Source organism: Lygodium microphyllum, chromosome 2 (assembly GCF_053477565.2).
Source record: "Lygodium microphyllum isolate KBCC chromosome 2, Lygodium_microphyllum_v1.1.10, whole genome shotgun sequence".
Lineage (NCBI taxonomy): Eukaryota > Viridiplantae > Streptophyta > Polypodiopsida > Schizaeales > Lygodiaceae > Lygodium > Lygodium microphyllum.
In genome coordinates, this window is record NC_141136.1 from 9,926,854 (window position 1) to 9,998,942 (window position 72,089).

A 72,089-nucleotide genomic window follows, 5' to 3' on the forward strand; every position below is an offset into this window, starting at 1 on the left:
CCCTCTCCCTCTCCCTCTCTTTCTCCCTTTCCCTATTATGTTTAATGTTTTTTCCCTCTCCCTCTCCCTCTCTCATTTCCTCTCCCTCCCCCTCTCTTTCTCTCTCCCTCCCTCTCCCTCTCCCTCTCTTTCTCTCTTTCCCTATTATGTTTAATGTTTTCCTCTCCCTCTCTCTCCCTCTCCCTCTCCCTCCCCCTCTCCCTCTCTCATTTCCTCTCCCTCCCCTTCTCCCTCTCCCTCCCTCTTCCTCTCCCTCTCTCTCCCATTTCCTCCCTCTCGCTCTCTCATTTCCTCTCCCTCCCTCTCCCTCTCTTTCTCTCTCATTTCCTCTCCCTCTCTCAATACATACGAATTATACCAAAAACAAGTAAGAGAGAGAGAGAAAACACAAAAGCAAAGCAAGAATGCAGAATGCACTCACCATAAAGGCTCGAAGAAGGGTTTGGCGGCTCCTCTTCTTGACGGCAGCTCCTCTTCGCCCTCCATACACCTCCTCCTCTTCTTCACGCCCGGTGCCGGCGGCAGTGAGAGCCTTCTTTCTCCCTCTTTCTCTCTTTCTCTCCCTCTCAAATGCAAGACATTCGCTCTCCCTCTCACTCTCCCTTTCGCTCTCTCTTTCGTGAATGCGCGCAAAATAACGTGCTCGAGTTTCGGCCCACGTTTTTTTAATATGAGTACCGTCGCTATTTGCATCGCTACTTGCGTCGCTATTAGCGACGCCGCTATTTCTCATCGCTAATCATCATCGCTATACCCTCATATCCTTGTAGTGACAGCCATTAATTAGTGTGTCCTAGACAAGGGCAAGAAGTGTAAAGGTCCAAAGCTCGGGGGATACCCTCAGATTTCTTGTTAAATTGGGTAGGACTTGTCTATTTGGGAACACCAATCAGGTGCGCCATGAAAACAGGCCCTAGAGACCCGATTAGAAGGTTGGAAGAGGATATATTTGGTTGCGAGGTGAGTAAGACACACAGAAAATATTCTTCTCTTTCTCACATTTGGTATCAGAGCACGCGGGTTTCCAAAAAAAGATTTGGGAGTTTTTGTTATGACCACACACGTGAAATTGTATGGTAGTCACGAGAGTGCACAAGAGTGGGCAACGTGAAGGCATCTCTGCAACACACCACAGAAGACAGTGCAATGCCTCTTTCTGACAGCACCCACCACAAGGCCCAGCGGTAGCCCAAAATCATGCCAATAGCACCACCAAGGCCAAGGCACACTCCATCACACAAGAGAGCTCTCTCTCTTTTACTTGAGAGAATGACTATCTCCCTTTCACTTTTTATCCTTAGTAAATTCCTTGTGGCACTCTGCATGTGAGATAGAATCTCGTTTTTACCAAGATTGTGAGCCCTCCATCCCCTTGCAAAAAAAGGGTGTTTTTCTCCTCTTTCTGAGCACATTTTCTTAGATCTATAACTTCTTGGTACGATATCCAAATTGCAAACCAATTTCACGTGCTTCGAGAATGATTTGAAGACAAGCTTCTGAAGTATTATCATTGCCAATTGAGCTTGGAGACACTTTTAAAATTTCGCGCCAAAGTGACCTCTTGAGACGAGCAAAAATTGGGATTTTTGGGCTCCAATTCAAGTGCTGTCGATTCTTGTGGTTTTCTTGCATCGATGAGTATCGAATTTCAGCATATTTTACTTCTAGTTTTCACTGGCGAGGACATTTCAATTTGCTTTTGTGGTGCCAGATACGCTTTATCTCTACCTTTTTGGGCTTAAAATTCACTACTTTGAGTGCGTCTATGTATGCTTGAGAGTGTGGATTCTATGTGTTTATGCATGGTTTCAAAGAGGATTTGTTGACCTATTCAGCTTTGCACTTTTGTTCGAAATGTACAAAGATGCTTGCTTTTGACATGTATGCTTCATGTGGATAGTACTTGTGCGAAAACATAGCAGTTTTCTAAAAGTACATTGTATTTACGCTTGTCTTGCTTTTGTTGGTTTGAATTATCAATCTAAAAAAAAAAACAAAAAAACATCAATTAATCAATCATGTCAGGCACTGAAGATATGCCTTTGAATGACATTGATGTAGAGGAAGAACCTCTTATGCATGATGACGAATTGCCCTCTTCATCTAATGATGTGTATAATCATCTTTCTAGTTTGGAAGGCACTATGTAAGTTTGCTTGAACAAATGCAAATTTTAACTCAAAATGCTTTGGATAAAGGCAAGAGACCTTTAGATGAGAGTTTACCTAATGCATGTATGCATGACACACAAGTTATACATGACTCCTCCTTAGTCGTTCCTCCATTGCCAAAAGCTAAGTGGCAGCTTAAAGACCTTAAGCCAGCACAGTGGCACAAAGGACTGCAAATGCGGTGAAACAGTGGCTCTCTAAATGGGAGCAATGTTTTAAGTTATGTCATATTTATGAGGATGCTTTAAAGATACAGCAAGCTACATATAATCTCATGGATGCCGCTCACCGTTGGTGGCGAAAAATTGAGCAGGATCATGTAGAGCCATCTACTTGGATTGCATTTAAGACATTGTTTTATAATAATTTTGTCCCTCCAGATGAGCGGACAAGGGCTCTAGATGCATGGTTCTTCATAGCTCAGAAGAGCTACTCTGTCCAAGAATATGTGGACAAGTGTAGAGAGATTCTATTAAAGGTCCCTGAACATATTCCTGACTTTTTGCAAGTGCATAAATTTGTCATGGGCTTAAAAGAAACCTTAAGGCCAATTGTCAGGAAGGAGATATGTAAAACCTTGAATGAGGCAGTGGAGCTTGCATTAGTCCTTGAAGATGGGAAGGCCCAAAGATTTCCTTGGACTAGAGGTGCATGCCCTATCTTTACTCCTGCAGTTGCAACTAGTGCTCCTCGTGCGAAGGACACTAGAGAAGTGCATATGATCAAGACTGTGACAGGTACCAAGAGGAAGGTATTTGCTATGGCTGAGAGATCCTACAATAAATCCATGCTCACTCCACAGCAAAGGGAGAAAGCAATGAAAGAAGGACTCTGTTACGAATGCCTGGGGCAGCATAAATTTAAGGCTTGTCCCAAGAAGGCAAGATTTAGTACTCAAATGGTGCTTAATCCAATGCAGGATGTGGATAAGGTGAGAGATGACCTACATGAGTCACCTCCACATGACTCTGGTTATCATGAACAGATCCTAGCTATCACAGTAACAAAGAAAGTACCAATTATGCCAGATGCAATGTTATCACCTAAGGCACAAAAGGGATACCAGTTTGCTGACACTGAGCTCATTGTAATGAAAGACATAGTGGCAGGATGTCCTGTGCATATTTTATTTGATACAGGCTCTTCACATAATGTTATTAGCTCTAATCTCGTCAAGAAGTTGAAGCTCAAGAGTACTCCTTCAGAATATAATTATTCGGTAGAGCTAGCTGATGGGATGGGTACAAAGACATGGGATCAGCGAGTTGTTGACCTCCCTGTAGTACAGATCCAGTCCTATGAGGACAGATTGGATTTTGAAATTACACGGCTTGCAAGATTTGACCTAGTGTTGAGCAAGCAGTGGCACGCAAAGAAGAGACCTATCATTGACTTCTCTTCTCATATTTATCGATTTGAGCACAAGGGCCGATGATTGTTGATTTGCAGAGAACTAGATCTCCAAGAAGCAAAGATTCTCTCGATGACCAAGGCGCTCAAGATTGACTGAATGTGCAGCATAGGATTGAGCTCGTCCTAGGAGCTAATCCTGTTGTTGCTAGACCCCCGTTCAGGATGAGTCTACAGGAGGAGAATGAAGTTCGTAAGGTGGTGGATGAGTACTTAAGACTAGACCTAGCTTTTCACCCTTTGCAGCCCCTATTTTACTTGTAAAAAAGGAAAGATGGTTCTTTTTGAATGTGTGTAGACTACAGGGCTTTAAATAGAATAACTGTCAAGCATAGATATCCTATGCCTCATATTGATGATCTCTTGGATGCTCTAGGTGGTGCTTCTATCTTTAGTAAGATTGATTTAAAAAGTGGTTATCACCAGATTAGAGTAAGAGATGAAGATATTTCTAAAACTACTTTTAGAACAAGATTTGGTCAATATGAGTATTTGATTATGCCTTTCGGTTTAACAAATGCTCTTGTTACTTTTATGATGTTAATGAATGATTTACTAAGACCATACATGGGCAAGTTTGTTGTAGATTTTATTGACGATGTGCTTGTGTATAGTAAGAGTATCCATGAACATGAGTCAAATTTGGTGACAGTCTTTGAAACCTTGTGGGAAGCAAAACTGTATGCTAACCCAGACAAGACGATTCTATGTTTAGAAGAGATAGAATATTTAGGTCATATTGTATCTGCCAATGGGATCAAGATGGACCCCAAGAGGGTTGTTGTGATACTTAGCTAGCCGACACCCCAAAATGAAACAGCTCTTCGTTCCTTTTTGGGATTTTCAAGATTCTATAGGAGATTTATACATGCATACTCGTATATAGTTGCTCCTATGATATATTTATTGCAAGATATGGTGCCCTATGTGTGGACATCAAAGCAACAAGAAAGTTTTGAGGTTATGAAACAAGCAGTTTCTACTGCCCCTGTTCTCAAGATAGTTGATCCTGAGAAACCATTTGTTTTAGAAACAGATGCAAGTAGCATCGCGATAGGTGCACTCCCGGCAGGCATGTAGCTTTTGAAAGCAAGAAGCTTTCCCCAAGCCAAACAGAATTGGCCAGTTCATGAACACGAGCTTTATGCTATTGTTCATTGCCTTAAAATTTGGCGACACTATTTATAAGGTGCAGATTTTAAAGTTTATACAGATCATCATACCGTTAAGTATTTTTGTAGTCAACCAGATCTTTGAGGGCACCAAGCTCGATAGGCTAAAATGATGCAAGAATTTCATATGGAAATTCTATACAAGAAGGGTAAGGATAATGTTTTTTGCTGATGCATTATCTTGTATAATGTATCAAATGAGCTTTACAATTTTAGAAAGCTCATTGCTTCAAGAAATAAAGGAAGCACAGTTATAGGACTCTTAAATGGCAAAAATCTATCAAGCCATAGAACGAGACTCTTTGATTAGGGATGGACCAAATACTTATGTTTCATTACCTACTGTTATTTCTGATAAGGAAAGTTCATTTAAGAACTTTTCAATTGAGAATGGGTTTCTTAAACGAGAAGGCAAGATCTGTGTTCCTAATGCACAAGAACTATGAAAGAAAATTTTGTTTGATAACCATGATGTGCCTTGTGCAGGACATCATGGTATTGATAAGACTATACAGCTTGTTAGAAGGACGTTTTGGTGGCCAAAGTTGGCCAAGGATGTCTGCCAATATGTCCAACAATGCTTTCAATGTCAAGTTAATAAAGCAAAAAGGGTGAAGCCACCATGTCTATTAATGCCATTACAAATTCCAAAATCTAATTGGAAAAGTATTTCCATGGATTTCATTGTCGGCTTACCTAGAACAACCCAAATACAAAAAGACACTATCCTAGTGATAGTGGATCGCTTCAGTAAAATGGCTCATTTTATAGCCACTCGTGAAAGTGTGGAAGCTCCACAAGTCGCAGATTTGTTTATTGATCATGTGTTTAGGTTGCATGGTCTACCTACATCCATTGTGTCTGATAGGGATGTCAGGTTTACTGGTCATTTTTGGCATCATCTCTTTGGTCGTTTAAAAGTATCTTTAAACATGTCAAGTGATGATCACCCAGAAACAGATGGTCAAACAAAAAGAGTCAATCGGATACTAGAAGACATGCTGAGAGCATATGTATTTGATAAACAAACAGATTGGGATATGCATTTGTCTTCATTAGAATTTGCGTATAACAACAGACCTCATAAGGCAACAAGTTTGTGTCCTTTTCAAATAAATTATGGAATGAATCTAAGTTTTCCTAGTACAGTAAGGTCAAATGAGAAATGCCCAACTGTGGGCAGAATTTCTTACTGACATACAGGCTAATATTAAAATTTCTCAAGCCAAGTTACAGCGAGTTGTTGATAGGACTAAGCATTTTGCAGATAAGAAAAGGTCAAGTAGGATCTTTGAATTAGGAGAAAAAAAATTTCTCCAAGTACCAGCCAAGTCGTCTAGTTTATCGACTGGCAAATGTCCAAAGTCATCTCCAAGATATTGTGGATCGTGGAAAATTATTCCAAAAGCTAAGTGATATAGCTTACTGATTTGAACTTCCTCCTGGATGCCGTGTTCATCCAGTGTTTCATGTTAGCGAATTAAGAAAGTATATCTCACGTGATAATAATCTAATTGATGGTATGGTACCTTTGCAGGAATAGGATTCAGTTGTTGACTATGGACCAAACAAGATACTAGATCAGAGAGAGAAATGGTTGCGTAATCGTACTCTCCACGAGTATCTAGTTGCTTGGAAGGGTCTACCAGTTACTGATGCTACATGGGAATCAGAAATTCTGATTCGACGACACTTCCCATCACTAATCATTGAGGACAATGATTTTTGAAAGGGGGATAGAATTTCAGACATAATAACCTTTGGCCGGGTAAGTAGCCCAAGACGGCCATTAATTAGTGTGTCCCGGACAAGGGCAAGAAGTGCCAAGGTCCAAAGCTTGGGGAATACCCTCATATTTCTTGCTAAATTGGGTAGGACTTGTCTATTTGGGAACACCAGTTGGGTGCACCATGAAAACAAGCCCTAGAGACCTGATTAGAAGGTGGGAAGAGGGTATGTCTGGTTGGGAGGTGAGTAAGACACACAGAAAATCTTCTTCTCTTTCTCACAGCTTATTAAGGGACCACATCATAGGAAAGAGAGACACTATAGGGCCACAAATGGATTTGAAGGAGGTAGGCAAGATGGAGGCACTTTGGCCAAAGTCAAGCGCACTGATGGTCACTTGCAACTAATTCATGGTCCTTAGGTCTTATCCACTAAAGAAGAGTGCATTGTGAAGAAAATTATCAAGTCTGTTTGCACCCCGGCAGGTATGATACATTCCCTCAGGTCTTGTTTCTCTAAAGACGACAAGTTATCAAGGCTGAAATCTCATGGTTAGCATAAGATATGTTAGGTTTGACATTGGTTGCAAGTAGCCTCAATATTTCTCTATTTAGTATCTACTCCGTGTTCATAATGCTTCTCCATTTGTGAGAGTTTGTACTACGATCGTGGGATGCCTCACTCCAAAAATATACGATGCGATTTATAGGTTGTTGAATTTAGTACAATGGATCTCATAAAAGGAGTTCAAGACATCCCCTATTGAATACGCAAGGCAGGAAGCGATGGAGATAGTCTGTCTCTTTGAGAAGTGCCTGCCCAAGAGCATGCTCATGATACCTCCTAGTGCATCTCCTAGATGAAGTGTAGATTGCAAGATCCATCCACATGTGATGTGATGGATTTTTGAAAATAGATTTCTAGAAAAGATGGATGGATTTGTGCAAACGTTTATCCTGTCGGGTCATTGTAAACAGGTGCATGACCTATTTTTTAATTTTTTTCATGACAGAAATAGGCACAAATGTTGATTCACTCTTATATGTGATATTGAATAGCTAATCTTTTATCCAAATCTGGGACAACCTTGATGGTGGTATGTTGTGCCGTCAGCTCCTTGAATTGCGCGAGTGTATGATGAAAGCAATGTTTCCAATGTAGACGAGGAGAGTATGCGGGTGGAGGGGTACTCAATATTGCGAAGGGTGGAGGGTGAAGAGAGGCTTGAAGTGTGCAAAGGAGAGAGGTACCAGCAAATTTTTTGTCACAACTACTTTGACTTGTAAGAAAATCATGCATATATGTATCATATCAATTGAAGGAAAAAAATTAACTTTTTGAAGCACCTCAAGCTAGGAGTGCAAAGAAACAACTACCACTTTTATGGCTTTCTTTGTAATGACGTTTTTAAAATAAATAAAAATCATAAAATAGGATCATTAATTTTTTTATCATTTTTATTAATCTAGATCTCTTCAAGCTTATAAATGCTAAATAACTCATGTAAAAGTTATTATCGTATTAGGGAAACCTTGTCAAATCTTGTTTTAGCTGCTTCTGTGGCTTTAAGCCAATTTTGTTGCTCCCTGACAAGACTAGTGTTAACATGATTTTGAACTTATGTTGTGCTTCAAGAAACAATGTTTTACTTGGAGTTTGTATGCTAGTAATTAGATATTTATGTGATTGGAAAAATAACTTAACATGATGTTGCACTTTAAGTTTGGTTAGGAAGTTAGATCAACTTGATACTTCACTCCAACTTGATACAATGCATGCTATTTTTGTGCACATGAGGGACACTACGTTGACGTCTTCTTAACATTTCAAGAAAAGTTGATGGCATGAATAAAGTTTTCTATAAATATTGATACTTTTATAACTAACTTGATAGAAAATGTCAAATTCTCTAGTAATGCAAATAGTTTTGATCTACTCAATGTAGTACAATTTGCACTCTCACAAATTGAGATTACTCTTATCCAAGTTTTTGATGACTTGGGGCTTAGATTCATAGCATTCATCAAAATATTTGTTGCTATGACCATTGATAGTGTTGGAAAATGGAGTGTTAGGACTAGAATAGAGAAAGTAAAAGCGATACCATGTTGGAGAATTCCTCTAATATAATATTAGAGAATAGAATGCAAGAATGAACACTATACAAGAATGCTATTTCTCTAGTCTTCTATCCACTACTAGTTTATTGCTAATGTAGCTACCACTAAGTGGTTTCTATATAAGTATAAGATAGTGGTAGGTGAGAGTTATCACATGTGGTAGGTGTCCACTTTTAGTTTCTAATGAAGGAAGTAATTGAGCCTATCAAGACTTATCTTTACGATAGGTAAAATACTATCCAATAGATAGTTGCATTGCCATATATTGATGCACATGCAAATGGTCATAATAACACATATTTTGATAAATCCTCTAGCAATGCAAACAATAGCCATGGTTAACGATTTCCTTGTCTTATCTCACCCTAGAATGGTAGAGGCCTCAAGTGAGTGTAGGAAAATGTTTGAGATAAGGGCTTCCTTGCCTCAATTTCCATACATATATATATATATATATATATATATATATATATATATATATATATATATATATATATATATATATATATATATATATATATATATATATATATATATTCCTTACCATATATACACATTCTCTTCCACATAGAAAGAAAAAGAAAGTCATGGCTTCACAAGGTTTTTATCTTCTTTATTTGCTATCATTATTTCTTGTAGAAAAAGCTTGAGAGAGGGAGAGAGAGAGAGAGAGAGAGAGAGAGAGAGAGAGAGAGAGAGAGAGAAAGAGAGAAACAATAGAAGATCTTTCATATATTTTTGCTTTCTTTGTTGGAAGATATTTTGTATATGTGGTGTGTGTGTTTGTGTGAATGAGAGAGAGAGAGAGAGAGAGAGAGATTTGATGTGTAAAAGTGGTTGATTTTTTGTTTTCATGTATCTTAAATTCCATACTATTTGGGCAAGAATCCATGTGTGGAGAGACCATGCAAATCATGAGATGTTTGAATTTAACCTATTCATCAAGCCTACATTGGTATAACAAAGTAACAAGAGTTAAAGATATCTAGTTACATAAGTAGCTCAATCCATCTTGTCCGACCATCAAAAATTTTCTTCTAGATCGAATCAATCACACGTATCATTCGCTAGTTGGTGATGGTGCATCAAGCATGGTTGAAGTAATGAGAGTGGCAAATGAAAGATTTCCAAATGAGGTATGTGTTAGCAAAATATTTGTGGAAAGTGAAAGAAGCTCTCTCATTATATATGCATGCTATGTTAGAGAGTATGCATATTAACTTTCACCATCCTATTACTATTCATTGGTTAGGACTTAGTGTGCAAGATCCTGAGCAGCCCTTGATACTTATTGTTTATCATTGGAATAACTCAAATCTCCAACACTACAAAGATGTGGCTTCCTCTAGAGAGATCCAAGTGTCAAGTCTCCCAAACACTTTAGTAGCCTAACGAAGAATGATGAGTACTACATACAAATTCTAGAGAATTTGAATTGGTAGCAAGAAAAGGGCCTCCACATTAAACTTTTGGAGGAGTACTGCCAAGGGTTCACTAATATATATATATACAAGCATATCACCTAGGTCTAAAAGAAGGAAATTTTCAAAATATTTTTGCTCGTTTTTTTACTACGTACAATGAATGTGCATGATATATTGTATGTACATGTTGTACACCCCTTAAGACATTGAACTTTTTATTCCCTCACGGGTCACGCTCGTTAAAGCAACTTTTTGAATGCAAAATAGCCAATGCCACCTACATTCACAAAGAATTTGGAAACGATGTCTCTTGACAAAACATTTGCCACATTGTGGGTCAGCTTACTACATGGCCTCGTAGATATTTTTTGCACAACTTCTCTTTAAACATCATCCTTACTATTAGTTAAGAGGAGGTCGGGGGCTGTTGCCATGTGGTAGCCCCCGACCTCCCCTTGACTTATCATAGGGGTGCCATGTGTCCGGCACCCCCTCGCCACGAATCTCGCGTCGACCTGCACCCCCGCCTCCTTGAGTTGCGTCCTCCTCAATCGACAACCTGACGACCATCCTCGAGCTGCGTGGCGACCTGACGACCCTCCTCGGCCGACGACTCTCCACCTCGAGTTGCGCAGCAGCCAGCTCTATATAAAGAGCTACTCCGACGATCATCTGCCCACGCTGCTGCTCCGATTATCATCTGCCCGCGCTGCTGCTCCGACGATCAATGTGAGTGGGTAGATTCCGGATGAAATTGATGACTGCTCAAGCTTAGAGTCTCTCTAAGTCACAATTTAGTTCATCCCATCTGCACACCACTTGCCTGTGCTACTATCTGGAAAGTGTTCAATAAGTATCTTTGTAAGTCACAGTTTAGCTGCACACTATTCTGTGCTACTGTCTGGAATTAGTGGTCTACAACTATTTTGCTGTGTGCAGGGACCTCTCCTTTAATAACATTGAGGGGCTTTTGTATATTGCATACCCTTTATCAAGATCCAAGTGCAAAAGTTCTTCATTATTATTGTCTCTCATTGAGTTTTTGATCTATGGATGAATACATCATTCCTCGCATGGCATTCTTAGCATTATCAGCCTTCCATGTTCTTCTTAATGATTAAGGGTTGTGTGTGTATGCATGTATGTGTGTATGGTGAGTTTTTGCATGCACACATATGTGTATAATGTCATCCAATTTATTATTTTAAAAAGAGAAAACTCAATGCTTTTGAATAATGAGGTACAAGGTTGTTTGGACAAAATTAAAAATGCAAATTGTTTGAACTAATGGAACATACAAAATTCACTCAAAAAGGGTTGGTTTGGTTTGTAAAGAAATGTGTGCAGAGAAACATAGAAAACACTTCTGCAAAGAAATGTGTGTGTGTGTGTGTGTGTGTGTGTGTGTGTGTGTGTGTGTGTGTGTGTGTGTGTGTGTGTGTGTGTGTGTGTGTGTGTGTGTGTGTGTGTGTGTGTGTGTGTGTGTGTGTGTGTGTGTGTGTGTGTGTGTGTGTGTGTGTGTGTGTGTGTGTGTGTGTGTGTGTGTGTGTGGTTAAGGGTTGTGTGTGTATGCATGTATGTGTGTATGGTGAGTTTTTGCATACACACATAGGTGTATAATGTCATCCAATTTATTCTTTTAAAAAGAGAAAACTCAATGCTTTTGAATAATGAGGTACAAGGTTATTTTGACAAAATTAAAAATGCAAATTGTTTGAATTAATGGAACATACAAAATTCACTCAAAAAGGGTTGGTTTGGTTTGTAAAGAAATGTGTGTAGAGAAACATAGAAAACACTTCTGCAAAGATGTGTGTGTGTGTGTGTGTGTGTGTGTGTGTGTGTGTGCAAGTGCGTGCGTGTGTGTTGTGTGCATGCCATTGTGAAGAATGAGAGAGGGGGATGTGTGTAGGCATGTTAATAATTAATGTGCATTATTACATTGCCAATGTTTATGATGCACTTAAATATGTTTGACGTTACTCTCTAACATGATTTTCATTTTTCCATGCAGTTTTTGTACTTTTGCTTTCGTCATCAACTCTACTCTTTCATCATCGTCAATACTTCTCAGGTGCATCTCTCTCTCTCTCTCTCTCTCTCTCTCTCTCTCTCTCTCTCTCTCTCTCTCTCTCTCTCTCTCTCTCTCTCTCTCTCTCTCTCTCTCTCTCTCTCTCTCTCTCTCTCTCTCTCATAAAGTTAATTAGAAAGTTGAAATTGTAGCACTTTGATCATGTGTCTCATTTAAGCATTCATGTAGGCATCTCTCTCTCTCTCTCTCTCTCTCTCTCTCTCTCTCTCTCTCTCTCTCTCTCTCTCTCTCTCTCTCTCTCTCTCTCTCTCTCTCTCTCATAAAGTTAATTAGAAAGTTGAAATTGTAGCACTTTGATCATGTGTCTCATTTAAGCATTCATGTAGGCATCTCTCTCTCTCTCTCTCTCTCTCTCTCTCTCTCTCTCTCTCTCTCTCTCTCTCTCTCTCTCTCTCTCTCTCTCTCTCTCTCTCTCTCTCTCTCTCTCTCAAAGTTATAAAAGTTAAAATTGCAATATTTTAATTTATTGGATGTTTACTTTTTTAATGTATGCATGTCATGTCTTTTGATATGAAAGTGTGTTAATATTATTTCTTAATGTGTTTATGCGTGTTATTAATTAATGTGTTACGTGTGTCATTAATTAATGTGTGTATGTGTTTTAGTAAAAATGTATGATAACATTATTATGTTTGTGTTAATAGTATATATTCATATGTATATATGTGCTAATAATTAATGTGTATTATGCATTTGAAAACGAATGTGTGTTATTAAATAATGTGTATTATGCGTGTTATTAATGTATGCATGTCATGTCTTTTGATATGAAAGTGTGTTAATATTATTTCTTAATGTGTTTATGCGTGTTATTAATTAATGTGTTATGTGTGTAATTACATTGTTAAGGTGTATTACGTGTTTTAAGTGTGTTATTAATTAATGTGTGTTATGTGTTTTAGTATAAATGTGTGATAATATTATTATGTTTGTGTTAATAGTATGTATTCATATGTATATATGTTCTAAATATTAATGTGTATTATGCATTTAAAAATGAATGTGTGTTATTAAATAATGTGTTTATGCGTGTTATTAATTAATATGTTATGTGTGTCATTAATTAATGTGTATGTGTTTTAGTATAAATGTGTGATAACATTATTATGTTTGTGTTAATAGTATGTATTCATATGTATATATGTGCTAATAATTAATGTGTATTATGCATTTGAAAATGAATGTGTGTTATTAAATAATGTGTATTATGCGTGTTATTAATGTATGCATGTCATCTCTTTTGATATGAAAGTGTGTTAATAAAATTTCTTAATGTATTTATGCGTATTATTAATTAATGTGTTATGTGTGTCATTACATTGTTAAGGTGTATTACGTGTTTTAAGTGTGTTATTAATTAATGTGTGTATGTATTTTAGTATAAATGTGTGATAACATTATTATGTTTGTATTAATAGTATGTATTCATATGTATATATGTGCTAATAATTAATGTGTATTATGCATTTAAAAATGAATGTGTGTTAAGTGTGTTATGAAGAGGATGTGTGATAATATCTCTCTCTTTGTGTGTGTGTGTGTGTGTGTGTGTGTGTGTGTGTGTGTGTGTGTGTGTGTGTGTGTGTGTGTGTGATCTCTTAATACTTTGTGTAACCATGGCAGTATGGAGCATGCTGAAACATCTGATGCAAGAAATAATGTCCATGTACCAGACATTGTTTTGTGTACTCCCAATGCATGAATGAATGTGTGTAAAGTCAAAGACATGGCTAGGAGGAAGTTAGTACGGCGTGCCCTCAAACATGTCAAAGGACACAACACTTCCGTCGTATCCCTAAAGCTCATGCATCGATTGAATGCAATTAAGAAGCAAATCAAGAGTTTAAACAAACATCAAAGAGCTTCGAACTCCTTCTGTCAAAACTTTGGTGATCGCCTTCAAAGGATCGAAAAAATCTTGGCAAAAAAATATGAAGGAGGCTTGGCTGATGGGATAATTTTGTAAGACAAGATAGAAGAAATAAAGGGCTATATGGGAGAAATCTATGAGTTGGTTCACAAGCACTAGCCACGGTGTGCTTTGGAAGACCATGCAGAAAAGCTGCGAGACCTTGCTAAGAGCAATGATCGTATAGAGGATCGAGTGTGTGAATTACTAGCTCAAAAGAATTCAAGCGTGCTTGCACCTGAGAGCATTTGCCTCGATGTGCATGTCACATCTCTAAGAGTTTGCCTCAATAGGTTCTCTACAATGTTGAACCTATTGAATCATCGCATGAGTTCATTATCCAACGCATAGTTCTCTTAGCATATCGAAGGATTTCAATAACTTTTTGTCGGATCCTCCGATAGATATGTCATTCTACAATTGGTACCCTTTGCAAGGTTTGTCACTATTGCATGGCTAAGTTGTGGCACGGTGAAACTAAAACAATGCATACAACTTCGATTGGAAAGCATTGTTGTAGAGAAGGGAAAGTAATTTTACCACCTCTACAACAGCCACCACAACCTCTATGTAATTTGCTTGATGGCACACATCCACAAAGTAGAGAGTTCAAAAAAAATATACATGCTTATAATAGCGCATTGGATTTTGTTTCAATGGGTGCAAAAATTGATGAGCTTTTGCCTCAAAATGGAAATGGTTATACTTTTCGAGTTCATGGATCAATATATCACCGAATAGGTTCCCTATTGCCAAGTGAGGATGGACAATGAATACCAAAGTTTGCACAACTTTATATTTATGACACTGATCATGAGTTATTGAATCACATGGGGGTTTTACCTGGGCTTTTGCCAGACTTACTACAAGAGCTTCAACAAATGATGCATGATCACAATGCTTACGCACATGCCTTTATAGCAGTTGGTGCAAGCTTGCAACGCAATCCATCAATAGAAATAAGAATGTCCATTTTTCAAAATCGATCCACCTCTAGACGATATTCAGTTCCCACTGCAAGTGGGGTTGCTGCGATCATGCCTGAACAAGGTGATGATGATACACTTGATCATCGTAGCATTCAAGTTCGCACACGACAAGGCCATTTGATTTATATTTCTAACTTACACAAGGCATATATGCCATTGTTATATGTTCTTCTTTTTCCAAATGGAGAGGATGGATGGCATACTAAAGTTCCATATGCATTTATGGATGCTCATATTAATGCCAATAATCTTGCAAATAAAGATTGTGTCACTCAAATGCAGTATTACGCTTTTCAACTTCAGATTCGAGATGATACTAATGGATGTCTTTTGCGTGGTGGTCGCTTGCTACAATAATACATTGTCAATGCTTATTGTAGCATTGAACAATGTAGATTGGCTTGGTGTCGTCGTAATCAAGCAACATTGCGAGTTGAAATGTATAGGGGATTGTGTCACTCAAATGCAGTATTACACTTTTCAACTTCAGATTTGAGATGATACTAATGCATGTCTTTTGTGTGGTGGTCGCTTGCTACAACAATACATTGTCGATACTTATTGTAGCATTGAACAATGTAGATTGGCTTGGTGTTGTCGTAATCAAGCAACATTGCGAGTTGAAATGTATAGGGGATTGGTTGATATGGTCAATGGTTCAGATGCAGTTGATACTAATATCGTTGGGATTGGTGTGGGCAGGAGAATAGTATTGCCATCTAACTTTGTAGGTGGACCAAGGTTCATGTACCAATTATATCAAGATGCTATGGCAATTGTGCGTAGCAAAGAAAAACCTGATTTGTTTATCACCATGACATGCAATCCTAAGTGGTCTGAAATTACAGATGCTTTGTTGCCTGGTCAAATTGCACATGATCGACCAGATTTAACTGCTAGATTTTTTCATTTGAAACATAAGGACATGATGCAGTCGTTAGTGAAAAAGGAGCTGTTTGGTAAAGTTGCTGGATATGTGTCCGTCATAGAACTCCAAAAGAGAGGCTTGCCTCATTCACATTCGCTCTTGATATTAGAACCACGCTTTAAGCCACTAGAAGCACATCATTATGATAGACTGGTGTGCGCTGAGCTACCTGATAAGGAAAGGTTTTCGGATTTGTATCAAATTATTACTAAATGTAACATACATGGCCGGTGTGGTGAGTTCAATCCAAAAAGTGCTTGCATGGTGGATGAAAAGTGTATAAAGGATTTGGTTTGAGTTCCAAGTATAGTGCTCACATAAATGTTGAGGTTTGCTCGACAATTGCAACTATCTAATATTTGTATAAATATGTATATAAGGGCCATGATCGAGCAACCATTCAGTTTACAAGTACGCGTGGTTCCGAATCCAATGATATTGACACAGAAAATATTGATGCACAAAATATTGATGAGATTGAGAGGTACTTAGATGCACGATATATTTCAGCTTCTGAAGCATGTTGGCGAATATTTGAATTCAAACTTCATGATGAGAAACCCGATATTCAACGATTGCAAATACATTTACCTGGAGAGAATACTGTTTCCTTTCGTGACTCTGATAACATTTGTGATGGGGTGCAAAATGAAAATGCTAAAAAAAAAACTCTCACAGAATGGTTTACATGCAATCATTTGCACCCTGACGCTAACACGGTTCTCTATCAAGACTTTCCAATATTTTGGGTTTGGAATGCACGCAAAAAATGTGGACAAAGAGAAAGCAAGGAAACAAATGTGGTCGAATATACTTTGTTTCACCTACGTGTGGAGAAAAATACTATTTGCACCTACTACTCACTGTATGCAAGGGGTGCACATCCTTTGAGGCATTGCGTACAGTTGATAGTGTGGTATATTCAACTTTTAAGGAGGCTTGCATTGCAAAAGGAATGTTGGAAACAAATAATGAATGGCGTGAAGCTGCATTGATGCAAACCGGTGCTCAATTAAGAAATTTGTTTGCATCCATCTTGGTATTTTGTTCGCCTGCTCGACCTGGGGCTCTATGGGAAGAGTTCTTAGGTCCGCTGACAAAGCATATAAAACATCGACTCTCCTTGCAAAATAGGTGAAATGTTGATATGCAAGATGAGGCCAATAATCATGCATTGATGCATATTCAAAAACTTTTAGATCAACATGGACGCAATTTGGCAGAGTATCATGGATTGCCTGAGGTGAAATGCAAGAGTACACAAATCCTTTGATCCTTGATGAACAACTATATGATAAGGTAGAACAAGAGAATACCTTCTTAACAATGCAAGCTTTGTTGAATGATGGACAAAGAAATTATTTTATGGTAATAATGAATGCTATTGATAGTGGTTTGGGTAAACCATTTTTCTTAGATGGCCCAGGCGGTTCTAGAAAAACATTCCTATACAAATGTTTGCTTGCAAAGCTTTGCAGTCAAGGTCGCATTGCAATAGCTACAGCATCCTCTAGTATTGTTGCATTGCTTTTGCCACATGGTCGTACTGCCCATTCAAAGTTCAAAATTCTATTGCAAGCAGATAATAATTCTACATGCAATATACCTGTTCAAAGTCACCTTGCAGCACTGTTAAAAGAGGAAAGTCTTATTTTGTGGGATGAAGCTCCTATGTTGCATCGTAATACCTTTGAGGCACTGGACAGAACTTTAAAGGATATAATGCAATGTGATATGCCATTTGGTGGTAAAGTTATTCTACTAGGTGGAGATTTTAGGCAAATATTACATGTTGTACCAAAGGGTAGTGTCGGTGCTGCTATATGTTGTTCCAATTTATGGCAATATTTCAATGTTTTGAAACTTACATAGAATATGCGGGTCGCATCAGATCAGGATTAGTTTGTTGCATGGTTGCAAGACATTAGAGATGGAAAAGATTTGACACATACTAATAATATATTGCAAATTCCACCTGCATTGTTGTTAAAGGGAGGATCTATGCAAGACTTGATCAATTTTGTCTATTGTGAAATGAATTGTGTAATTGATTACAAAACATTCTTTAGTGGACGTGCCATTCTTGCACCTCGAAACAATGATGTGGAAATGATAAACAATCATGCATTGCAGCTGATGTCAGGAGAGGTTAAACAATACTACAGTGCTAATTCTGTGGATAGAACCGAGGAGAACTCATTCCTCTATTCTGTGGAATATCTAAATTCCCTTGACCTCGGTGGAGGTATTCCTCCTCATATCTTGCTGCTCAAAGTAAATGCTCCAATAATATTGCTCAGGAACTTGAATCCTTCTAAAGGTTTATGCAATAGTACTAGGCTGGTATGCAAGGCTTTCAATAACAAGGTCATTGATGTAGAGATAATTACAGGGACCAATATTGGTGACAGAGTTTTTATCCCGAGGCTAACTTTCATCCCAACTACTCCTTTCTCAATGAAACGCTTGCAATTCCCAGTCCGTTTGGCATTTGCAATGACAATCAACAAATCTCAAGGCCAAATGTTATCATGTTTGGGGATATATCTAAAAACCCTAGTCTTTACTCATGGTCAACTCTATGTTGCTTTCTCAAGAGAAAAGTCTCCGGATAGATTGAAAGTCTTGATTAATGAAAAAGAGGACATGGTAAATGGTACCATCAATATTGCATATAATGAAGTTTTACAGAAAGTATTATAACCTCTATTTTTTCAAAAGTGTAATCTTTGTTCTCTCATATTATATTTGCATAATATTTTTATTTCAATACAATCAAAGCCTTTTTTTCTTCTTTGTTCACATATCTATAAAATGTAGTGTTGTACTTTCTTATGCTCTTTTTCAGTAGTGAGTTCTTCGTTGATGAAAAGCAAGTTTGACTTATTTTCTCTGATTTAATACTTTAATGTTTTAATCATCTCTCATGTATGGATAGATATTCATGATTTTATGTGGAGTTAAACGTATGTTTGTTTTACTATATGAGAACATTGTGTTTAAATTATTTCTACCATAAAAAGTTATTTGAACTTTCTATCATAACTGTAATGTTTTTTTTCTCATATTATATTTGCATAAAATTTTTGGTATAATATCATCAAAGTTTATTTATTCTTTTTTAATCATATATTTTCAGAAAATGAACTATTTTACCGTCTCCTGTTCTTTTTAAGTATTAAGGTTTTCAAAGAAAAGTAAGCTCAACTTTTTTCCTTTAACAAAAAATGAAATGTTTTAATCTCTCATGCTCTTTTGAAATATTATATTCCTTGAATAAAACCATGTTTGACTTATTTTCTATGAAATTTTGTTTGCATTTATACAAAAATAAGTTTTGAGAAATTATCATGTATAAAATTATTTTATACAATATGCATTATAAACTCTTTTTCTCTTCTAAATTGGTCTTCTAATTTCAATATTGTAAAGTTATTTTTTTCCTTTTTTAAAAAATTGATCAATATTACTAATTTTTATGTTTTCTAAATTTTATTAATAGATGGCCCAAATAGTATTCGAATATTATCGTGCCTCTCCTTATCAAATGAGACTTCAAGAAGCATTGCGAACTATTGCTACGGATGATATTATCCATGGAACTTTGGCTAGGTTAATCGAAAGATTACCCAATGATGGATTTACTAATGGAAACACTCCTTTATATATAGAAATTTTATATTTTGGATGGATCTAATGCTACTATGTTGGACAAACAGATGTTGAGAACTTCATATCTCGGTCCCACACTAGACACATACCGAATGACTGGAGTAAATGGGAGTTTCAAGATTTATCATGTTTTGTAACTTTGCATCAGTTTCATCCAAATTCCGCCGACTACTCTACTAATGTTAAAGCCAATAATATCACGTCCCCAGGTAATACTTCCTTACCATTTTCATTAATGTTTTGCTTTATAAATTTAATATTGTTATTTTTAAAGTCTTTTTTTTTCGTTTTTAGATGTTGCAGCACAATCTGGGGCGGAGCGTGTCGCAGCTTCACCCACATATGTTCCCTGTGCTAGATCCACTGTTGTTAATTCATCTAAGAAGAGAAAGCTTTCTTTTCGATAGTTGATTTTTGACAGTACAACTATCTTTTTGAAAACATTATATACTTTATTTTCCATTTACTTGTTGTTATAGTTGAAATTTTTTCAGTGATATTTAAAAATCACTTTTGCTTCAGTTATCTTTTCTAATTATTATGGTTGAGATAATCAATGTTATTGTATTAAATTGTTAGATTTTATAATGAAGTTTAAAAATTGCAAGACTATTTGATTCATTACTAAGTGGAAGAATGTGTGAACAAATTAAAACATTTGTGCTTCACATCCGCGCCGGAGGCGCAGAGCGCCTAGTGGTAGACTAATGTATCTATTTACTAGGTTTCAAAACTAGCGCAGTGTGAGAGAGAACAGATTGTACAGGCTAGTGAGATTAATGTGGATGGAGTGGCATGAGAGTTGATGGGTATAATTAATCGATGGCTACTTATTGTGGTTATATATCGTACTAATCAGAGAGCCATACTTAGTGGTGTTGTGGGTATAGTATCTCGCTATCCTGCAGTCAATACCAGTGATTAGCAATCAGTAGTATAGTCATGCCGTATTGTAGGAGCTACCTCAGCGAAATCCAACGGTCGTGCAGTCGGCGCAGGATAATCGGAGGAGGGAGCCGGCTGCGGGCTAGAGCCCTGTACGACATATGGAGCTTCTGGGTTGTTGAGGCTGTGCGAGTGGTGCAAGACTGTATGTAATCGGATGTGACCGAAGGGAAGCGGTCATACAGAGAAGGAAAGCGAAGGGAGCGAGTTGACGGTGGAGGCCGAAGACTGGTCACTGCAGAGTAATCGGAGTGGTCCACAGAGAAGGAAAGCGAAGGGAGCGAGGTGATGGAGGTAGGAGGCAATCGTCTGTACAGAGAGGGAGAGGTCTTTATAGCCTGTTAGTGGGTGGGAAAGGAGGAGGAAACGTGCCTCTCGTGGGCAGCCAACGCCCCCATGCAAATTCCCAATCATTGAGCAAGGGTACAAAGTGGGCACTTAGGGCGCGTACACACTACCTCGGACGGCTGGGGCAGCATGCAATCCATCCTATCTTATGTTTACACGCTAGACAGCAAGAAACTTTACATATCAGCGGGAATGGCTTAGTGGTATTAAGGCTTTGATGCACACTAGTTTGTTGGCTCGCATGGACGATTTTCTCGACAGGGGCGATACCCCGCGTAAAAGTGTCGAGCATCTATGAGTATCATGCCCTGTACAAACGTGACACGTTGTCAATGGACACTCTTTTTTTCGCAAAATGGTTGTCCACATCATGGTGTGTAATCAACCTTAGCTCACTTATGAATGGCAGCTGGTTCCAAGTCCCCCCTTTTTTTTGGTCATGTTAACTAAGGTTATTTGGTTGGCTGTTATGCCCTCCCTCAACAGAGATCAAAATTTGATCCTTCTTTTTCTATGGTCTCACTAAGGACCTAGTGGGATTTGGATGAGGAAGGTCATATACGTTTTTCATGTTGCCTTCACAAGATTGTTGGAAGGTTGACAAGTTAATGTATCAAATTACTTTGAGTCATATGTGAGCTACTTGTTACGGGTTCAAGTACCAATCATTTCACCCTTCTATACTTATGCTATGAAGCTTTGTATATATGCACTAGCTATGTATGTATTTCATTTGCATAGTGAATGTGTGTGTGTGTGTGTATTTCATTTGCATAGTGAGTGAGTGTAAGGATGTGTGTATGTGAGTGTGTAAGGATGTGTGCAAATATGTGTGTATGCTATATATTTAATTCATTTGTAGAGGCTTGAATTTTTAAGAGTTTGATTTGAGAAGAAGCTTAGCATGATCTATCACAAACATTAGGTTTTTTGAACATCATCCTCATAAGCATAGTCTTCGTTTGGTCCTCCACTTGGAAGATCAATATCAAGGATATGTGTGACAGGAGAAGCTAGCATTGTAGAAGAGGCAGTGTTTATAGCTAAAGTATATTATACAAATGTTAAGTGATGATATCTATGTGCAAGAAAAATGTTAAGTTAAAGGATGATATCAAAAGAGATGATATATCAATATAACAACTAGCATGGGAGGGAATATTTCGTACCTTGCAAGAAGGAAGTCTATGTAAGTCTTCTTATACAACTCCAAGCATGTATTTCATCTACTTCGTGAATACCCACCCTTTGCTCGTACTTATTGGGATCCAAGACCAAGTGGGTGGTAGCTACGGACCACCCATGCATCTAGGCTTACACCCGTAGTACACACACCAAGTCAACCTACCACAACGAGGAGTCTTTGTTTGTCAAGTTTAACAAGAGGGTATTCTTTTTCGAGTGCCTTATCGGCAGGTTGCCGAAGGTGGGACCTAATAAAGCGAATGATCACCATGTCACACCATATCGAGGGACAATTGCTAGCCCTATGTACATATTTATTACCTTGAAAGGGGAGCTTCTTGCTTTTATCATATGTTTTGAAAATAGTGTGGCCACTCTCACATGAGATTTCCACATTCAAGAATGTAGTATTCAAGGAGATAAAATGGCTAGTTTCACAAAAATAAAGTGAGTTTTCTAAAAAGTCAAATTCTAGCTTTAGCCCTTTGTAGATAGTAAAGATGGAGTTCGGGTTACGTCCAAGAAAAATGGATGGATTAGGCACATTGACCATAAGCAAGTCAACATAGTAACTAAACGTATGTGTGAAGCATTTGAGGACATCATACCACCCCATGGAAGCTAAATTTTTGCAGAAGTTATTTTTGAAAAATGCTAAGAAGAGGTTGCACCACAATGGCGAACAACTAAAACCCATGGGGACCCCTTTTCCTTATCTTTTGATAATTCCTTCTAGTGTGGTAAAAGTGTTGTTTATAATCGAAGTGTTAAGATATAGACACTCCTCAAGAGAGAGGGATAGGTCCTTATCAGACATTACATTAGTCCATATCCCATTATCTTTGCGTATTGAGAGAAAGCCCTTTTCTTTTTGTTCGGTGGAAGGCCCATTTTATGAAAGTATTTATAACAGTGACGACGCCCCATTATGTGGGATATTCTCATAGCATTTCTTTATGTCGTAGCAAAGAATGCACCAAATATTTTGTTTGATAGATTTACAAACACTTGTTGACTGGAATCAGTAACCCAAAAAGATTGGATGTTAAACTTAGTGAGTAACGTATTTTTCTATTTACTTCTTCACAAATCCTCATTAGTTCAATTTTGCATGAGGAGAGTACTATGGCTACAATAGTAGCATTTTGTGAATATATACAACTTGATGCATTGGTGATCCATTTGAAATCCCCCTTGTGAGCCTTATATATTCCCATTAAGAAGGGCAATCTATCCCGATGTTGTAAACACCTCAAGTTAAGATAGTGAAGAGATGTTAATAGTAATCCACTAATCTTATGTGTCTCGAAGTCACATTGATAAAAGTCAAATCTGTCAAATACAATGGATTTAATCAGTACTTTGCAAAAGAATGAAGCTGTATAATTGGGAAATTTGTCTATCCTTGCAATATACACGCACACATACACATATAGAGAGAAGAGAGAGATAAAGAAAGGAGAGACAAGAGAGAGAGGAGAGAAAAATGACAAGCTTATGAGACTGAACAAATAGACATGCACATATAAATTATATACACACACATATACATGGTTAGCTTCTTTGTGACTCAACCACATGCAAACCTTCTTGCCATATAAAACATGCATTAGGATGCAAAGTCCCCTAACTATTATTGACATTGGTCGGTCCTTCGAACCCTAGTATGAAGCATTGAAAGAATATCAACATGGAGCATCAGGAGAATTTAGACGTGGAGCACCTAATATATATAATGCTAGTCTTATCACTAGTTGCATGCTAGTTTCTATCTCTCATAATGATCATTTTATACCTAAGTTTTCTCCCTTATATTAGTTCTCTCTTGCTCTTTCTCTCTATTGTTTTTTCTTAGTCTCTTTGTCGCCCTCTTACCGCATGACGTGTACCTTAGGATGTCAAGTGCCCTACTTGTTACTAATGCCATGGCAAAACACATGCCTAATGGGTAGCCTAGTGTTTAGTTATGCAAATGGTAAATACCAACACTCTAGTAAGGCCGGGTACACACTACCTTGGACGGCCGGGGTGGCATGCAATCCGTCCGTTATGACCTTTACACACTAACTTGCGGATCTTGTTACACAAAACAATGGATGGCCTAGTGGTAACAATCTGTCCGTTATGACCTTTACACACTAACTTGCGGATCTTGTTATACAAAACAATGGATGGCCTAGTGGTAATAATGCCTTAGACCATCACCCATTGGTGGAGGTTCAATTGTTGTGAGGTGTAACATATTTTTTTAATGAATAGAATTTGTCATCCTAGTGTGCTGGGCGTGGACGAGATTCAGGACGGGGGAGATCCCCCACCCAAAAGTGTCCGGTGTTCGTGAATTTTGCAGCCTCATGTAACGCGACACATCATCAGCGAAAGTTCTCTTTTTTCGGAAACCACCGACCACATCGCGGTGTGTAACCGGTCTAAGTCCATCACATAATTTCAAGCTACAAAAATGGTCTTAAATGCAGACTCGTTTGGCCAATATAAAGCGGGTTGTACTCAACGGGAGGGAGAAATGCTTTCCGCGGCCCCTTGCTTGTATAGTCTGGGAAGAGAGACGTGGACGCAAGGGCCTATGCTTATGTAAGGGTGGCCATCAGCCACTCTACTCGAGCGAGGAACGAGTTTTAGGTGGAGCCGAAGAGAACAACACGTTTCTTCTATAAAGTCTTAGGAATCAAGGGCAGATGGTAAAAGTAGAAGTAGATCGCATAGGTTGCAGGTATTGGTACTTCTCTTCAAGAAGTCTCCATAGCCAACTGCAAGAAGCCACGAGAAGTGCAGGAGGTAAGAAGTAGCAGCGCACTACCGCTCTTGTTTAACCTGCCATCACCATGGCTGGAGAGAGTGTCAAGGTCCTCAACACATGCATGAGTATGTTTGGCATGAGGGTTCTGATTGCCCTCAAGGAGAAAGGTGTGGAGTACGAGTACCATGAAGAGGACCTGTTTAACAAGAGCCAGCTCCTCTTGCAGTCCAATCCCATTCACAAAAAGATCCCTGTGCTCATCCATGGTGGCAAGTGCATATCTGAGTCTCTCATCATTGTGTACTACATTGATGAAGCCTGGCCTTCCAAGGGCACCGCCTTCCTCCCCAAGGACCCCTACGACCGGGCGGTTGCGCGCTTCTGGGCTGATTATATTGACAAGAAAGTGAGGATTCTCTGCCTTTCTCCGAGCTTTGGTTCCCTTTGATGCTTTTGCTTGTACGATGTCAGAGACATGTAGCAACACGTCCCATCCACTGTATGCAAGTCTGCCCTCCTCAGCTACAGCCTCAACCTGCAGTCGCATATGTGTGCATGTAGTCACGTGGTTTAGCGCTTCTGCAGATCTTCTTCTTTGCCCACAGTTGTAAGGCCCTTTCATATAGGTTTAGTGAAAGAAACTATGGTTGAAATTGTACGGCAAATACTTGCACGCAAGTATTTGTTGAAGGAAAGCTGCTGTTTACTCTCGGTCTGATGCACTCAGCTGGTCTGGTTCTTTACCTGCAGCAGCATGATCCTTTCATACACTCACCTGCCCCTTTTTTGCATACAGTGCATGGTGTTTTGGATTCCCTTGTTGCTTGTTCCGACTGGCTGGTCTCGTCTGTGGTTGTATTGTGTTGACATCTGAGCTTGTTCCTTCTATGCAGTTCTTTGATGCAGGTTCTCGCATCATTCGAAGCCCTGAGGGTGAGATTCAGGAGCAGGCCAAGAAGGACATGGGTGAGGCGCTGGCAACATTGGAAGGTGCTCTGCGTGATGTCTTTGGCGGCGGCCGCCCTTACTTCGGTGGGGATGTGCTGGGTCTGGTGGACATCGCCCTTGCGCCATTCATTTGCTGGTTCAAGGCCTATGAGACCATAGGGGAATGTAAGCTAGTGGATGAGAAGCAGTTGCCCCACCTGAGCAGATGGGTAGAGAAGGTGAGCGAGCACCCGAGCGTGAAGGAGGCGATGTCGCTGGCACCTCCTGACAAGGTTGCAGAATTTGCGAGCATGTATAGGAAACGATCTTTGGGTGCATGAGCCCCCTCTTATGCCCCGCACTCTCTCTCTCTCTCTGTCTCTCATGAACTCTTCTAAATATCCATGTACACTCCTTGTGTACCAATGGGGTTTGTTAACAGTGATCAGCAGATGTACTGCCTTTTGTAAGTGGGTGGATATAATCGAATGCGACTTTGGTTTTGCTGGTGAAACTAGCTTTGTTTCTTTTCATTGCGAATGGTTTGCCATGCGCCTCTGCATTTGTGACTCATATGCCTTTCTGAAATTCAAATCTGGGCTACACAGGCACAGTAACCTGTCTGGTAGTACTCTTTCCGGTTGTTTTTGATTTGCGTTCGTTGATCAACCTGCCGATTTCGCTTGAAGGGCTAGAGACTAATGCGTAGAAATGTTTGGAAGGTTGTCAGGATTTGTATCACATAAAAGGCATCTACATAGGCAAAAGGAGTAATGGCTGTCCCATATCTGGATGGTTATTCTAAAAGAGAGTGTAAAGTTGCGCGTGCTAGCAATAAGAATCTCCCCGCAGAGGCTGAAAAGAAATGAAATCCACATGGCGTGGAGTTTTTCTGTCCCTTGTCATTTTAACCAAAGGTGTAGAGTTTATTAGTAACAAACCTAATGAGTGGATGATAGAGAACCTTCCTATGGTGCAATTTGGGAATTTTTTGTGTGTGTGCACGTGCGCGTGCCTATGTCTTGCCAATTGATAATTTATATACTTTGCAAAGGGTTAAAAAGGTAATACCTTGGCCTAAAAGACCACATTGTAAGTTGAGAGTACCTTAAAAAACAAATACTATAGTCGAAAAGATATATTGAGTTTTCTTTATTGATGTCTCTCTCATAACACCTTTGCATAAAAAACTATATTGTAGATTGAGAGAAAATAAAATGCCAAATGCAATAGTCCAAAAGAGATTTTAACATGAGCGGGCAAAAACTATGTGATACTATCAAGCTACACCTAAAAGTTTGTATTATCATTACTAGCGTTCCTGGTGCGCTTCGCGCCCAAGAAATGCTATCCTGCTTCGAAGTGGGGTGCGAGGAAAGTGAAGCTGCCATGCGATACTTCACGCACAAGGAATGCAATCCCGCTTTGACGTGGGGTGCGATGAAAGTGATAGCATGGCAGCTTCACTTCCCTGTCGCACAGTGGATAATGCTATCACAAAAACATCACATGCTTTACTCTCCTCTACTCACAACCCCTCTATCTCTCATCCCATTTACACCTCCCCCCTTTGTATCCACACTCACTCACTCATCACTCACTCTATCACTCACTCTCTCTCTCTCTCTCTCTCTCTCTTACACGTATGAAAGGCCAAATATGCATTTGCATCAAAGAGTACATAGACTCATATATACATGCAATGACCATGCACCAAACTTATAGACTTGTATCTATACTTGCTCTGCACAACAATTAGAAACAACTTGTATCCTTGGATGTTACAATGAGAAATAACATTCCTACGGTGAAACGAACCACAAATAAAAGATATATGAGCCACACCACAAATTTAAGTTTGTCCAAGCATTGCATGCAAACTCTTAGTATTAATAACCCACATAGGTGAAGCAAAGCCGGAAACCAAAGTTTCTTCTAGAGACTGCACCAATAACCTTGCACCACAATTTCAAGTATCAACAAACCACAAAGTTTCACTCCTTGATTGTGCTTATGCATCTACATCCAAATGTTACAAAAAAATTTCCATTTCCCATAGGGTCTAACCAAAACGAAGCTTTCTTTTCTTTGAGAAATAACTCGGAATTTTTCCACTCTCCAATATAGCATGGCCATGCGAAGCAAGTCCGATCGCCACTCTTCATCTTGTTGATGGTACAAGGGACATAATAGTATTTCCACTCTCCAATATAGCATGGCCAGGCTAGGCAAGTCCGATCGCCACTCTTCGTCTTGTTGATGGTACATGGGACTTAACATTAAAACAACAATACTTGCTATGTGCAATAGCTAGAAGTAGCTCTACATGATCATTCGATGTTACAATCAGAAATAACATTGCTACGCTGAAATGAACCACAAAGTGTAAGCATATCCAAGCATCAAATACAGATAGGTGAAGCAAAGCCTCAAACCAAATCTTGCTCCAGAGCCGAAAACTTTGTACCATAAATCCAAGTATCAACAAACCACGAAGTACCACTTCTTGATTACACCTATGATAAATAGATATAGATACATCTACATCCAAACGCTACAAAGATGCTGAAGCTTTCCATCGGGCCTAACCAAAATGAAGCTTTCTTTTCTTTGAGGAATCACTGGGAAAAATTCCACTCTCCAACAACAACAAGCTCAGGAGAAGCAAGTCCCATTGCCACTTTTCGTCCCAGTGATGGTATAGGGGACATGATAGCCTTTCCTCTTTTTCTTGCGCCTAAAATTTTAAAAGCTCACAATGTAAATATGAACACATCCAACAATTGACAAATATCACTTAACATTGGAATAACAATACCTGGCTTAACACTTGCAAACCACTTGGCAGGCATTGTTACAGCTTGATGTAGCGTCACAAAATAACTGAGGCCCTTAAATTCATACGCCGACCACCCCCACTGTATTCTATCAGTGTGAGATCGCTGAAACCTCTTATCTTGCTCAGCTTCACCTACATGCACTCGAAAGCACTGAGTATACCCACAATGCACCACCTCAATAAAGATTGGAAGTAAAATCTCTATGTTGACATCATCATACAAACGCTCAATGACCCTTGCAAGCGTTCTTCTTATAATATCATGCGTTGTCACTGCGCGCAAGTTACACTGCAGTTCCTTCTGATACTCAGAAGCTGGATAATAACCCCAGCTTGGAGTAGGCATCTGCAAAAGTCAAGCAAACACTTATATACAGTGTAGGGAATATATACTATATTACCATCGAGTATATGCCAACCGAATACAACTTTGAGGCTATCTCACGTACACACCAAGCAAGGACTACAAAGCCATCAAAATTCAATAGATACATCTCTAAAAAAATGCAAGCATATCTTCCATTCTCCAAAAAATTCATCTCCGTATGCATCTTTGCAAAAAAACAATGCACCTCATTGCATCTTCTGAAGTACCTCCTTGTACACAAAATTCATCGTGACATTCACAGTGCTTCCATCCTCATCCAATAACACCCTCACACCGCATGAGGATTTCACCTTTGAAAATGCAACATACAATTGTCCATGTGTAAATACTGGTGTCTTTAAGTAAAGACCAACAATAGACAATGTCTAGCCCTGCGACTTATTGATCGTCATAGCAAAGGCCAATCGAATAGGAAATTGCCTCCGCCTCATAGCAAACGGAAATTGCAAGGTGCTAGGAATATAAATGATCCTAGGAATAAAAACTCGTTCCCTTACATTTGTCCCTGTTATTATTTCAGCATCTATCACCTTTTTATTGAATGCCTTACACATCAACCGTGTAGCATTACACAAACCTTTTACTGGATTTAAGTTCCTAAGCAGAATAATAGGTGCATTCATCTTTAGTAACAATAGATGGGGAGGAAATTCACCTCCAAGATCTAGTGTATTTAAATACTCTACAGAGTATAAAAATGAGCTATCACCCGTCTCTACAATTGAATCCGCACTATAGTACTGTATAACTTCTCTTGGCATCGATTGCAATGCACAATGATTCAAAGAAGCCACCTCTGTATTCCGCGCTGCAAGTATAGCACGCTCACTAAAATATGCCCCAAAGTCTCTCACCGCGGATACTTCACCATACATACTATTAACCAAGGTTTCAATAGAGCACCCTTTCAATACCATGCTAGATGGAATATGTAACTTATCACAATTCTCCGTAATACCCACTCCATTCCCTATCCCTTCAATCCAACCAACAAATCCATTATCCATTACACCACCAGCGGTTGACATCCTCATATTCCCAGACAACCTTAGCACCTTAACGCACTGCCATAAATGAGAGCAATATACTGCCGCATTAGCAATATCTTCATGGGAGCCCTTCATCATGACGGGCAGGATTTTCCTAAAATCACCCCCAAGCAAAGTAACATTTCCACCAAATGGTTTATCACAGCTCATAATATCTCTTAAAGTTCTATCAACAGCTTCAAATGCAAACCTGTGCATCATGGGAGCCTCATCCCATAAAATAAGGGTTGATTGTCTGAACAGTTGAGCAAGATCGCTCTGAACAGGAATATTACAGGTGGATCAATCACATAGATCCAATGGAATTTTAAATCTCGAGTGAGCAGTACGACCATCTTGCAGAAGCAAAGCAGCAATGCCAGATGATGCCGTTGCCAATGCTATATGCCGCGCAACCTAGCAAGCAAACACTTGTAAAGAAATGTCTTTCCAAACCCACCGGGACCATCCAAAAAAAAACATCCCCAGACTTTCCACCAATGGCACCTATAATTGCATTATATGCAACTCTCTGTCCATCATTCAACATTGCCTCCATACAAACACAAACTCTACGTTGCTCCAGTATATCATATGCATATTCATCTTCTAAAAGAGGGTTAACACACAACTGAGAATCTGTTCAATGAGGTTCTGGCAATCCATCAAAGTCGGACAATCTTCACCCATGTTGTCGCAAAAGATCCTGAAGATGCAATAAAGTCCTCTTTGATGTCTCTTATTGTAGAACTGCGGAAGATATATGCACATGCTCTAGCTGTAAATTATACAAAATATCCTCCACCATGTTGAGATATCGAGCTCCACTCGTGATATGCCAGGGTGACCGTTGTGCATTTATGTCACCGACTTGTTAGCTGTAGATGCAGTTAGTACACCGTCAATGAATAATAGCTAGATGACAGCTATCCTTATCTACTCTAGTTTGTGGCTCAGTTAGTATGCCACCTTAGTTAGTTGAGTTTAGTTTGAGACCCATATATAGGGTTCTTCTATTTCTATGTACTTGAGTTCTTTTGGCTTACACAACTAAGAAGAGGAAAACTGTTTTTAGGCTCCACCTTTGTGTGTATTCCCCCATTGTGCAAGCAAGAAAGCTACAAGTAAGACTTCTTCCTTCTCTCCCACAATCTTGACATGGTATCAGAGCCTTCTTCGTGGTAAGGAGCTCAAGAAAGCAAACCAAGTTCGTGGTGTTCTGGTAAGAGGACCAGTGTTGCTTTTATTTTTCTGTTTTGGGAGCAAGTCTCTGCAGGTAGCACAACCGAAAAGTGCAAGAGTGCATTGTCTCAGATTGAGGTGCCCTTCGCGGTGTAGCAAGAGGGCAGTATATACTGCGGGAGAGGCCTTTAGCCCTTGGTTGCTCTGTTTTTTTGATTTGAGGCCATTTTCTGGGCCTGTTTTGGAGGCGGAAGTTTTCTGCACGCACTCAAGAAAAGGCCCTGTTTTATGTTGTTCGACCACTGTTCTACAGGTCGGTGAAAAGTTACTGTAGAAATTGCATAGTATGCTTGTGCGTAGAGACATTGGGAGTTACAGAATCATCCTTGTTGCCTGTTGATGCAAAATCGTCACTAGGAAGTGACTGTGTGGTCAAATACCACTTTCGTCAGTTTTGCAGATTTGCCCTTGTGAGGCTGAAGCTGTGTTTTTTATAGTGACAGAATTTTTTGCAGTGTTTTGTAATGGCGTCTGATTCTCTTTTACAGATTGTCACTGAAAAGCCTGACAAGAACAACTTCCAAGCATGGAAGTTTAGAATGACGAATTTCCTTATGGGAAAAGGATATTGGGAATTTGTTGCAGGAAATGAAGAAGAACCAGTTCTCAATCAACAGCAAATGCAGACATTTAAAGGATGGCATGAGAGAGCCAGAAAAGTTATGTATTTCAGACTCTATGATTGTGCATATTCAGGATGCAAGTACGCCAAAGGAGGCATGGGATACTTTGTCAAAAATGTATAGCACAAATATGCAAGCTAGGAAAATGCAACTCAAGCAAGAGTTGCACAATGTGCAAAGAGAAAGTATGAGCATCAATGACTACCACATGAAGGTGAAGAAGATTGCAGATGCACTTGCTTCCATTGGGTCGCCAGTGGAAGATGATGATTTAGTTTCCGTGACCTTGAATGGTCTAGAAAAGGATTATGCACAGTTCCGAACATCCATTTCCATCCGTGAAAGATTTCCTGATTTTGAGGAGTTGATTGCTCTTCTAATTTCTGAGGAGCAGAGAAATGGTGGTGCATCTTCTTCAGGAGAAACTTCAAAAGAAACTGTCTTCTACTCAAATGCTGGAAGAGGCAGAGGCAGAGGTAGAGGAGGCCGATCTGGAGGCCGTGGTAGAAACCAGAATATGCAGCAAACTCAAGAAAATCAGTCCTATGGAGGAGGATGTGGTAACTCTAGAGGCAGGGGGAACCAAAGAGGTCGTGGTGGATGGCAAAGAGGCCAAAATGCAAACAACAATGTTGAATGCTACTACTGTGGTAAAATGGATCATATGGCTAAAGACTGCTATAAAAAGCAGAATGACATCATGAATGGAAAATTGTAATAAGGAAATTATGCATCTTCTAGTAGACAGGGTGATGACAGAAATGAGCATTTGTTTATGGTGCAGCACATGAACAATTCTATGACAAGTGCAGAAGAAAGCAACGAAGTGTGGTATGTTGACTTAGGTGCGTCAAACCATATGATAGGTCATGCAGAATGGATGCATGATGCAAGGAAAATGAAAAAAACCAGGATTTGTGGAGACTAGTGATGATACTGCACATCCTATTGTGCAGATTGAAAAAATTCCTTTGTCTATACAGGATGGGAAAAAGAAGTACCTGTCAGATGTATTTCATATCCCGAATATCACCAAGAATCTGGTTTCTGTTGGTCAAATAGTTGAGCAGGGCTTGCAGGTCAGATTTAATCCTCATGGATGCTTTGTTGAGGATATGAAAAATAAAGGTCGCTTGATAGCAAAAGGAAAGAAGAAGGGCAAAATATTTACATTGGATGCAGACATGCCTGAATTGAGTGCATCAATGTTTGCACATGGGACCGGTGTAGTTGCAGATATTGATATCTGGCATAAACGCATTGGTCATGTTAATGTACAGTGACTTAAATCAATGCGGGCCCAAAATATTGTTGCAGGATTGTCTAAATTCAAGGTTGCAGAAATGCATAAGGTATGTGAAGCCTGTCAATTTGGAAAATAGGCAAGGAAACCATTTCCTAGACATGTTCAAGAGAGTAAGAAGCCATTGGAATTAATCCACTCTGATGTGTGGACTACTAAAGCTGCATCTCTTGGAGGCTGTCATTATTTTGTCGCTTTTATTGATGACTATAGCAGAAAAGTTTGGGTGTATTTTATGAAAAAGAAAAGTGAAGTTTTTGGGCATTTCAAAACTCTTAAAGCTATGGTTGAAAAAGAAACAGGCCTGCAAATAAAATGCCTAAGGTCAGATGGAGGGGGAGAGTACCTCTCAAATGAGTTTGCAAGGTTCCTACAGGAGCATGGCATAAAGAAGCAATATTCATGCAGTCATACTCCACAACAAAATGGAATTGCAGAAAGGAAAAACAGACATATTGGAGAGGTATCTCATGCCATGCTCAACGAAAAAGACTTGCCAGATTTTTATTGGACTGAAGCAGTTGCTAGAGCAGTCTACATAATGAACAGGAATCCCACTACAGCAATACATGGCATGACTCCAGAGGAGAGGTATACTGGTAGGAAACCAGATATTTCTCATTTGAAAATTTTTGGTTGCATTGCCTATGTTCATGTGCCAGATGAGTTGAGATCCAAGTTGGATCCAAAAGCTGAGAAGTGCATCTTTATTGGTTACTCTCTGCAGCAAAAAGTGTATAGATGCTATAACCCTTCTACTCGTAAGTTTACAGTGAGCAGAGATATTGTTTTGGATGAGATGAGTAGCTAGTATAAACCAGTAAATGTGATTGATAATGTAGATGCACAAAATGGTAATGCTGCACAGAATTCACAGCAGCAGTCACAAGATATTAGTGGACCTGGAGTGTTCTCTAGCAGTGGTTCACATTCTTTACCATGGACAGGCAGATTGAGATCAGGAGAATATTCTCAAAGCAATGCAGATAGTGGTATGCAGGTATCACGAAAAGGAAAAGAGAAGGTAGATCAGTCCATGGTTGATGTGAATGCAGGTCAGTCTTATGTGGATAGTGAATCCAGTGGCTCAGAACAAAGCATTGATGATGAGTTGGGTATTCCTTCTGTTATTACACCTGGAGTAAGGAAGACCAGGGATATTTTGAGAGCATCTGGAAGTGAGCCTACTTTGCGCAGGTCTACCAGAGCTAGGAATCCTATGGAGAGGCTGAAATATGATGGATTTACAGCCATTCACTATGCCTATATAGTCAAAGTGATACAAGAACCAGAATCCACTTCTTTTGAGCAAGCCATGGGAAAAGAAAAATGGGAGAAAGCCATGGATGAAGAAATGGATGCTTTGGAATGAAATGGTATATGGAAATTGGTACCTTTGCCTAAAGATAAGAATGTAATTGGTTGTAAGTGGGTTTATAAGGTGAAGCACAATGCAGATGGTTCTGTGAACAGATACAAGGCAAGATTAGTAGTCAAGGGGTATGCACAAACATATGGCATTGATTATGAAGAAACATTCAGTCTAGTTGCAAGGATGGGAACTGTAAGAGCAGTCATTGCTATGCTGCATCAAAGGGATGGTCTTTACATCAGATGGATGTAAAGAATGCATTCTTGCATGGTGATTTGCAAGAAGAGGTCTATATGGAGCAGCCACCAGGTTATGTGCATGATGTTCATCCTGAGTTTGTTTGAAGGTTGAAGAAAGCCTTGTATGGCTTGAAGCAAGTACCTAGAGCTTGGTCTGACAAGATAGGATAGTATCTTGTCACTATTGGCTTACAGATTTCCAAGGCAGATTTCTCACTTTATGTGAAAAAAACAGAGAAATGTATTATACTGCTTGTCATTTATGTTGATGATTTGATTATCACAAGTGATAATGAGGAAGATATCCTTCATGTGAAAATGCTATTGAAGTAAAAGTTTGAGATGAAGGATTTGGGAGAGCTGCGTTATTTCTTGGGCATTGAGGTGATAAGATCACCAAGTGGGATATGGCTCTTGCAGAGGCAGTATGGATTGGACATGCTGTCCAAATATGGGATGACAAGTTGTAAGCCTATTTCAGTTCCTTTGGAGCAGAATGTGAAGCTGAGCACAGATGCAGGTGAGCTTCTAGAAGACCCTACTATGTACAGGCGCATAGTAGGAAGTTTGATTTATATGACTATTACCAGGTCAGATTTGAGCTATGCTGTTGGATTGGTAAGTCAATTTATGCAGGCTACAAGGAAATCGCATTTGGATGCGGCTAGACGCATACTTAGGTATGTGAAGTCCACATTGCAGTATGGACTATTTTATGAGAGTGGGGTTCAGATGCAGTTGCATGGATACACTGATGTTGATTGGGATGATAGTGTTTCTGATAGACGATCTACCAGTGGATATGTGTTCTCTTTTTGGAGTGCTGCAGTCACTTAGAGCAGCAAGAAACAGCCTACAGTTGCCTTGTCGAGCACAGAGGCTGAGTACAGGGGTGCAACAATGGCTGCATGCGAGGTAGCTTGGTTGCATAAGCTACTTTATGATATGCATCAGTCTATAGATGGGCCAGTTGTCATTTATTGTGACAACATGAGTAGTATACACTTGGAAAATAACCCAGTCTATCATGCTAGAATAAAGCACATTGAGGTGCATTATCACTATGCGTGGGAGAGGGTTTTACTAGGTCTTATTGATCTAGTTTATGTCAACATAGAGGATCAGGTAGCTGACATATTCACGAAGGCATTGGACGCCGAGAAGCTGTGCAAGTTCAGAGACCTGCTTGGTGTGCAGGAATTGGGATTGAGCTCGAGGGGGAGTGTTGAGATATCGAGCTCCACTCCTGATATGTCAGGGTGACCGTTGTGCATTTATATCACCGACTTTTTAGCTGTAGATGCGGTTGGTACACCGCCTATGAATAATAGCTAGATGATATAGCTATCCTTATCTACTCTAGTTTGTGGCTCAGTTAGTATGCCACCTTAGTTAGTTGAGTTTAGTTTGAGACCCATATATAGGGTTTTTCTATTTCTATGTACTTGAGTTCTTTTGGCTTACACAACTAAGAAGAGGAAAACTGTTTTCAGCCTCCACCTTTGTGTGTATTCCCCCATTGTGCAAGCAAGAGAGCTATAAGTGAGACTCATTTCTTCTCTCCCACAATCTTGACACACCATCGGTGACATAAACCTATCCCAGAGTTGACCAGGCTGCGTAGGCTCATAGAAGACCAAAATTGCAGCAAACAAAGCACGCAACTGGGCACCAATTTGTACAGATGCAATCTCTTCCAAGCACACAACACACTCATCATCACCCTCTAACATGCCCTTTGCAATGCAGGATTCCTTAAAGGTGTTGTACACCATGTTGCCAACAATATGAAAATCATCAAAAGACATACATTCTCAAGACACTGTGAAGAGCATTCGCAAGTAATAACGCTCACTAGATGTGGGCGGCACAAAGTATATTCGACCACACCTATTTCCACGCTTTCTCTTCGTCCATACCTTTCGTTGTGCATTCCACACCCAATACACTGGGAAGTCTTGATATCGAATAGCTCGAGCCTCTCGATGAATACGATTGCACACAAACCATTCCGTAAGAGTAGTTTTCCTGATATCTTCATTCTGCATAACATCTGATATATTGTCTGTATCTTGAAACACCACATAATTCTCACCAGGCAAGTGCACCTGCAATCGCTGTATATCAGGCTTCTCATTGTGCAATGCATAGTCATATATTCGCCAACATGCTTTCGAAGCAGAAACATACCGTGCATCTAAATAACTCTTGATCTCATCTACTTCACGAAAGGTCGTACCTTTTAACCCTGAGTTTCGAACAAAAAATTTAATCGTTGCACGATCATGTCCCTTGTATATATACTTATACAAATACTTAACAGCTCTGCCACCGTGGAGCATATCTCAACATTTATATGTGCATTGTATTTTTTACTCAAGTACGGATTGTATGGAACAATCCATCGATTATCAATAGTATTACCCTTTATTGTGACTTTCTTTCCATCATCTCGTCTTCTATAAACAGGATAGCCAGAGCTATCAACAGTTGTTACATTCACAAACCTCTGAGGGAATTTTTTAGTGCATCGACCATTGCGCATGCAAGGGCTCTTGGGATTCATTACACTGCAAGGACCATGGACATTGCATTTTGAGATAGTTTCAAACAAAGCTGAAAACTTTGCTCTATCAGGAAACTCAGCACAAACAAATCTATCATAATGGCATGCTTCAGAGGGTTTAAAAGGGTGCTCCAAAATTAGCAAAGTATGAGAATGTGGTAGCCCCCGCTTTTGAAACTCAATCACACTAACATAGCCTGCAACATTTCCAAACAGATTCCTTTTCAACAATGTATGCATCATATCAGCATGTTTTTTATGGAATACCCGAGCACTCAAATCCAGATGATCATAAGCAGTCTGTCAAGGCAACAAAGCATTAGTTATCTCTAACCACTTTGGATTACATGTCATCGTTATAAACAGATCAGGTTTTCCCTTACTTTGTACTATAGCCATGGCATCCTGATACAACTGATACATGTGTCTTGGCCCACCAGTAAAAGAAGATGGCAAAACCACCCTTTTACCAATAGAGGCACCAATAATCCCCATTGGCCCATCATCCATCACTCCCACCATATCTGCTAAGCTCTTATAAACTTTCGAGCGTAAAACTGATTGATTTTGATAACACCAAGCTAACCTACATTGCTCTATACTACAATAAGCATCAACAATAAATTGTTGCAACAATTGGCCACCCCGCAACATGCACACCTCAGTGTTCTCACGCACTTGTAGTCGAAATGCATAAAATTGCATCTGAGTAACACAATCCTTATTAGACAATCCATGTATATTAATTGGGACATTAACACCACTATAAGGTACCTTTACATGCCAACCATCATTACCTATAGGAAAAAGAATGACGTATAGCATTGGCATATATGCCCTATGCAAGTTTGAAATAGCAATACATCGTCCATCCCGACTATAAACATGTATGTCTCGATGATCAAGAGTATTCTCATCGCCTTGTCCTGGCATGATAGCCGCAACCTCAGTTGCCACTGGAGCTGAGTATTGTCTATTAGCATGTTGAACCCCAAAAATAGTAATTCTCAAATCGTGCAAGGGATTGTTTTGCAATTGCATACCCACGGATATAAAAGCTTGTGCATATGCATTGTGTTGATGCATCATAAACTGAAGCTCCCCAAGCAAGTTTGGCAATAAATTAGGCATAACATTCAACTGATTAGATAACTCATGCTCAAAATCATAAACATAAAGTTGTGCAAATCTTGACCTTTCTTGTCATTGCACATTAGGAATCAAAGAGCCTATACGATGATAAATGGAGCCATGCACTCTAAAGGTATAAGAATTTCCCACAATAGGCAAAAGCTCATCAACATTGGCACCAAGCGACACAAATGCAAGAGCACTATTATATGCTCGTACATTATTTTTAAATACTCTGCTTTGAGGATGTATACCATGCAACAAATCATGCAATAGTTGTGGTGGATATTGCAAATGTGGCAACATTACTTTTCCATTTCGACAACAATGTTTACCAAACAAAACTGACCCCTACACTTGAGTCTCACATCTCCATGATTTAGCCGAACATCGCTCACACATCTCAGAAAGACTCCCCATGGAATGTATAATCGGGTCTTGAAATAGCAATATTGTAGTTGCAAGATGAATATCCATTGCAAGCAAAGCATGTAAAATGGAGCAAAAACCTCCATTTCGAGCACTAAAGGTTGGTGCATTATGTCAAGATTGTGGGAGAGAAGGAAGGAGTCTCAGTTGTAGCTTTCTTGCTTGCACAATGGGGGAATACACACAAGGGTGGAGGCTGAAAACAGTTTTCCTCTTCTTAGTTGTAGAAGCCAAAAGAACTCTCGTACAAAGAAATAGAAGAACCCTATGTATGGGTCTCAAACCAAACTCAACTAACTAAGGTGGCATACTAACTGAGCCACAAACTAGAGTAGATAAGGATAGCTATCATGTAGCTATTATTCATGGGCGGTCTACCAACCGCGTCTGCAACTGACACGTCGGTGACATAAATACACAACGGTCACCCTGGCGTATCACGAGTGGAGCTCGATATCTCAACACTCCCCCTCGAGCTCAATCCCAATTCCTGCACACCAAGCAGGTCTCTGAACTTGCGCAGCTTCTCTGCGCCCAATGCCTTCGTGAATATGTCAGCTACCTGATCCTCTGTGCTGACATAAACTAGATCAATAAGACCTAGTAAAACCCTCTCTCGCACATAGTGATAATGCACCTCAATGTGTTTTGTTCTAGCATGATAGACTGGGTTATTTGCCAAGTGTATACTACTCATGTTGTCACAATAAATGACAACTGGCCCATCTGTAGACTGATGCATATCATAAAGTAGCTTATGCAATCAAGCTACCTCACATGCAGCCATTGCTGCACCCCTGTACTCAGCCTCTGTGCTCGACAAGGCAACTGTAGGCTGTTTCTTGCTGCTCCAAGTGACTGCAGCACTCCCAAAAGAGAACACATATCCACTGGTAGATCGTCTATCAGAAATACTACCAGCCCAATCAGCATCAGTGTATCCATGCAGCTGTATCTGAACCCCAGTCTCATAAAATAGTCCATACTGCAATGTGGACTTCACATACCTGAGTATGCGTCTAGCTGCATCCAAATGCGGTTTCCTTGGAGCCTGCATAAACTGACTTACCAATCCAACAGCATAGCTCAAATCTGGCCTGGTAATAGTCATATAAATCAAGCTTCCTACTATGCGTCTGTACATAGTAGGGTCTTCCAGAAGCTCACCTGCATCTGCGCTTAGCTTCACATTCTGCTCCAAAGGAACTGAAATAGGCTTACAGCCTGTCATCCCATATTTGGACAGCATGTCCAATCCATACTGCCTCTGTAAGAGCTGTATCCCACTTGGTGATCTAATCACCTCAATGGCCAAGAAATAACGCAGCTCTCCCAAATCCTTCATCTCAAACTTTTGCTTCAATAGCATTTTCACATGAAGGATATCTTCATCACTGTCACCTGTCATAATCAAATCATCAACATAAATGACAAGCAGCATAATACATTTCTCTGTCTTTCTCACATAAAGTGAGAAATCTGCCTTGGAAATCTGAAAGCCAATAGTGACAAGATACTGCCCTATCTTGTCAGACCATGCTCTAGGTGCTTGCTTCAAGCCATACAAGGCTTTCTTCAACCTGCAAACAAACTCAGGATGAACAGCATGCACATAACCTGGTGGCTGCTCCATATAGACCTCTTCTTGCAAATCACCATGCAAGAAGGCATTCTTTACATCCATCTGATGTAAAGACCATCCCTTTGATGCAGCCATAGCAATGACTGCTCTTACAGTTGCCATCCTTGCAACCGGACTGAATGTTTCTTCATAGTCAATGCCATATGTTTGTGCATACCCCTTGACTACTAATCTTGCCTTGTATCTGTTCACAGAACCATCTGCATTGTGCTTCACCTTATAAACCCACTTACAGCCAATTGCATTTTTACCTTTAGGCAAAGGTACCAATTCCCATGTAGCATTAGCTTCCAAGGCATCCATTTCTTCATCCATGGCTTTCTCCCATTTTTCTTTTCCCATGGCTTCCTCAAAAGAAGTGGGTTCTGGTTCCCGTATCACTTTGACCATATATGCATAGTGAATGGCTGTAAATCCATCATATTTCAGCCTATCCACAGGATACCTAGCTTTCGTAGACCTGCGCAAAGTAGGTTCACTCCCAGGTGCTCTCAAAACATCCCTGGTCTTCCTTACTCCAGGTGTAACAATAGAAGGAATACCCAACTCATCATCAATGCTCTGTTCTGAGCCACTGGATTCACCATCCACATAAGAGTGACCTGCATTCACATCAAACATGGGCTGATCAACCTTCTCTTTTCCTTTTCGTGATACATGCATACCACTATCTGCATTACTTTGAGAAGATTCTCCTGATCTCAATCTGCCTGTCCATGGCGAAGAATGTGAACCACTGGTAGAGGACGCTCCAGGTCCACTAATATTTTGTGACTGCTGCTGTGAATTCTGTGCAGCATTACCATTTTGTGCATCTACATCATCAATCACATTTACTGGTTTATACCAGCTACTCATCTCATAAAAAACAACATCTCTGCTCACTGTAAACTTACGAGTAGAAGGGTTATAGCATCTATACCCTTTTTGCTGCAGAGAGTAACCAATAAAGATGCACTTCTTAGCTTTTGGATCCAACTTGGATCTCAACTCATCTGGCACATGTACATAGGCAATGCAACCAAAAATTTTCAAATGAGAAATATCTGGTTTCCTACCAGTATACCTCTCCTCTGGAGTCATTCCATGTATTGCTGCAGTGGGAGTCCTGTTCATTATGTAGACTGCTGTAGCAACTGCTTCAGCCCAATAAAAATCTGGCAGGTCTTTTTCATTGAGCATGGCACGAGACACCTCTCCAATATGTCTGTTTTTTCTTTCTGCAATTCCATTTTGCTGTGGGGTATGACTGCATGAATATTGCTGCTTTATGCCATGCTCCTGCAGGAACCTTGCAAACTCATTTGAGAGGTACTCTCCCCCTCCATCTGACCTTAGGCATTTTACTTGCAGACCTGTTTCTTTTTCAACCATAGCTTTAAGAGTTTTGAAATGACCAAAAACTTCACTTTTCTTTTTCATAAAATACACCCAAACTTTTCTGCTATAGTCATCAATAAAACTGACAAAATAATGACAGCCTCCAAGAGATGCAGCTTTAGTAGTCCACACATCAGAGTGGATTAATTCCAATGGCTTCTTACTCTCTTGAACATGTCTAGGAAATGGTTTCCTTGCCTGTTTTCCAAACTGACAGGCTTCACATACCTTATGCATTTCTGCAACCTTGAATTTAGGCAATCCTGCAACAATATTTTGGGCCTGCATTGATTTAAGTCGCTGTACATTAACATGACCAATGCGTTTATGCCAGATATCAATATCTGCAACTACACCGGTCCCATGTGCAAACATTGCTGCACTCAATTCCGACATGTCTGCATCCAACGTAAACATTCTGCCCTTCTTCTTTCCTTTTGCTATCAAGCGACCTTTATTTTTCATATCCTCAACAAAGCATCCATGAGGATTAAATCTGACCTGCAAGCCCTGTTCAACCATTTGACCAACAGAAACCAGATTCTTGGTGATATTGGGGACATGAAATACATCGGACAGGTATTTCTTTTTCCCATCCTGCATAGACAAAGGAATTTTTCCAATCTGCACAATCGGATGTGCAGTATCATCACCAGTCTCCACAAATCCTGGTTTTTCCATTTTCCTTGCATCCTCCATCCATTCTGCATGACCTGTCATGTGGTTTGATGCACCTGAGTCAACATACCACACATCGTTGCTTTCTTCTGCATTTGTCACAGAATTGTTCATGTGCTGCACCATAAACAAATGCTCATTTCTGTCATCACCCTGTCTACTAGAAGATGCATAATTTCCTTGTTGCAGTTTTCCATTCATGATGTCATTCTGCTTTTTATAGCAGTCTTTAGCCATATGACCCATTTTACCACAATAGTAGCATTCAACATTACTGTTTGCATTTTGACCTCTTTGCCATCCACCACGACCTCTTTGGCTCCCCCTGCCTCTAGAGTTACCACGTCCTCCTCCATAGGACTGGTTTTCTTGAGTTTGCTGCATATTCTGATTTCTACCACGGCCTCCAAAACGGCCTCCTCTACCTCTGCCTCTACCTCTTCCAGCATTTGAGTAGAAGACAGCTTCTTTTGAAGTTCCTCCTGAAGAAGATGCACCACCATTTCTCAGCTCCTCAGAAATTAGAAGAGCAATCAACTCCTCAAAATCAGGAAATCTTTCACGGATGGAAATGGATGTCCGAAACTGCGCATAATCCTTTCCTAGACCATTCAAGGTCACAGAAACTAAATCATCATCTTCCACTGGCGACCCAATGGAAGCAAGTGCATCTGCAATCTTCTTCACCTTCATGTGGTAGTCATTGATGCTCATACTTTCTCTTTGCACGTTATGCAACTCTTGCTTGAGCTGCATTTTCCTGGCTTGCGTATTTGTGCTATACATTTTTGACAGAGTATCCCATGCCTCCTTTGGCGTACTTGCATCCTGAATATGCACAATCATAGAGTCTGAAATGCTGATAGACAGCCAATACATAACTTTCCTGGCTCTCTCATGCCATGCTTTAAATGCCTGCATTTGCTGTTGATTGGGAACATCAGGAAGAACTGGTTCTTCTTCATTTCCTGCAACAAATTCCCAATATCCTTTTCCCATAAGGAAATTCGTCATTCTAAACTTCCATGCTTGGAAGTTGTTCTTGTCAAGCTTTTCAGTGACAATCTGTGAAAGAGAATCAGATGCCATTACAGAAGACTGCAAAAAATTTTGTCACTGCAAAAACCACAGCTTCACCCTCACAAGGGAAAATCTGCAAAACTGGAGAAAGTGGTATTTGACAAACAGTCACTTCCTAGTGACGATTTTGTCAAGATTATGGGAGAGAAGGAAGGAGTCTCGCTTGAAGCTTTCTTGCTTGCACAATGGGGGAAGACACACAAGGGTGGAGGCTGAAAACAGTTTCCCTCTTCTTAGTTGTGTAAGCCAAAAGAACTCTAGTACAAAGAAATAGAAGAACCCTATGTATGGGTCTCAAACCAAACTCAACTAACTAAGGTGGCATACTAACTGAGCCACGAACTAGAATAGATAAGGATAGCTATCATGTAGCTATTATTCATGGGCGGTGTACCAACCGCGTCTGCAACTGACAAGTCGGTGACATAAATACACAACGGTCACCCTGGCGTATCACGAGTGGAGCTCGATATCTCAACACTCCCCCTCGAGCTCAATCCCAATTCCTGCACACCAAGTAGGTCTCTGAACTTGCGCAGCTTCTCTGCGCCCAATGCCTTCGTAAATATGTCAGCTACCTGATCCTCTGTGCTGACATAAACTAGATCAATAAGACCTAGTAAAACCCTCTCCCGCACATAGTGATAATGCACCTCAATGTGCTTTGTTCTAGCATGATAGACTGGGTTATTTGCCAAGTGTATACTACTCATGTTGTCACAATAAATGACAACCGGCCCATCTGTAGACTGATGCATATCATAAAGTAGCTTATGCAACCAAGCTACCTCACATGCAGCCATTGCTGCACCCCTGTACTCAGCCTCTGTGCTCGACAAGGCAACTGTAGGCTGTTTCTTGCTGCTCCAAGTGACTGCAGCACTCCCAAAAGAGAACACATATCCACTGGTAGATCGTCTATCAGAAATGCTACCAGCCCAATCAGCATCAGTGTATCCATGCAGCTGTATCTGAATCCCAGTCTCATAAAATAGTCCATACTGCAATGTGGACTTCACATACCTGAGTATGCGTCTAGCCGCATCCAAATGCGATTTCCTTGGAGCCTGCATAAACTGACTTACCAATCCAACAGCATAGCTCAAATCTGGCCTGGTAATAGTCATATAAATCAAGCTTCCTACTATGCGTCTGTACATAGTAGGGTCTTCCAGATGCTCACCTGCATCTGCGCTCAGCTTCACATTCTGCTCCAAAGGAACTGAAATAGTCTTACAGCCTGTCATCCCATATTTGGACAGCATGTCCAATCCATACTGCCTCTGCAAGAGCTGTATCCCACTTGGTGATCTAATCACCTCAATGCCCAAGAAATAACGCAGCTCTCCCAAATCCTTCATCTCAAACTTCTTTCTCTGTTTTTCTCACATAAAGTGAGAAATCTGCCTTGGAAATCTGAAAGCCAATAGTGACAAGATACTGTCCTATCTTGTCAGACCATGCTCTAGGTGCTTGCTTCAAGCCATACAAGGCTTTCTTCAACCTGCAAACAAACTCGGGATGAACAGCATGCACATAACCTGGTGGCTGCTCCATATAGACCTCTTCTTGCAAATCACCATGCAAGAAGGCATTCTTTACATCCATCTGATGTAAAGACCATCCCTTTGAAGCAGCCATAGCAATGACTACTCTTACGGTTGCCATCCTTGCAACCGGACTAAATGTTTCTTCATAGTCAATGCCATATGTTTGTGCATACCCCTTGACTACTAATCTTGCCTTGTATCTGTTCACAGAACCATCTGCATTGTGCTTCACCTTATAAACCCATTTACAGCCAATTGCATTTTTACCTTTAGGCAAAGGTACCAATTCCCATGTAGCATTTGCTTCCAAGGCATCCATTTCTTCATCCATGGCTTTCTCCCATTTTTCTTTTCCCATGGCTTGCTCAAAAGAAGTGGGTTCTGGTTCCTGTATCACTTTGACCATATATGCATAGTGAATGGCTGTAAATCCATCATATTTCAGCCTATCCACAGGATACCTAGCTCTGGTAGACCTGCGCAAAGTAGGTTCACTCCCAGGTGCTCTCAAAACATCCCTGGTCTTCCTTACTCCAGGTTTAACAATAGAAGGAATACCCAACTCATCATCAATGCTCTGTTCTGAGCCACTGGATTCACCATCCACATAAGAGTGACCTGCATTCACATCAAACATAGGCTGATCAACCTTCTCTTTTCCTTTTCGTGATACCTGCATACCACTATCTGCATTACTTTGAGAAGATTCTCCTGATCTCAATCTGCCTGTCCATGGCGAAGAATGTGAACCACTGCTAGAGGACGCTCCAGGTCCACTAATATTTTGTGACTGCTGCTGTGAGTTTTGTGCAGCATTACCATTCTGTGCATCTACATCATCAATCACATTTACTGGTTTATACCAGCTGCTCATCTCATCAAAAACAACATCTCTGCTCACTGTAAACTTACGAGTAGAAGGGTTATAGCATCTATACCCTTTTTGCTGCAGAGAGTAACCAATAAAGATGCACTTCTCAGCTTTTGGATCCAACTTGGATCTCAACTCATCTGGCACATGTACATAGGCAATGCAACCAAAAATTTTCAAATGAGAAATATCTGGTTTCCTACCAGTATACCTCTCCTCTGGAGTCATTCCATGTATTGCTGCAGTGGGAGTCATGTTCATTATGTAGACTGCTGTAGCAACTGCTTCAGCCCAATAAAAATCTGGCAGGTCTTTTTCATTGAGCATGGCACGAGACACCTCTCCAATATGTCTGTTTTTTCTTTCTGCAATTCCATTTTGCTGTGGGGTATGACTGCATGAATATTGCTGCTTTATGCCATGCTCCTGCAGGAACCTTGCAAACTCATTTGAGAGGTACTCTCCCCCTCCATCTGACCTTAGGCATTTTATTTGCAGACCTTTTTCTTTTTCAACCATAGCTTTAAGAGTTTTGAAATGCCCAAAAACTTCACTTTTCTTTTTCATAAAATACACCCAAACTTTTCTGCTATAGTCATCAATAAAACTGACAAAATAATGACAGCCTCCAAGAGATGCAGCTTTAGTGGTCCACACATCAGAGTGGATTAATTCCAATGGCTTCTCACTCTCTTGAACATGTCTAGGAAATGGTTTCCTTGCCTGTTTTCCAAATTGACAGGCTTCACATATCTTATGCATTTCTGCAACCTTGAATTTGGGCAATCCTGCAACAATATTTTGGGCCTGCATTGATTTAAGTCGCTGTACATTAACATGACCAATGCATTTATGCCAGATATCAATATCTGCAACTACACCGGTCCCATGTGCAAACATTGCTGCACTCAATTCAGGCATGTCTGCATCCAAGGTAAACATTCTGCCCTTCTTCTTTCCTTTTGCTATCAAGCGACCTTTATTTTTCATATCCTCAACAAAGCATCCATGAGGATTAAATCTGACCTGCAAGCCCTGCTCAACCATTTGACCGACAGAAACCAGATTCTTGGTTATATTCGGGACATGAAATACATCGGACAGGTATTTCTTTTTCCCATCCTGCATAGACAAGGGAATTTTTCCAATCTGCACAATAGGATGTGCAGTATCATCACCAGTCTCCACAAATCCTGGTTTTTCCATTTTCCTTGCATCCTCCATCCATTCTGCATGACCTGTCATGTGGTTTGATGCACCTGAGTCAACATACCATACATCATTGCTTTCTTCTGCACTTGTCACAGAATTGTTCATGTGCTGCACCATGAACAAATGCTCATTTCTGTCATCACCCTGTCTGCTAGAAGATGCATAATTCCCTTGTTGCAGTTTTCCATTCATGATGTGATTCTGCTTTTTATAGCAGTCTTTAGCCATATGACCCATTTTACCACAATAGTAGCATTCAACATTACTGTTTGCATTTTGGCCTCTTTGCCATCCACCACGACATCTTTGGCTCCCCCTGCCTCTAGAGTTACCACGTCCTCCTCCATAGGACTGGTTTTCTTGAGTTTGCTGCATATTCTGATTTCTACCACGGCCTCCAAAACGGCCTCCTCTACCTCTGCCTCTACCTCTTCCAGCATTTGAGTAGAAGACAGCTTCTTTTGAAGTTCCTCCTGAAGAAGATGCACCACCATTTCTCTGCTCCTCAGAAATTAGAAGAGCAATCAACTCCTCAAAATCGGGAAATCTTTCACGAACTGAAATGGATGTCCGAAACTGCGCATAATCCTTTCCTAGACCATTCAAGGTCACAGAAACTAAATCATCATCTTCCACTGGCGACCCAATGGAAGCGAGTGCATCTGCAATCTTCTTCACCTTCATGTGGTAGTCATTGATGGTCATATTTTCTCTTTGCACATTGTGCAACTCTTGCTTGAGCTGCATTTTCCTGGCTTGTGTATTTGTGCTATACATTTTTGACAGAGTATCCCATGCCTCCTTTGGCGTACTTGCATCCTGAATATGCACAATCATAGAGTCTGAAATACTGATAGACAGCCAGTACATAACTTTCCTGGCTCTCTCATGCCATGCTTTGAATGCCTGCATTTGCTGTTGATTGGGAACATCAGGAAGAACTGGTTCTTCTTCATTTCCTGCAACAAATTCCCAATATCCTTTTCCCATAAGGAAATTCGTCATTCTAAACTTCCATGCTTGGAAGTTGTTTTTGTCAAGCTTTTCAGTGACAATCTGTGAAAGTGAATCAGACGCCATTACAGAACACTGCAAAAAACACAGCTTCACCCTCACAAGGGCAAATCTGCAAAACTGGCGAAAGTGGTATTTGACCACACAGTCACTTCCTAGTGACGATTTTGCATCAACAGGCAACAGGGATGATTCTGTAACTCCCAATGTCTCTGCACACAAGCATACGATGCAATTTCTACAGCAACTTTTCACCGACCTGTAGAACAGTGGTCGCACAGCATAAAACTGGGCCTTTTCCTGAGTGCGTGCAGAAAACTTCCGCCTCCAAAACAGGCCCCGAAATGGCCTCAAATCAAAAAAACAGGGTCGCCAACGGCTAAAGCCCTCTCCCGTAGCATATACTGCCCTCTTGCTTCACCGCGAAGGGCGTCTCAACCTGAGACAATGCACTCCTGCAATTTCTGGCTGTGCTACCTGCAGAGATCTGCTCCCAAAACAGAAAATGAAAGCAACACTGCTCCTCTTACCAGAACACCGCGAGCTTGGCTTGCTTTCTTGAGCTCCTTACCACGAACAAGGCTCTGATACCATGTCAAGATTATGGGAGAGAAGGAAGGAGTCTCGCTTGAAGCTTTCTTGCTTGCACAATGGGGGAAGACACACAAGGGTGGAGGCTGAATACAGTTTCCCTCTTCTTAGTTGTGTAAGCCAAAAGAACTCTAGTACAAAGAAATAGAAGAACCCTATGTATGGGTCTCAAACCAAACTCAACTAACTAAGGTGGCATACTAACTGAGCCACGAACTAGAATAGATAAGGATAGCTATCATGTAGCTATTATTCATGGGCGGTGTACCAATCGCGTCTGCAACTGACAAGTCGGTGACATAAATACACAACGGTCACCCTGGCGTATCATGAGTGGAGCTCGATATCTCAACAGATTTTGCATCAACAGGCAACATGGATGATTCTGTAACTCCCAATGTCTCTGCGCACAAGCATACAATGCAATTTTTACAGTAACTATTCACCGACCTGTAGAACAGTGGCTGCACAGCATAAAACTGGGCCTTTTCCTGAGTGCGTGCAGAAAACTTTCGCCTCCAAAACAGGCCCCGAAATGGCCTCAAATCAAAAAAATAAGGTCGACGAGAGCTAAAGCCCTCACCCGCAGCATATACTGCCCTCTTGCTTCACCGCGAAGGGCGTCTCAACCTGAGACAATGCACTCCTGCACTTTCCGGCTGTGCTACCTGCAGAGATCTGCTCCCAAAACAGAAAATGAAGGCAACACTGCTCCTCTTACCAGAACACCGCGAGCTTGGCTTGCTTTCTTGAGCTCCTTACCACGAACAAGGCTCTGATACCATGTCAAGATTGTGGGAGAGAAGGAAGGAGTCTCACTTGTAGCTTTCTTGCTTGCACAATGGGGGAATACACACAAGGGTGGAGGCTGAAAACAGTTTTCCTCTTCTTAGTTGTAGAAGCCAAAAGAACTCTCGTACAAAGAAATAGAAGAACCCTATGTATGGGTCTCAAACCAAACTCAACTAACTAAGGTGGCATACTAACTGAGCCACAAACTAGAGTAGATAAGGATAGCTATCATGTAGCTATTATTCATGGGCGGTCTACCAACCGCGTCTGCAACTGACACGTCGGTGACATAAATACACAACGGTCACCCTGGCGTATCACGAGTGGAGCTCGATATCTCAACACATTATTGACACGTGACTCACTAATCACAGCATTTCCTAGATTTTGGTGATTTTCAACATCACAATTATAATCATTAGCAAATTGCTGCTCAATCCAATTGTGAAGTCTCTCACGAATCAAGCTATCATGATTTAGAGCCCCTCCTTTCAAAATGTTCCTGCACTCAACTATAGTAGAACACATCTCTTTATACCCCTCCGGTCATGTCTTGCCATTTGAGCCCTAAGCCTAGCAATCTGTTGTCGTCTATATCGTGTAGAGTTGAGTCTATGCCTATGAATACACAACACATAATCCCTACTAGTTCTCTGATTATTTAATCCCATATTGTTTGGATTCTCACAAAGCCTACATATCAAGAGAAAACATGCATTCTTTCAAGGAGGGACTTGATTGGGATTAGTATTTTCAAAAAGACTTAAAAGTAGAATTAATCTAGAATCACATAATCCAAAATACTACGACAATTTAAATCAGCACAATCCTCCTACGTGCAAGGAACAATAGTAGTCAAAATTAGAATCATCATATATTTTTATATATTCTATACAATTAGATATATTTAACCCAAAGACAAAAAAAAGCTATATCCAACAGGCGCGCGATCCCCCAACCTATAACTCAAACCCAAACATCACTCTTCAACATGAATGCGCAATAAACTATAAAACGTTAGGATTCTTAAATCAATGAACTATTCTCTATAGATTGCAAGACATAATAAGTATTTCTATAGATCAAACCTCAAGAAAGAGGCAATATACTTAAAAATAAAAATGTATTTAATATTTACAAACACTACAAGGATTTGAGTTGGTAGCGACGGCGGGTAGCGGCGTCGCTATTTGTGTCGCTATTGGTGTCGCTATTTGCATCACTTTTGCGACGCAAATAGCGATGCTCCACAGGGAAAAAAGCGGGCCGAAACCGAGTGCGGCTTTATTTCGCGTTTTCATGTTTTGTATTTTGAGAGCGAGAGCGAGGGAGAGAGCGACCGTCGTGAGAGAAGGAGAGGAAGAAGACTTGCCGCCGCCGCCGCTGCCGCCGTTGTTCACGAAGGAGAGGAGGAGCCTTCATCGCAAAGAGGAGCCGCCCCACACTCGCCATATCTCATCGGTGAGTCTCCCTCTCTCTTTCTTTTGCTTGTTTAAGGTTTAAATCACTTTCTCTTTTGCTTGTTTAGGAGAGGAAATGAGAGAGAAAGAGAGGGAGAGGGAGAGAGAGGGAGAGAAAGAGAAGAAGGAGAGGGAGAGGGAGAGGGAGAGGGAGGGAGAGTGCATTCTCTCTCTCCCTTTCCCTTTTGCTTGTTTAAGGTTTAAATCACTTTCTTTTTTGCTTGTTTAGGAGAGGAAATGAGAGAGAAAGAGAGAAAGAAAGGGAGAGGGAGAGAAAGAGAAAGAGAAAGAGAGGGAGAGGGAGACGGAGAGGGAGGGGGAGGAAATGAGAGAGGGAGAGAAAGAGAAAGAGAGGGAGAGGGAGAGTGCATTCTCTTTCTCTCTCTCCCTTTTGCTTGTTTAATGTTTAAATCACTTTCTTTTTTGCTTGTTTAGGAGAGGATATGAGAGAGAAAGAGAGGGAGAGGGAGAGAGAGGGAGAGAAAGAGAAAGAGAGGGAGAGGGAGAGGGAGGAAATGAGAGAGTGAGAGAAAGAGAAAGAGAGGGAGAGGAAGAGGGAGAGGGAGGGAGAGTGCATTCTCTCTCTCCCTCTCCCTTTTGCTTGTTAAAGGTTTAAATCACTTTCTTTTTTGCTTGTTTAGGAGAGGAAATGAGAGAGAAAGAGAGGGAGAGGGAGAGGGAGAGAGAGGGAGAGAAAGAGAGGGAGAGGGAGGGGGAGGGGGAGGAAATGAGAGAGGGAGAGAAAGAGAAAGAGAGGGAGAGGGAGAGGGAGGGAGAGTGCATTCTCTCTCTCCCTCTCCCTTTTGCTTTTGGAGAGTGTTAAGATATATTGTGAGAGGGAGAGGAAATGCGAGAGAAAGAGAGGCAGAGGGAGAGAGAGGGAGAGAAAGAGAAAGATAACATATATTGGAACGATAGCATATCCATGATTATGGTAATGGTATCCACTTTGCTTTTTTTATGGGTACCATTACATTGACTCCTTAAGAGGGCTAAAAATTACTCATACACTTTATAAAGTCTAATTAGGATATTTAAGATGCACGATAATAGACTTATCGATAATAATGTGCTTTGCCATGGGCCATGTACATTGGTGACTCTTTAAGATGGCTTAATATTGGTCATATCCTTCATCCAAGTAGGGGATCTAATTGTGATATGCATAATTCATTGTTTTTGTATTAACTTTATAGGCATAACAAATTAGAAATCATGCCAACTAGTCAACGGAAGGACTAAAATAAAATGATACCCTAGCTAATGGTCATTACAGTACTTCATCAAAATGAACCCAAAAGTATTGTTATAGAAGAAGAATCCCTTAAATTGAGCATAGGATATTTTCTTCAAATGTTATGACTATGAATAGAATTGATTGAAACAAATTTTATTACTATAGTTGATAAATTTCATAGATGACATTGATTTTAATACATGGACCTAGGACAAAAAAACCACATTTCTAAGATGCTTTTTGTTGAGACTGATTTATTATTAGACTAAGAGATCCTCAATGATGCTCATAAATGTATTACTTATACTCAAAGCCCTCTAGTGCATTTGTATAAGTAATCCTAGTAGAGCCCCTCTAAGATACTCAAAGTACATAACCTAGAGACCGTAGCTAGGTATATAAGGTATAATGGTTGTACAAGAAGACACCTCAATAATTGACTTATCGCCATTAAATCCCAAAGAAGAATCGTGTTCCATCCCCTTTAACTCTATATTCACCTCGTGAAGAACTTCATTAATCATAGCATCCTTGTCACCAATCTTTTTGTTGCAATGATGAAGTAACATATTCATCACTTTTCCTTTTAGCATCTAAGCCATTATCCAATCTTTTAATCAAGTCCAAACATTTAGTCTTCGACTCATGAACCTTATGAACCAATGCTTTTTTTTTTAAACAATAACGAATAATTATCTACCAAGACAAACAAATCCTTGAGCATGGTATATGGCCGAGATATAACATCAATAAATCTCTCAACTACTATGTACAATGCATTCTTTACATTAATCAGTAAAGCATTTCTTATATCTTGAAGTGTAGATTTCAACACGATGAATGCATCAATATCAACCTCAATGTTTTACAAAATTTGCTTCTCAAGCTCTTGCAGAGGCTAAAACCTCTCAAGCAAGAGCTTATGGTCAACTTGCAACTTGACATACATCTCCATAAAGCTATCCATTTGAGCCTCGTTTGCTGTAATGTAGATAAGATGGAAAACGAAGAAGGTCTTATTGTTCAAGATCGCGAGGTGTATCTTAATCAGCATGTCCCATGTCCTTGCTCTCAATGCAAGTTGGCAATTAGACGAAAACGCCGATTGTCTACAGACACATACGACAATTTGGCAAGTTTCAATTTGAGATAATTGATCAGGCGATTGCGGATTTTCAGCAAACGGTAATTTGAAGTTAATATTAATCATGCATTGTACTCGCAAGCTAATTGAAAACCATACACAATAAGATTGGGTCTTGTTGGCAAATTTTCTATCCAAGGGGGTGATGTCTCGTCCCAAGGGGGAGTGCACCCTTTGCGGCCGATTAGAAGAGTTTGTGGGCGTGCGATGGATGGAGTGCAGGAGCCAATCCACCACTCGCAAGGCCAATCTATACCGTCAATGCCAGAGGAGACAGACAACCTTCCAGACCTACCTACAATCTTGGAGCCCGAGATGGAGGCAATGATCGATGCATTGATTCCCATGGATGTTGAGACATCTGATCCGCTTAGAGAGGAAGCATCCATACCATTATATGATGGGTGCTGAGTATCTCGGTTGAAGACATTTCTTGCACTCTTAAGTGTGCAAGCAAAATACGGGTGGAGTGATACGAGTGTGACCGAGTTATTCAGGTATCTTGCACATAGACTTCATTGATTTTTTTTTTTGACAATATTATTACAAACATTTGTGCTTTTTCAAGGTGTTTTATGATTTTTTTCAGGTTATTGAAATATCATATATTACCACCTGCAAATACCATGCCTGATTCTTGTGATGATGCACGACATGTTTTACGGAAGCTTGGCATGGACTACAATAACATCCATGCATGTATCAACGATTGTGTGGGAGCTTTCACTCAACCGCCAAGACCCACGGACCGCTTATTGTTTCAAGCGTTCCAAGCCGAGCACTAATGGCTACCTCTCACATTGCCGACGTGCAATGCATACCTTACGGGTGTAGTGAGCTTACCTTGATGCCGTTCGAGTTACCTCCTCTCCCGCGCACTCCGGTAGCTCCACGATCCAAGTGCAAGCTTCAAGAAAGCTCCATCCTCAAGCTCCACACTCCAAGCTCCATGTCCGCGAGCAAGAGAAGAGAAGAGAAGAGAAGAGAAGAAGAGAGGAGAAGATGGAGAGCTTCTCCTCCTCGGTCCCTCACCCTCACACACTCACTCCCTCACACTCTCACACTCCCTCTCTCAAGCACAAGCTCAAGCAAGCAAGAAGAAGGAGAAGAAGAAGAAGAGGAGAGCTACTTTTGGCCACACACAAGAATGAGCTTCTCATTCACTTTTCAACTTTATATACAAAACCCTAAATCCCTTTTGGGCGGTCATCCCCTTTTTCCCTTTTTACATGGCCGGCCATAGCCTAGGCCCTTTTTCCCATTGTCCTTCTATCTTCCTAGCTTCCTGTCCACCACCCGTCTACATTTACAAATTGCACGGCGGGTGAGAGCCCGGCGCTCTTTTACAAGATTTCAGGGTGCGCCTTTTTATTTTAAAATGTGCCTTTCCCCTTTTGCCTTTGCCTTGGACTTTTAAGGTTGCCCTTTTGCTTTTGGCATTTTCTCATTTTCTTTCTTCAGTCGGGCTACCTTTTTTCCGCCTTTGCCCTACGTCTTTTCCACTTCCACTTCCTTTTGCTTTCTTCGTGTTGGGGTTAACATTACCCCCCTCCTAGACGAGTGCCAGTCCCATGGCACTCACCGTCGTAGGTAGCAGGCTGTAGCAGGCACCGAAGACGTGGGTGACAAGGACACCGGTGGTTTCCATGGAGGAGTGCTGGTGGTGGTGTGGTAGAAGGTTTTGGGGGCCTGTTGGTGGCCAAGGTGGCTGGTGGAAGGTTGTTGGAGTTGGCGGTAGGGCTATTTTGTGTTGGGGATTGCATTGATGGCCAGTACAAGGGTTGGTTTGTTGGGGATTCGGCACATGATGATCTTTTGCGGGCTTGTCGGATAGTAAGGGATAAGCATTCAGAGTTGAGTGTTGATGAAGAGCGAACAACACCTTATACCTGCAATTGGAAAACCTCACATGTGGTCTCTCCTTAAGGGGTAGTGCTAGGCTTCTCATCGTGCACAAGACATATTTTGATTAGTTTGGGAGACAGGTCGAACTCTAAGCAAGCCTAGAGTATTGTCCTGTACTTGAGGACCCAAACTGTGGATATATTTTGGTACAGATATTATGTGAGTGCTCGTACATACTTAAATATTACCTAGTTAGAAGGCCGTGGACTAGTTTCTCATAACAATGCGTGGATGAAGCAAAGTTGTCCATGTGGAGAAGGAATACAGGTGAAGGTATAGGAGACATCCTTTGCATTGTAACTGCACGATGTAGCATAATTGAATACAAGCACACCGCACTTTCAGTAGCTGGAAACCATTGGACTTGCTTGATGCGTATGGTGTACTTTTCATGGCCAATCGTGCGGTGCTTATCACCACTGATTGCAAGGGTACTAAGGCAGAGTGCAAAAGAAAATTGTGCAAGTGGGTCAGGGTGACAGGTCTAACCCTAGGCGAGACAAGCTCCCTAGGTATGTCCTGCCCTTGATGTGCCCTGAACAATTGTGGGTGATTGTAAGGGGCTAGGGGAATAGGGACGAAGCCGGTCAACCAAGGTCACCAGACGTACCTAATTTGAGGACCCCTAGGTGCTGTGCTGTGATCGTGGGTGCTTCTGATATTTCCCTTCATTTCTTTTTCTTTTCTATTCTCTTTTTCTTTCTTTCTTTCTTTTTTCTTTTTCTTTTTTTTTCTCTTTTTTTTATTTTTTTATTTGCCTGAGTACAACCATTACAATATGTTGAGGCTATCATCCTTTCAATGGGTTGGAAAATGTCAAGCTTCGAAGGCTCAGAAAATGAATAGTACAATGATGATGGTGCCCTAGCCTCGTTGTTAGAGAAGCAGTTGGTGAAGGGGGAGATGCACTTGAGATATTGCAACCCTCCTAGCGGCACATGCGATGTGGGTACAATTGAGATAACGACTGCCGTGAGCCAACTATAGAGCTTGACCCAGAAAGGGGGCGTGGCCCAGGAATGTTTTTTGGGCCATGCAATGCAGGTGATTTTTGCTTTCGGCAGCATGGCTTTGTCGCGGCTCTTTGTGGGGTCGATGGTCTTGCAGTGATCAGGCATTGAACACTTTCGCACAAGGACCTGTATTATCCTGCATCCACTTGTCGCTTCATGAGAGTACATGCATTGTATATGCCGCAACTATAATAAACCAGTGCAATGCAAGGAGACATCACTTATTGGAATTCTATGGTGTTGACTTAGATATTTATCACCTGCGCTTGATTAGCTTTTTCTTTTGCTAAAGGCTTGAAATATATTAAACGTAGATATGAAAAGTTCATACAAGTCGGGAACATGTCAACACTTAACAAGTCGGGAATACTTAACCATTTAAAAACAAAAAGTTATGGCCAGTTATCATTTGATAAGCCCTTTATGCATCATGGGCTACTCGATTTGTACGAGGCGGGGCGAGTCTGGGTGGCCAGGTGATTGGGGCTCTGCTGGTGTGGGGCTCCCGTGGGGTTGAGCAAGGAACATGTCGGCCGGGACATGAATGGTGTAATCCCGGCCCGATACCGTCTCCAGAATGTCTTTAAATAATTCATTAAATTCTTCTCTTTCCCGAGCTACCCTTTCTGCCTTTGAGCATTTGGGGCCCGAGTGGGAGCTGGGAGTTCGTACCACTAGTGCTGCCACCTGTTGCGTGTTTCGAGTCTCGACTTTCTTGACTCGAGGATTCTTCGGCCTTCGCCCTGGGCAATGTCGCTTAGGGCCTCGCTTCTTGGCATACCTCTTGATGGTGGGCACATAGCGCTCCGGTGGAGGGGCGCATGCCACATGCTCCCGCCTTTTGCGAAGAGCGTCTTTGCATGCTAGATCTCCATGATTCTCCATGCGTTCCGCGCAAAAGGAAACCTGCAAGACGCAATCCAAGGGTTAGACCTTGATACAGGATACAACTGTTTGCATGGAAGGGATTTTAGTGTGGTTTATGAAGCGCATATGACAAGAAGGGGAGGGGTGAGGCATGCGGTGTTTGTTGTAGAGGAATGGCCCCCATGCTGATGTTCGTGTGGCCTCCAGTCATTAGCGGATATTAGTTTATGCTCAGTCGCATGGACTGGTTGTCGTGGAGTGGGATAGGGCACATCCTCGAAAGAATAGACCAAACAGGAAAGCAGGTGTATTGGAAAGGACTACACCTTGCCTACACCATCAGAGCTGTTAGTCAAGGTTTCCTATGGCGGCAATGTGGGTTGCATGCTCTCACCTGGAGGTGGGGCTGGTCACACACTTTTAAATGCGTGATGAGAGGAGGACTTGAGGAGCTTAGCCTGTCAGACCCAACTCTTCTGCCTGCGCTTGACTATCATTGCTTGTGTGTGTTAATATTGTTTATACAAGGTGACACAAGAATCAATGTTTATTTATATACATATTTATGAATCCACGTCACTTCACGAGGATAAGAACCAAGTGTAGAACTCGGGGTTGTACCGGAGTGTGGCACACGCATCCAGTATTCGTGGCAGCTGACTTAACACTGATAGATATTTTGCCACGTCGAGTAGCATGGAACCTTGACCGAGTCTACTGGCAATATGTAACTCCTCCTCAGTGAGAACCTTATCAATCAAAGGGCCTTACAGCCTAGTCCCAGCTAAGTCCGCACCCCGAATGTCAGTGAGCACTCGAAGGGAAGTTGGTGCCACGTAGGTTGGGTCTCTTTGAGACCGCCATTTGGCCAATCGCTCTTCTGAGACCGTCATGATCTGAGCCCCTATTTCGGCCATTACCACACGGCTTTCGCACCAACCCTGCTCAAATTGACTCTGGCCTGCTGACAATCGCTTTAGTAGCTCTATGTCTACGAGATTCCGTCGGCAGAGCACTTCATTGAATGTGACGGTTAAGCGCAATTCGTCGGTCTCCTCGTCAGGGATGAGTCGCATGTGTTCATGCAGGAGCCTGTCATAGTGCCCGTTAAGATGTTCTTGTTCTTCCCATGATAGAGGAAAGGTCAAGTAATCTCCAAGCTACTCCTTGGGGATTGTGCCCATGTCCGCAAGGACGTAGACATGCGCGACCACTTTGAGCTTAGCCTCCAACTCAGTTAAGCATTCTGCGACACTTCTATGTTCAACGAGGGCACATGGTTCTAAGAGTTTCCTTAGGCTTTAGCATGGCTGGGGGCTCAGACCTAGATGAGCAAGATTGGTCAACGCTAGGATTTCTTATGCTCTTGGGATTCTCACGTTTCTCCTGAGGTTTTACTGCTATTTCGTCATGATTCTTCTCGGATGTGACTGGTATAGATTTGTCACCCTGTTGTGACAGCGTTGTATCCACTCTTGATTGATCAACATGAGTTCTATTGTTAGTGGATAGAGTGTTGCAAGCAACTGTTGATGGCAACTGTTGCTTTGGTTTGTCAGAGCACACAGATGTGTCTGAGGTTTCACCGCTATTAGGAGAGGCATCAGTGGGTTGATTGGTGGATGGACTCGATGCTTTATTCATCAACTCTCCAATGCCCTTCGTCTCAATGTTCTTGGGGTCCACAACCACCTGCAACTGTTGTTGTTTTCTCTGCTTTCTCCTCTTTTTCTTGGTCAATGAAGGTGCCTCTCTCAACGACTCAAGACCTTGGACTAGGTCAACCGTTGACATGCTTGGTTGGGCCTCGGCATTCTCTCTCTCTAGTGTGTCCTTATGGGACATAGTCGTGGCCTGCTGAATAGCCTTGCCAGGTTGAGTGGTTTGATGCGTGACCTCCCTGACCACAGCTTTGAGAGGTTTCTCCTCAAGCCTAGGCTTCAGGTACTTTGAAAGTGCTGGAGTTGTCGAGGGATTTGGTTGCGACCTCTCCTCCACAGGTAAACTACTAAGGAAACGTTCCACAAGGGGCATTGTCACAGCCAAGGGCTGTGACTGCTGTGGTCCCTGATTGGAAGTAGTAGCGACTAGTTTAGTGGGCTGGCTACCCTTGGTGGATTGCGGTGTCAAGTCCCTAGGGTGATCAGAAGTGGTTGTGTCTTTTGTTGGCCTTTGAGCACTCATCTGTGTAGATCGAACATGAGCTGGTCTAGTCGCATTAGGTGGCTCAGGCATATCCTTGGGTCGAGAGCTACAGATGGCATCATGTCCCACCTCTTTGACGGTTGGAAGCTTAGATGGAGATAGAGATTGGAATTGAGCAGTCGCCCTTGACAACTGCTGTAGTGCTTCCTGTGTCTGTTTGGGAGAAGAGGGCGTAGGAGATCTAGGACTCCTAGGTGGATGTGGCACTAGCTGACTGATTTTCTCAAGGCTATTAGATGATTGTGCCATTTGCTTTGTTGAGCGAGTAGCCTTGCCATGAGCAATGTTGTGCCTATGATGTTTGTTCTCCCCTTGGGAAATCAAAGGCTCATTGGGCACTAATGGCTTTTGTGCATGCTCAATGGTTACATATGACATCTGCTTATTAAGCATGCTAGGTTGAGGCTCTTTCTTTCGAACACTCATGTCTGGTTTCTTGCCTCGAGACCTAGAGTTTCTCTTAGATTTCCTCCTGTGCTTCGTTGCTTTTGATGCACTCTGGCCTTCAGTTGACCAGGGAGGTTTAGCAAGGGGTTTTGGCACCCAAATCCATCGGTTGCCTGCATAATACCCTTGAGACCGAAGCAACGCCTTGGATATCCATCGTGGCGTTGTGCTGGCTCTCCATCGATGCCTCCGTCTATAAGGCTTGGGCTTCTTTTGGGGTCTTCTACGATATTTGTAAGTCCAAAGCCCATCCTTGGCATTGTCTCTTGACCTTTTTGTTTCAAGCATGGCCTCACTCACTGGTCCTCATTGTTCGACGTGTGCTTGTATCAACTTTTCCAACAAGTCCTTGCCCTCGTTAGTAGGCTTGACTGTTACGTCAGCACCTTCCTTGCCTTTCCCTCGAGGTTTGATGAGGTCACCCTTGCTAAAGGTTGTGACTATCCTCACACCCGGTAGTGTCAGGTGTATCCTCTATGCTACATAGTCAGCCTCACACTTGGTCGCCCTTTTGAAGGGTCTTCCTAGGAGGGTTTCTTTCCCGCAGCTAGCACTATTTGGAGGAACATGAAATAGGATAGGCAAGCTTTCTGTTTCAATTGTCGCAAGGATTTTGCACTTCCCTATGAGTGCTTGTGGGTGTCCCCCATAAGGGCTAAGAGTTGCCCTAGTCGGTGTCAGCTCTGGTTGGCCTAGTAGGGTCCATGATTCATAGGTCAAGATATTAGAATCTGCTCCTTCATCAATTAGAGCATCAATAGTATGCTCTCTTTTTGCGATGAGTTTGACCCTAAGATAAGCAGGTGGTACTATGTCTTCATCTTCCGAGTCCTGGCTTGTAAATTTAAGCCTTCTGACAAATGCCCTTGAGTCCCCACTTGCATGACCAGACGTGGATTCTCCACCAATGTCTTGGGTTGTCTGTGCAGTGTTGCTCAAGGTACATCTCTCGTCAAGAGTGTCATGTCTAGTCATCTTGGCATTTGTAGCTTGCTGATGTTGCACTTCGCTCTGACTAGACATGGTAGGAACACAATGTCCTTGTGTTCTCATGGTGTGGCCTTTTTGCCCTTGTTGGCTAGATGGGCCCATTGAAGTTCTAGGGTCTCTGTTTGTCTCTATTCGGGTACGGGCTTTTGGTTGCTCTTTTGCAAGTGAGAATCCATGCCTGTGTAGAGCCATTGCTACACTAGGGTCCAATTTGGAGGTCCTGTCACAGTGCGCGTTTTCTCTCCAACCTACTTGGGGGAGGTGCGGAGGGGGCAGAGCCGCCCCCGGCCCGCAGGGCCGTTACGGTAAAAGCCATGCACAATTTGGAGGACCGTTTATAGCCAAATTTTGAACTAAGTGCTCTAAAGTTTAGCCCAGTGATGGATCTATCATGTGCCTTTAGCTCTACGTAGCCTTTGGGGTCAATCTCGGGGTTTAGATGTGTCAAAATTTGTGTTCTAGATACCTGTCCGATTTTGACACTTTTTTGTCCGATTCTCAGATGTCCAATTTTCAGGAGTCCGATTATCAAAATCAGACGTCCGATTTTGGGTTGGTCCGATCGGCCCAGTGGTCCGATTTTGGTCACGTCCGATTGTAGGACTCGGATCAAAAAAGTGGTCCGATTCTCAAAGTGGTCCGATTCTGGGAATCGGATCGGATAGGGTGGTCCGATTCTAGTAGTCGGACGGTCCGATTCTGGCTGGTCCGAGTGGTCCGATCGGACAGGATGGTCCGATTGGACAGTGGTCTGAGCGTCCGATTTCCAAAATCGGACGGATTGGTCCGAGTGGTTCGAGTTCCAAAATCGGACAGGCTGGTCTGAGTGGTCCGATCAGACAAGATGGTCCGAGCGTCCGATTATGGACCGGTCCGAGTGGTCCGATTCCGAGTGTCCGAGTATGGACTAGTCCGATTCTGGGACTTGGACGACCTGGTCCGACTACGCGGCCGACGGCCCGCGAGTTGCACGCGATGCCTCTAGACTGACGTCTACTACACCGAATCGTCCAGTGCCTTCTAGATAGGTGCGAGACACTACAAGGGAATGCCAGACATGCTTGGAACCACTGTGGTGCTCGAATCGAATGGCACTCCAAGGATCTGTGCCCCTATTTCCCTGTTTTAGCCTGTTATACAGCAACAGAGAACCCTACTGTTTGTTTCTTTTTCTTTGTTTTTTCCTATCCTAAATGCATCCAAATCACAAAATAAATACCTATACTACTCCATTCCACAACATAAATCTCAGAAATCAAAAAACCTACTTGCCAAGGAGATCGAATACCCTCTTCAACCCCCTCGCTTCCTACCTATCTACCTCAAGCACCGGTTTGGGGAAAACCCTACTCCAACGCTCAATTCGAAGCGCGCAAGCACTCAAGGCTTGAATCCGTTGGTCCCGGCAACGGAACCAAAATGTGGGAGCTTTCACTCAACCGCCAAGACCCACGGACTGCTTATTGTTTCAAGCGTTCCAAGCCGAGCACTAATGGCTACCTCTCACATAGCCGACACGCAATGCATACCTTACGGGTGTAGTGAGCTTACCTTGATGCCGTTCGAGTTACCTCCTCTCCCGCGCACTCCGGTAGCTCCACGATCCAAGTGCAAGCTTCAAGCAAGCTCCATCCTCAAGCTCCACACTCCAAGCTCCATGTCCGCGAGCAAGAGAAGAGAAGAGAAGATAAGAGAAGAAGAGAGGAGAAGATGGAGAGCTTCTCCTCCTTGGTCCCTCACCCTCACACACTCACTCCCTCACACTCTCACACTCCCTCTCTCAAGCACAAGCTCAAGCAAGCAAGAAGGAGAAGAAGAAGAAGAGGAGAGCCACTTTTGGCCACACACAAGAATGAGCTTCTCATTCACTTTTCAACTTTATATACAAAACCCTAAATCCCTTTTGGGCGGGAATCCCCTTTTTCCCTTTTTACATGGCCGGCCATAGCCTAGGCCCTTTTTCCCATTGTCCTTCTATCTTCCTAGCTTCCTGTCCACCACCCGTCTACATTTACAAATTGCACGGGTGAGAGCCCGGCGCTCTTTTACAAGATTTCAGGGTGCGCCTTTTTATTTTAAAATGCACCTTTCCCCTTTTGCCTTTGCCTTGGACTTTTAAGGTTGCCCTTGCACTTTTGGCCTTTTCTCCTTTTCTTTCTTCAGTCGGGCTACCTTTTTTCCGCCTTTGCCCTGCGTCTTTTCCACTTCCACTTCCTTTTGCTTTCTTCGTGTTGGGGTTAACAGATTGCGTACTGTTTCGAGATGAATACGAGACTATGGAGACATGTCCAAAGTGTGGTGCTCACAGGTATCGACAGGACTTACAAGGGCAAACCATCCCTCAAAAAGTTCTTAGACACTTTCCGCTCATCCCCCGCATAAACCACATGTTTCGTACGTCCGGCATGGCAAGCTTGACAACGTGGCATGTGCAGAATAGGTCCACTGATGGAGTTCAACGAATATCAACGGATTCACGCGCATGGAGCCACATTGACTCTACCTTCCCAGTCTTTGCGCGAGAGCCAAGGAATCTTCGGCTCGGTCTCGCAATGGATGGTGTGAACCCATTCGGTCTGCGCTCAACTTCTTACAGTGTGTGGCCTATAGTCCTTGTCAACTACAACATCCCTCCATGGCTTTCTACGAAGAAAGGATATCTCATCCTTAGCTTGCTCGTCCCAGGCGGCTACAAAGTAAAAAATATGGACGTGTATCTTCGTCCATTAGTCAATGAGCTTAAGATTTTGTGGGAGGAGGGGGTCACTATGCAAGATATGAGCAGGTGCGATGGTCGGCGGTCAGCCAATATTCAAGCCAACATTCGAGCCAACATGCGATGGTCGGCGGTCAGCCAACATTCGAGCCATTCTCATGTGGACGATGCATGACTTTTCGGGATTGGGAGAGTGCTCAGGTGAGCAGACCTCCGTTCTCGCTGGTAATATCTATATTTTATCTCATTCAATCAAGTATTCACTAGGTCGTGGCTCGCCTTACAGGTCTGGTTACCTCAGGTTATCATGCATGTCCATTGTGTGGGCCACAGTTAGACTCCCGAAGGTCACGAACCATGAAGAAGATGGTATATCAAGGACACGCCGCTTTCGGAGGATCATGAACTCAGGGAAGGTTTCCTTGGACGACCTCCAACATGTATGAATGCCGCATGCGACGGTTCTCAGTTTTCTACGAGTTGCCATATTGGACCCACTTACAGGTCAACCACTTGTTGGATCCCATGCATATTTTCAAGAATGTGGGCAGCTTGCTATGGGACCACATCACAGGAAAGAGAGACACTATAGGGGCACGAATGGATTTGAAGGAGGTAGGTAAGATGGAGGCGCTTTGGCCGCAGTCGAGTGCTGATGGTCACGTGCAGCTTCCTCGCGCTTCTTGGGTTTTGTCCACTAAAGAAGAGCGCATTGTGAAGCAAGTAATCAAGTCTATCCGCACTCTGACGGGTATGATGCGTTCTCTCAGGTCCGCATTTTCTAAAGATGACCAATTGTTGGGGCTAAAATCCCATGATTGGTATAAGATATGTCAGGTTTGTGCTACGAATGGATTGTAATTAGCGTGGGCATTTTACAATTTGAAAAGTGGCGATTATTCATAATGCTTTCTCATTTGTGGCAGTTCTTCCTACTGATCGCGATCGCAAGATGCCTTACTCCAAAAATTCGCGGGGCCATTTACAAGTTATCGACTTTGGTGCAATGGATCTCACAGAAAGAGATTAAGACGTCCTCTATTGAATCCGCGAGGCGGGGAGCAGTGGAGACGGTCTGTCTCTTTGAGAAATACCTATCCACTAGCATACTCACGATACAAGTCCACCTTCTTGTGCATCTTGTGGACGAAGTGGAGATTGCTGGACCTGTCCATACGCGATGGATGTTCTTCCTGGAGCGCTTCATGAAAACCCTGAAAGGCTTTGTGCGACAACGAGCTCGGCCAGAAGGTAGCATGGTCGAAGGTTGGTTGGTGTCAGAGGCGTTAGTGCATATCTCACAATGGCTACCAATGGTGGAACCAGACAATGAAATGCTATGGACGCCGAAGGATGATGATAGACTGACTGGAGATGTGGTGGTTGGAAATGGGGTAGAAAAAAGAATGGATGCCTCAATGGAAGAGAAGGTGAATCTTTTTGTATATTGTACCATGCCTCCATGGAGATGTGGCTCGCCAAGTACCAGATTGCAAGGCAAGATCGTGAGGAAGCGCGAGCTGAATTCAGACGTAGTACGCGTCATCGACCGATTCGATATCCCGAAGGCATGAAGGAGATGCCATGGTTTATGTCAACACGATGGTTGCATGGAGCCTTGACCGCAGCATCCAGCGAAGGGACAGAGGTCTCAATGGAGGAGTGGGAATTCTCGAGGGTATGTAGTCCAAAGGTGATGAGGGGTTTAGAATCTGTCGTATCTAGATTTTATATGCGACATCTAATTTGAGTGTTTCAATGTACAGTATAAAATATATAGTGCAGCATGGTCACACGGACGGCATTTTCGCGTGGAGCATATTGACAAAATGCGCTCCACAATGGACTGTGGTATCATGGCAAGGTTTGAGCAAGAGAGCCGACGATGAGCAACGGATCCGAACACGGTTGTGGATGAGATGGAGTATTTTGGAAACTTGCAAAGTATTATTACAGTGGATTACCGTAGCTTCTCCATGATACTATTTGATGTGCAGTGGTTCAAAGTGGTACTTGGAGGAGCTGGAGCAACAGTTCGACGAGGTCCATCGGGATTTCTCGAAATAGATTCTGGAAAAAAAATGGACGGATTTGCGCGATACCTTTGTGTTGCCGGCCCATTGTGAACAGGTACATGGAGTCATTTGCTTACTAATTGTAATCCGACATGGTTTATGTCACAATGGTTTGAACTCGCTTTGTACGTGTTTGTGAACATGTAATCTTCTATCCAAACCCCCGACAACCTCGATGGTGGTATGTTATACCTTCAACTCCCCGAAGTGCGAGAGTATATGATCAAAGTGATGTTCTGAGCATAGATGAAGATAATATGCAAATAGAGGGGTCGATATTACATGGGGTGGAGGCCGTCGAAAGCTTGGAGCCCACATCTGCTAACAATGATGGAAATACAAGAGTCCAATAATTTTTTGAGAATGAGGCGGACTCATTCTTTTGTGGTGACATGTCTATCGACCTTCCAGTGTATGCGGAGTTGTGTCAGGAGATTAACATGGGACCATATGATACTTCATACTTGGAGCATCCACTTAATTCGTTGTTTAGATCTCTTATAAAGGTACATAAGATATGCATTTTAAGAGGGATTTTTAAAAAATGATTTATATTTCCGTGCTTTGTATAATTTAAATTGATTATTCTAACACCATTTTTCATCTGTGCAGGTGACATTTTCAGGATGAGTTGAGGGATGAGCGATGAGGAGTTGTAGGACATCTTCACACGCATGTCTCCAGACCAGCTCGCGAGATTTAGAGAGATGGCAGACTAGGAGCTGTCTTGTTCTTCGTTAGGGCGCTTTGCTAGATCTGCTTCAGCGCGATCGGATGCTTTGGCTTCGAGCAGACGATCTCAACGCTCACGACTTGGGCCAGAGGGAGGGACTGCATCGGGATCAGGGGGATGGTGCTCTGGAGACACGGATGTGGTGTCTCTGTCTCGTCGTTCAGCTGGAGCTGCATTACCTCCAGGATTTGTCACACCTGTGGGGATGTCTACTCCAGCTACTCCGGCTTTTGCACAGCCGTCGACAGGTGCCACTCCGAGAGAGGTTACCCCTGTCGGTACACCAGATGTAGAGGGGTCTTCTGGATATGCCCAAAATCGTGGACGGAGATGGGAGAGGACCCATCTTAGGCAGACTCCTAGGGGTTATGGATATCTGGTTGATAGTAGGTCAGGAGCCATCATCATGAATGATGAGGGGAGGAGGGTGATGACTCGCATGAGAGAGTTGTGCCAACAAATTTTTCGGCACAACGTCCTAGATCATTGGAAGAACATACCGGAGGGGAGCAAGGACTACATTGTAGCATCCTTGCATGAGGAGTTTTCGGTGCCAGCCGCAGTAGATAGATTCTCTACGGGTTGGATAATGGATTGCATGCGTGCATACATGTCACATAGACGATCCGACGCATGCAAGGCAATCAAGAGTGGGGCTGCAAAGCCCGAGTGGTTAGATGCAGACGACTGGCGCCGACTGAGGGAGGAGGCTACATATTCTCTAGGACGTTGGAGTCAGCAGTGCGAGGCGGCGAGGGCACGACTCGAGGCCGGAGTGGTCCATCATCTTGGGAGTGGCGGCCACAGGACATATTTGGAGGACTTTGTAAGTTTTTCTTTTGTTTTGCTTGTTTGTTTTTTTGAAATATTCTTTTTACTGACAATCATGTTTCTAACAGTTAGCATTTTGTTTTCTTTGCAGCACTCCATTACAAATCGTGATCCACAAGGCCTTGAGACTCGATATGTAGAGAGGCACGGTCTCAATGCATTGATCGACCGATTGTATAGACGCGGCGGCCTTGTAAGTCACTCATCTTTCTTGTCCGTAGTTACCATGAGATATTTGAATGCATTATTGTATGGTGGATTGATGTGTTGTTTCTTTTTCTGCAGAATCCATTCGATGCTCCTTTGCGGCGGGACGAGCTTTCGGGGGACGAGGATTTCTAGCTCACCCTTGGATCCTTGGAGCTCACAAACTTTTATTTTTTAGTCGCCTGATCTATGTAGACATTTTCTATGTATTAGTGATATCATGTCATGATTGTACCAATCACTTTTTATGCGATCATGTATTTATTTCATGTATCAGTTTTATGATTTCAGTATACATTCTTTTTGTTTGCAAGTGCTTTGTATACAATAGTGTAGAAACTATTTTGTATGGCTCTCATAAAGCACACAGTGCTATATCTGCCCTGCCACAAATTTTTTTTTATCCCTATTACCATCGCTATTAGCGTCGCAAATTTACTGCTCGCGTCGCTATTGCCGTCGCTATTGCCGTCGCAAATTTACTGGTTGCGTCGCTATTGGCGTCGCTATTAGGGTCGCAAAATGCGACCCTAATAGCGACGCATATAGCGACACTAATAGCGACGCCAATAGTGATGTTTCTATGGCGTCGTCAATAACGACGCTTTTTGCGATGACGGGGGCAAATTTTGTTGTTTGTATTTTCCTCGCTTTAAACGTCGGTATAAGGTCTATATCTTGTAGTGAAACTCTTGAAAAGAGAAAGAATACACAATCTTATTCCAATCCATAGCAAGTTCCTAGACATTGAAACATATTTTACAGAGAATATTACTCTTTGATACGTACTACATTGCAAAAATCAATGAAGTTTTCTCTCTAGATTGCAAGACATAATAATTATATCTATAAATAAACTATAGATCAATGTTTACAAACTCTTTAAAAGAGAGAAGAATGCATCACCCCCAATAAATTGAACCAAACACTGGAGAGAGAGAGAGAGAGAGAGAGAGAGAGAGAGAGAGGGAGGGAGAGAGAGAATATTACAATTAGACCATAGAATTAGAAAATATTACTCACATGCATTATACCATAAAAATGAATATCAAGCGTCAAGAAAGAGACAACACACCACACTGTAGATACCCAATACAGTTTACTCAATCTAGTCTCATTACAAAAAAAGATAGCACACATTATCACAAAAGAAGCAGTGGCCCAAGCATTTCAATATCTTCATAAGCGAGACAACAATAGATCATAACCTTCATCCAAATGTTAAATAGAGAGACAGAGAGAGAGTGAGTGAGTGAGTGAGTGAGAGAGGTGAATATTACAATTAGAGAATATTACTCTCGCGTGCGCTACACTACAAAAATAAAAAAAGTTGTATCCACATTGCAAGACATGATAATTCTTTATGTAGATTAAACCTCAAGAAAGAGGTATCACATCGTTACATTAAAACCAATATAAGCTTCACAAAAAGGAAGCAAACATCATCACAAAAAAAACATTGGTCCAAGCACTTCCAAGTAAGATATAAGCGAGATGATAATAGATCATAAGTATTAGCTAAGCAAATCCTCCTCAATTGGGACCATTCATTTGACGACTCAATTGTTATAGCAAGGCATTGAACCTATTAACATTCATTTGGAACTGCAAAAATGGTAGTCGACAACCCCTCTGGAAAATCATAGGCTCGCGGTCATCTCCAAGTCCCCAAAACGATGCCCACATATCATTCAACAACAAATTCATCAACCTACTTGTCTCAGAGACAATTGCTGAAAGTTCCCTCACTTCACCACCCAAACCACTCAAGACTTGTTGAAGAACACTCTGGGTATGCTTTGTCTTGCACACAACACCATACAAACCCTTAGCTTGTTCATGCAACTCTGTAGAGTAAATAGCAAGTGCATGATCGACACGTGTGGATAAACTCGTCTGCAATTCCATCAACTCATTCATCTTGGTCTCGAGGCGTTTAAACTCCAAAGAACTTGAAGCACCCTTTGTGTTTCTTCGGATCGTTGATGTCCTTGTGGATTTACTAACATGCCCTCCCTATTGCCTCGCCATGTCTTTCATCTTTCGCACATTAACTTTATTCACTCTATTAAACTCCACATTTTGGCTGTAACAAAATACACAAATGACTATCTCCCCAAAAAGAACAAAATACCTTGGTGAAAATACAATTATTAGAATAACTATCTCCCATACCCATGCGAACGGCTCCAAGCAGGCAAGCATCGAAGAGACAATGTTGTCGATGTTTTCTTTGATTCAACCAAATCAATTGCATTCAATGGAGTCGAATGCACTATGTTTGGAACATCGTCCATAGCTTTGCTTTGTTCCATGATGACTACACGAAACTTTTAATAGAGTATAAGAGTCCCAATTGGGAAATTTCAAAGTCATTGAAGACAAACACGTTTCCAATTGAAAACCCTAAATCGAAAGTGTCTTGGACTCAAAGACAAAAGAATAGTCATGCACGAACACGTGTAAATAATCATGCATGAGCACACACATACACAGTGCTCACTAAAATCCAATTAATGATTCCCCTCTTCAATGGATGTCCATTCATCCACATGTGCACATGACACTCACCAAATATATACCCATGCCTTACCTCCTCTCCTCTCTCTCTCTCTCTCTCTCTCTCTCTCTCTCTCTCTCTCTCTCTCTCTCTCTCTCTCAGCTTATGATTGAGAGTGGCAGAGCCAGTGGCATCCCACGGGAGGAGAGGATATGCCCCCTTTGCAGATCAGAGGTGGAGAGTGAGGAGCATTTTGTTCTCAGATGCCCGGCATACTCAGAGTTGAGATCTAGATACACATTGAGCAGCTCACTTCAGGGATGTATGACTGATATGGATCAGAGATCATTTGGCCGTTTTCTGGGAGAGGCATGGCACATCAGAGAGTAGAGCACACAGCAGGTCCCAGTCAGAGAGGGGCCCACCCAAACGACTATTACACAGTTCTTTTAGACAGACAGAGTGAGAGCTACTATACCAGCCTCCAGCCAGACCTCCGGGCTCACACTACAGCAGGCTGAGGACCAGCGTACCCGACGCCGCACGAGGATCCGGGGGTTTCGAACCCCACAGCCACATCGACAGGAGATCTGGAGGATTCTTAATCTACATCGACAGCAGACTGAGATCCGACGACACTCGACACATTGGATCTCAGATCTCCAGTTTGCTCTTTCTCCACCGCCGATGTACCACATCCTGCATCCAGGAGGGATCACCTGCTATTAGCGACTTCGACGACTGCTACTACATCCCAGGATAGTATATCTCCCTGCATCTGTTACATATACACATCGCACCACTTTATCACAGCCGACAGTTGTTCCCCTCTCACAACCGACATTTGTTCCCCTTTTGTAGCCATTATCTGGAGTACCAGAGCTACATACGCACATACACATATATGACACTTATCACACTCACAGCACCGTATTTTCAGTTTTCAGTTTTTAGCTTTTCATTCAGCACTTTTATTTTGGATAGCTGGACCTCATCAGTTGTATCACAGTTTGTCTCATAGGCCAGTTTTGGTCTTTAGAAGACGTTAATATAACTTTCTTTCTTTCTTTCTTTCTCTCTCTCTCTCTCTTTGTGTGTAAGCCCTACTAATGGATGTTCATTCGTCTAGATCCATACATAGGTCTTGGCAAAGGCTCGAATGTGTTAAAGATCCAAAGATATTCGATGCTCAAAGATGAATGAATACGAAGGTGAAAATATGGAAATATAAACTATCAAAATGAGATCAAAAATAAAAAAATCTTAATAATTTGGAAGAGATAGACAATGTTTATTAAAATGGAGATTTTCATCAATTTAAAAAGTCTTTACACAACTCATTTAAAAAGTCTTGTAAAGATTATATATATCAAGTATGTGGCGATTTTCAATTTGGAAGAGATAGACAATGTTTTTCAAAATGGAGATTTCCAAGGATGGGCTTATGCAGCAGCGACTCATCCAAGTTAACATTGCCAAAAACCTATCTAGATAAACTTTGAAAGAAGAAAATTGCACATCAAGGGCAATGCTCTCGAGTGAAAGGGAATGAACCCACACGGTGATTCATCCGGGTTAACATTGCCAAAAACCTATTAAGAGAAACTTTCAAAGAAGTAAGTTGCACATCAAGGGAAACATTTTCATTCTTGTGAGCAATTAACTCACATACGCCATCCTCTATATGACCAGCACTGTCAATAAGATCTTTCATCTTCTGATCATGATCATCCAAGGATCCAATACGTGGCCAATACTTTCGGACATGGTCATATATCTTGCTTATGTAACCCTTGATTTCTTCCAACTCATCCTGTATCCTCACCCCATCACAAAGGTTTCCTTCGTATTTCTCCTCCAAAATTCTCTCAATCCGCTGTAGACGGCTATCAATGCTCTCACCAAGAGAAATCGAAGCCCTTTGACGTCGAAATAGTGCCTTTACTTGCTTCTCAAGCCCATCCAAGCGATGAATGAATCTCAAAAAACCAACAGAACTTTCATATCCTCC

The 72,089-nt window shown here is 41.6% G+C and overlaps 3 protein-coding genes across 3 annotated transcripts; all 3 read left to right on the forward strand.

Moving 5' to 3' along the window:
- Positions 1 to 15,661: 15,661 nt before the first annotated feature.
- Positions 15,662 to 16,240, forward strand: LOC148039468 (uncharacterized). Its single transcript, XM_087690302.1, has one exon. The coding sequence runs from the start codon at positions 15,662 to 15,664 to the stop codon at positions 16,238 to 16,240; it is 579 nt and encodes a 192-aa protein (XP_087546428.1).
- Positions 16,241 to 17,191: 951 nt separating this feature from the next.
- Positions 17,192 to 17,815, forward strand: LOC148039469 (uncharacterized). Its single transcript, XM_087690307.1, has one exon. It carries the CDS (start codon positions 17,192 to 17,194, stop codon positions 17,813 to 17,815), a length of 624 nt encoding a protein of 207 aa, XP_087546433.1.
- A 6,918-nt stretch (positions 17,816 to 24,733) lies between these two features.
- LOC148039470 (putative glutathione S-transferase parC) lies at positions 24,734 to 26,307 on the forward strand. Its single transcript, XM_087691031.1, has 2 exons — positions 24,734 to 25,257; positions 25,745 to 26,307. The coding sequence occupies exons 1-2, from the start codon at positions 24,937 to 24,939 to the stop codon at positions 26,117 to 26,119; spliced, it is 696 nt and encodes a 231-aa protein (XP_087547157.1). The 5' UTR covers positions 24,734 to 24,936; the 3' UTR covers positions 26,120 to 26,307.
- Positions 26,308 to 72,089: the final 45,782 nt, after the last annotated feature.

Bases quoted from the DNA above. Each gene is read 5' to 3' on its own strand.
- LOC148039468 (XM_087690302.1), top strand. From the start codon at position 15,662: ATGGTCAATGGTTCAGATGCAGTTGATACTAATATCGTTGGGATTGGT.
- LOC148039469 (XM_087690307.1), top strand. From the start codon at position 17,192: ATGCAAGAGTACACAAATCCTTTGATCCTTGATGAACAACTATATGAT.
- LOC148039470 (XM_087691031.1), top strand. From the start codon at position 24,937: ATGGCTGGAGAGAGTGTCAAGGTCCTCAACACATGCATGAGTATGTTT. The intron at 25,258-25,744 runs GTGAGGATTCTC...CCTTCTATGCAG, and splicing joins CTGATTATATTGACAAGAAA to TTCTTTGATGCAGGTTCTCG.